Here is a 60,948-nt window from a genome sequence, read left to right as displayed (position 1 = left end):
GAGTCTGGTCAGAGAGTGTGCGAGATACATGTGTGTATGGGAAATAAAATCACAAAGTCAAGAGAGGAGGAATGCCTCAGCTTATTTTCATACACCTTGCAATTGAAATTAGGAATAAAGGAAAATAAGAATATTGGGTTCGCTGGGAAGAATTCCGAATAAGCGGCGAATGTTTCGGTCCATAAACAATACGGTTTGTGCCCTCCGCCGAATGGGATTCCGAAATCCACGATCCGTTGCCAAATGTGCATCAGAAAACTATTGTAATTGAAATTCCTGCAACATTTTTGCCTTGTAATTTGATTTTAATGTGGGTCAAATTGTTGCCTCGCCTCGCCCCGCCCCGCCCGTCGCGAATTCCCATCTGTGGATGTAAAAAAAACACAGAAAAACACGGACACACATGGACCCGTTACCCGGAACCCGGGACCCGGGGAGCCGTAACATGTGCCGAAACTAGTAGCTAATGGCCCTAAAAGCCGCTTCCTCGTTGATTGCAGCACCCGGGATACGAGGAATGGCGGAGTGGAGCCGAGGAGCGCGAATAGTGGAACACTTTGTGCAATTTAGCTTTTGGCCAAAGTCATTAAGTTTGATGTTAAAGGCAGTTCCTACTGCTACTCTCCTGATTCTCCTCCTGCTCCCGCACCTACTCCTTTTTCTGCTCCTGCTTTTGCTCCTGGACTCTGATTCCGGCTCCGGTTGGTATGTCAACTGGCGCTGCTCCAGGCAGATTTACAGTCAGTCGGTATTTCGTCCGTCCGTCAGATATTCCATCCGCTAGTCCGTCCATCAGTCAGTCAGTCAGTCAGTCAGTCCGTCAGTCCGTCAGTCAGTCAGTCAGTCAGGGGAGGGGCTGGTTGCCAAAAGCGGATGCATTACAAAGGACATCAAGTCGGGGATATTGAGTTTTGTGTGCAACAAAGAAAAGCGCATACAAAGCCGGGCGCAAAATAAATGCTTCTTTGTTGGATTGCCGTTCGTTGGGCAACGAGGGGGCGGAGTCAGAGGGGCAGAATGAGGCGGAGGCAGCGAGAAAAAATTGAATTACATGCGAGAGCCAGCAGCAGCTTCTATGCCCCTTCTCGCATCTCCATCTCCGTATCCGTATCCGTATCCGACTCTGGAGCCCCAGTCCGGGGTCCACCGCAGGCGCAAAACTACTGTGATTGCGTGTCCTAGGCGATGAGGGATGGGTGTGGATGGGGGACGGAGGCGTGCCCACGGATATGATGAAGCAGCGGCATAAAAATAAGTACAAAAGCAACACAACGCGAAAGCAGGCAAAAGTAAAATGCGCTTTCTCTGCAGCTCCTGCTCCTGCTGCTGCTCCTGCTCCTCCGTCCTGGATCCAAGTCGTTGCGCTGCTGCTTTTTTGTAGCTTCATAAAAAATTTCCCAAGCGGAAATGCAATTTAATTAAAAATGTCCTGCTGCTGGCGGAGGAGTCCCAACCAGCGCCATCCTTGGTCCTGCAGCTGAAGGCGCACCGTCTCTCTCTCCCCCTCTCTCTCTTTCACAGCGCTCTTTTGCGACCGTTTGTGTTTGTCTACTGCCGCACCCCTTGGCATCCCATGGCCCCCCCCGCTTCCTTGGACGCAGAGTTGTAGGCAAACATGATGAATCTGTTCCACAGATTTCCCGCTGGACACAGACCACTCCGCATCCTGCTCTCGCCTTTCTCTCTCCGCTCCTCCATCATGGGATCCAAAAACAAAATCGTTTAAGATTAACAGCAGGCGATAAACAGGCAGCGGCCCCTGAAAATGCAGCAAAATTAAGGCCGAGACACCCGTAGCACCGCACCCTTCCGACTCCGCGGGGGGCTCGGGGATCCACAGTTAAGTGAATTACCATACTCAATTAACGTTATGCTTATTACGGGACCCATGGACCTAACTCTAATCCAATTCTCAGACTCTGAATGCAGCGCCGGCAATGGGAATGGGAATGGGAATGGTAATGGGAACGGAGCTGTGGAGCCGTGGAGCTGTGTTTCCATGTTCCAGTGGTGGATGAAAGACGCCATTCACTCAGCCATTCGAGGGTAGGGGGAGAGAGGGGGAGCGTCGCCCAAAGCATTTCCCATTTTCCGAATGCAAACCAAATTAGCCTGCCGTTTCGGTGGGGACGATGGGCGAACAATGGCATGAATGGCGCTTGATAATCAAGCCTCGTCTGTACCTTTGGGCCTCAATCTGAACTTCTGTTCAAATGCGGTCCAAAAAGGGGACTGGGCTTCAAAGCAAGGCCTTCAACTGGAAAAGAGGACTTGAAATCGGAAAAATATACCCCCCGTAATGGGCATGAGAAAAATCTAAAGGATAAAGATCTTCCGAGAATCGGTCTAATGTCGAATTTCAAAGCCTATAAGAAAGAATCCCCCTTTAACATTGCCATATTTCCCAGATAACCTGTTGACCCCTGGCCCTGTTCCCTGGATCCCTGTTGCTGGCTCTGTGTGCATGTGTGTGGGTGTCGTGTAAATTTGCATGTTTACATGGAAGTTTTACACGCGAAACTGGCAACAAATTTGGAATCTTTTTTAGTCGGCCGCAACAACAGCAGCAGCCACAAAGTGTCGAAAGATGTTGCCCCACTGCTGTGGCGACCACTGGTCCCTCCGACCAATGCCACGCCCACGCTCACGGCAGCTGCTTGCGGCTTGAGCCCTGAACGGCTGCTCCCCGGAGAATACATATAGCGCCAAACCAACCCGCAACTGCGGCTGTATCCCTGTGTATCCCCTGTCGGTGTGTGTGTGTGTGTGGGAGTATCTGTGTGTCAATTTAATTATGCGATTACTTGATGCCCCACCTCCACTACCACTTGAAGTTTATTTGTTTGCAGAGTTTTCGTTGATTGTTAATCGAATTAGGACGAAAGGGACACTGGACACACGGCACACGGCACACGAAGGACGAAGGACGCGCTTGCTCCTGACTTTAATTAAATTTAGGCATTCATCGTCCAGGCGTCCCGGCGTCCAGGCGTCCATCGGCTCCAACCTCCATTATATGCATCTGTGTTGTGTCTCTGTGCGGCATGTGTGTCCGTGTCCGCGTGGCGATAAAAACCGCCTGGGCCGCGACGGCATATGCCGCTCATTATGCATCTGCGGATCGTGTAAATGAGCCGGCAGCCGGGAGGCGACTCCTGCTGCTTCCTGCCTCCCGTGGTGCTCCTCTGTCTCCCTGTGAATCCTTGCTCTGTGCCACCTCTCGCAGCCGCAAGCGCACTTTCGTTAATTACGCAACAACAACAACAAAAACAACAGCAGCAGCAACAGCAACAACATCAGAGAAGGCTTACAAATGCTCTCCTCCGTTCGTTCGTTCGGCGGATGGGTTGCATCACTTTATTGAACTTAATTGCATGCAATAAACCCATAGTGTGGAGCGCTCGTTCGAGGCGGCGTCCTCCTGGATACCGGATGATGAGAGGAGCTAGCGATGGCAGCGATGGGAGCGTGACACGGTTGTTGCAACATCCCGAAGAGAATAGATGGAAGGAGCAGTCCCGTTCAAAGTCGGGCTTGCATTCCCCAGATATCCGCTGTAGCAGGAATCCAGAACTGGAAGCGTGACAAGATCTATGCAGACCTCCTTCTGGACTTGCAAGCATGGAACGATGGAAAACGGATCTCTAACATTCGGGATTGCCCTCCAGTTATTAGCCTTTTCCCAATGTGGATCTTGATGACACGGTGACGCCACTATGTGGCGCGCAGAGATGCAGATGTGGAGCTGCATATTCAATTACTCGGATGCTACTTTGGATGCATTTCATTTGCATTCAAAGGCCTTTTTACGTGACTTTCGTTGCCAGCAGCAGCGGCAGCCCCTCTACACCAACCTCCCCCCTCTACGATTGTATCTGCATCTGCATCGTGGGGCAAATTGAATTACCACCATTGCATCCATGCCACTTCCCCATCCTCCTTTTGCGTTGATAGATATATATATGTATATGTATCTGTGGAATCATTGGGAAAATTAAGTTGGCGGAGGGGAGTGGGTGCTGGGTGGCAGTGGAGCTATCATTCAACACAGAGAGATGATGATTGGCGGAGAGAGCGGGAGAGTGGAGCTCATTTGTTGCGCTGCTTTGCGCCTTTTGTGCGCTGGCAATGCGACGTTTCCGTTTCCGGCCTTTGTCCGCTGCATTGTTCTCTCCGCCGGACACTGGACACTGGACACTGGACACCGGAGGACCATCGATGCCACGGAGTGCGGCACGTGCTTCTCCATCTGGGTTTTTGTCGTCGCGTCGCATATTTCATTATCCCATTTATGCCATATTTATATTATCGCATTAAATGCACTTTGATTTGCGCTCCACGACGCCACAACGGGATGCATTATTCAAACTTTTGTGTAAAATGTAATCAACTTGGGAGTTGCATGTCCCCTCCCCCCAGCCCCAGCCCCTCCCCCTGCCCCAGCTCCAGCCCCTGCCCCCTCTCGCCATGCAGCTGCTACTAACTAAATTATGGATCTATTTCTGTTGCATTATTAAATGCAATTTTCGACTATAAATGCAATTTGCAATTTTTCCCCGTTTTTGCGCAATTTTTTCCGTTGCTATCGTTTTGGTTTTTGTTTTTGTTTTAATTGCATTAAAAATGCGCTTTCATTGCGGCCAAAAATCAACAGAAACAGCAACAATTGCAGCACTAACGATAACGCAGCGAAAAAGAGCGAGAAATCAAATCAATTCGCACCAAGGGGGCTGCCATAAGAGGGACGCACTGCTCCAGGATGTACTCGATCCTCCTGTTCGAATGTTGTGACAGAATTAATTGCCAGTCGATGTGCTTAAACAATCGAGTGGAAGACAGGACAGGAGGAGTCCAAGGCCCAATCGAATGCACTGCCCATCAATTTATATGAAAATTGTGTCAGCGCACAGTTCAAAAGTCAGGCAGCCAAATTTCAAAGGGAAATGGGGTTGGATGCGAGGCCTTTATGGATATCGCAAGCTTCAATGCAATTTCCGTAATATGCGACGCGACGCCAGCGCAATGGAGGAGGAGGAGAAGGAGGAGGAGGATGGGATGGATGGGAGGATGTTGCAGATGCACATGGAGATGAGATTGAATGAGATGCAAGCGGCAGCGCATGAATTTAATTACCAAACGCAAGGAGCGAGGCAGTCGCTGTCTCTCTGCATCTGCCTCTCTCCCTCCCTCTCTCTCTCTCTCTCTCTCTCTCTGTGTCACTGCCTGGGCGTCGTGTTCGTGTTGTTGTCACTCTTGGCTGCAATGTTAATCAACTTCATTACCACAAATTGCTATTAGCATATGTTAGTGTGTGCCTCCTGCCTCCTCCGCTGCTGTTGCTGTTGCTGTTGCTGTCGCTGTCGTTTCTGTTGCCACGAAGTCAGAGTCGGTATCAGAGTCAAACAGACGGAGGACCAGGAAGTGGCATGGCGCACAAATGCACTTGTCTTGGGCTGTCGCGGAGGCAGCGGCAACAGCAGCAAACAACATCAAATGATGCAATTATTACGACGGCAGAGAGGCGGAAGAGGAGGAGGCGAAGGCGAAGGCGAAGGCGAAGGCGCCTCTTCCGCCGCCCTATTCCCTTCGAATTTGGCGCAAACCTCGGACGGGACGCACAAAATCGAAATCGACCGCCGCTAATATAATTAAAAAGCCATTAAGCGCACAAACAGACAACCTTGAGACGTCGTGGCGGGGGGGGACACGGAGGGAGCTGTCGCTGTACCCTTCCCCGGGAATCAATCACTGAAGCTTTAAGTCGGGGCTTCATTGCCAATTCCATCTCCCCCGAGGAACGGATCAATAGAACGGGGAAGAGTGTCTGCGAAAGGCCTTGGAATCTGCGTTCCTTTTTTTAATATAATTCCTAAGGCTTCCAGCCAATGGCTCTGCCATCGCCATAAATTATAAGTCATTGGCTTTCCCCTGGACCTCGTCTGATGCTGGGGATACGCTGGACTAAGGACCAAGGACAAGGATGTGGAGGCGCATTAATATCCCCAACATGACTATGACTTTGAGTGAATGCTTCAAATTAAAAAGAAATTTACCATTTACCGCATCCGCATGTTGACTGGCGACGAGCGATGCGGGGATTAAATCGAGGCAGTGACAGGCGCAGGCGGCAGCCAGCGGAGGGGCAGCAGGCGGCAGTCAGCAGACGATGGACGTGGCGTATACGTAATGTATCAAAAGTTAGAGCGCGTGTGTTGAAGGGAGGAGCGTCCTGGGAGCCGCAACAACAGGAGCAGCAGCAGCAGCAGCAACAGAAACAGCAACAGCAACAAGAAAATGATTACAGCCAACTAATGACGCTGTCTAAAATGATTTATCTCGTTATGGCGGACACTCGGGGGCAGGGGCATGAGGCTGGCGGCAAAAGTCAGAGGCACGAACGTATAAAAAAGAGCAAGAGCTTCTTCTTGGGACAGTGGCCATAATTCAAACGTGTTTATGATGTATACAGGCGATTTGGTGCGTATCCTAGTCGCTGTGCCTGCGTCTCCTCCACCTCGACCCATCTGGAATCTGCGACAGAGATCCGCAAAAGAACATCCTACGAGTGGAGGTGGGAACAGAACAGAACAGAACAGAACTTTGGATGGAGTTCGGAGTTCGGGGCTTGGAGCTGGGGACTCGGAGCTCGGAGTGGGAGGTAAACTATGAATGAACTACTCAACGGTTTAATGCCAGTCCGACCGTCGGGGAGCACTGTTTAATGCGATGCCCACACATGAGGCGTTCCCCTCCTGACTGGGAGTACACTTCCATGTTGTGGACTCTCTTTCTCTCTCCCTCTCTGGCGAGGCAAAAGCGTATTAACATGCTGACCAAATAGCACACAAATGCTTGCCTGTATACAAATGTGTGTACCCTCGGTGGCCAGCGGGTATGCTCGGATGTGTATTGAGGTTGGCGGGAGAACATTTGCAGCGACGGAGAAATCCATGGAAAGGCGAAGGAACAGCAATCGGAGTGACGTATGGGGTATCCTCCAGGCGGGACTCCTATGCTCAATCTTCTTCTGTTTTCCATATATGCATGGGGATATGGTCGTATGTACATGTATGTATATATTGTGCGGTGCCATCGTGTGCATAGATGCCATTTGAATGTGGGATCCAGAGATGGAGATGGAGGCGAATCCTGAGACTGTTGGCTGCCGCCTCTGCCTCCTGGTAGTGGCAGTAGTAGCATCTGTTACTAATGGATAGTAGCAGAAAACAAATGGACAAGCGCACAGATTCGCACACAAACACTCACCCACACACACACACACACAATCGTATCCTTGGGATGGACGTCAACAGCTCGTGCAAACATCTTTGTAGATTTTATTTCTAAATCTCATTACCAAATGGTGTCCCTTCGGTGTGCGACAGGGACAGGGACAGGGGGGGTGGCGAGGTACGTGCGTGTGCATGTGTGTGTGACGCACACACACACACACACTGCTGCTACTGCTGCTGCTGCTGGAGTATAAATGCAATAAACTGTAAGTGTGTTACTTCTACTTCTCTCCGGACTCTGGACTTCCGAGGAGGATTGTTCTCGGTTCTTGGACTTGGGGCGACTTTTCGAGAACAAAACTAAATTTCGCTGAGAGAATGTATGGGTGTCCTGTGTGTGTGTGTGCGTGTGTGAGGGTGTATATAAGGCACTCCCTCCTGCTCGTGTCCCCTCATCAATTTCCACAGATATCAGCTGTTGCAAATGTTTTTATAATCGCAACAAAAGCGAACCATATAAATTGTCTCGCAAAAAAGTTTCCGGACTTGAAGAACTTTGCATGAAACTCTGGAAAATGGAACTGAAAATGGAATTACCTTAAAGAACTCTTGGAGTTCCCTCTCATGGCTTTTTCTACACACAGCGCTTGTCCCTTGGCACAGCCATCGTTTGCAATCAATTAAAATATTTGCACTCTGGTTGCACCATTCGATTTCATGTCCTGTTCCAAATGCTTGACCAAGGACCAACCAGAAATAGTCTCCAATGAAAAGAAACAGCGAGGCACCCGACGGAAGGCACCGTCTTTAGAGAATCGACTGTGAAAGTACCCTTTGAAGATTCATTGCTGCCATGACTGATTCGATCTCCACAGAAAAGGTACAGTGGGGCAAAGCAGATTGCGTATCTTCCTTTTTCTGCATCTTTGCGAAACATCAATTTGGTCGTAGTACTCGTAATACCCCTCTCTGCAAAGAGGGTATCCCCGAGAATAGTTTCAAAAACACACGACAAAAACTTAATCGCTCGTGTAATGACTACATTCGACTTTTGTAATTAGCAGCCGGTCGGTTCGTCGTAGGGCAGCCACGTCCCTGGGTCTCCGGGTCTCCGGGTCCCCGAGTCCCCGAGAGAATAAATATTAATTTGCCATGGCCCCCCACAAACCCAAACCCAATCCCTGCCACTCGCCCTGCCCGTTCCAGCGCTCGTCTGCCAATGCAGCACGAAATTTATGTGCAACGTACAACAAATTTTCACTTATTTCTCGGAGTAGGAGCGCCACCGAATCGAATGGAATGGAATGGAATGTGTCGTGCCCTGGATCCGGGCGTGTGTTAGGGGTACTCTGTATTCTGCAGTTTGTTGTTTGCTAGTGCCAGTGCTAGAGCTGCTGCTTCGTGACAAGAACCCGCGCGAATGCAATAAATTTTGTATTTAATTTTCAATTCGTTTTACTTTTATTCGGGCACCGAAGGAGCGAGAGAGCAGCAAGGTCTTGGCCGGACGCCAGAGCTCTCCAGAGCGTGGCTGTAACATCCGTTGGAGGACTCGAAGTCGGACCCCGTCTGGAGGACTCCTTCTGCTCCTCCTCCTTCGTGCTATCGTTTTTAATGGTGCACGTCCAATTTGATTACAACTGTCATCTGTTGGGGCGAGTGCGACGCGAGGCAAGTGGCAGCCAAAAACAAAACCAAAAAATAGGGAAAGGAAAACACAAACTAAGACTCGGGCAACCGCCTAATGAAGTAATTTCAATTAGAGAGCGCAAGGCCTTGGGGCACTGTGGAAGATACCATCTACGCCTTCTGCTGTGTGCCTCTTGGCGACCTTTGCGGCATGTTGGGGCACCGAAGTTCCGCCATTAACTTAATTGACGTACGTTGACCCAAATCAAATGGAGCTGCCTCTTCTTCGTGGCAGTGGCAGTGGCAGTGGCAGCGGCAGAGTCAGGTGGCATTGCCACTCGTCTAATTATGCTAATTTTGCCTGCCTCAAGTGGTGCCTCGTTTTTGCCACGTGAGTCGGATGCTGTGTTGATGGGAAGGTGTTGCCAAGCAATCAGTCGAGAGTTCTGCCTCCTCCCTGGCCCGGCATGGGGCACATGCCCCACGCCCCATCCCCAACGATTGGGGAAAACATTTAAACACTCCTCCAATGCATTTATCAGCATTTATCTTTCTGACTTTAGTTCCAGAAGTGGAAGCAGCAAGAGGAAAAGCCAGGCATCGAAAGCCAAAAGTGAAAATTTGCTTTTATCACGCAAACAGCAGCCATGGCCCGCCCCCCATCCTCTTGGGGCAGCAACAGTTTTTGGGGAGTTTGTTTGGGAAATATTTGCCAGTTTGAAAAATGAAATGTGGCTGCGGGAAAGCGTAAGGGAAATGGAGAAAAGTGTCCAAAGAAAAGACAAAACGCAGTCAACTTCATTAAAGACGGATGAGCGACAAAGTCCAAAGATCGACTCTGGAAATGAGCGAAGAGAAACAGAGACAAGAGAGTGAGAAATCGAGAGATGGAGAGATGGGTATAGAAGAGAGAAAAGTTTACATGAAAGATTTAAGGAGCTTAGCGAGTCAAAGACGAGAACAAGACTCGAGTCCTTTTCTCATTCCTATTGCTCTCTCTCTCTCTCTCTCTCTCTCTCTGCAATCGAGGTAAAAGTTTTGTCGCTGGCTTAAAAACGTTTTCTCCTCGAAAGTACTTTTGGGGAACATATTTGCTATCAGTTGGCGTCCAGTTGCATGCCTCAGTTTCCTCCGCTCTTCGCGCAACTTCCGCCAGCCCCATACCCCATGTCTCTCTCCCTCTCCCTCTCCCCCTCTCTCTGTCTCTCTGTTTGTTTGTTTGTCTGTCTGTTTGTTGCCACTTTCGGCAAGTTTTTGCGAGCAATTTTTCAGCCACGTCGTGTCTGGCTATAATTTCGTGCTGCCTCCGTCGCTGCCTGCTGCCTGCTGCCGCCGCGTGGAGTCGCCATCGTCGTCGTGTGGTTGGCAGCGCTGCCAAGTGTTGCATCCGTTTCCTGTTGATAGTCAGTGGCGTGTAAATAGGAGAATGTTTCTCGTACTTGAATTTATTTGACTCTCCCTCTCCCTCTCTCTCTCTCTCTCTCTCACCATCTCCCACCCTGTGTGGGTGTGGGTGTGGGTGGGGCATGCCGCATGCCCACTCGATCTTTCTTTCTGTTTAACAAAGTCAAACAATTTCATGCAATTAAAACCGTTTTTCATTAAAAATGCAAATTTCAAATGCAAAACGAACTCGAGTCACGTCAAGCATCAACATGTACACATACTTACAGACTCACTCATGCCCCACTGTGTGGCATCCACCATCCCCAGCCCCATCCTTCACCCACCTTCTATCTGCCACTCCCGCTGGCGGGCGGCTGAGTGTTTGTTCTCATGCAAGGCGGGTTCTGGATTCTGATGGGTGCTGGCTGGTTTCCGGGGGGTTTGGGGGGTTCGTGGGGCTCGGGGGGTCGCAGGTACTTAACTTGATGTCACCAAACAAAAGCACTTTGTTTTAACATGTGCCTGACACTCCTCCCTCCCAGCCCCTGCTGCTCTCCCTCTCTCCCTCCCACGGAGTACGGTACCCATCCCCGGGTTAGAGGTTGCATTGCAGCGCGCTTAAAAGCCGCTTGTCTTGTAAACAATCATAAAAAATCATAATAAAATGCCATAAAGTTGAGAATGTATGTTGTACGGGCACCCTGCCACACACTCCATGCCCCATCCGGACAGTCTCCCTGCCCCTTGTGACGATTAAATTTGAAGACTCCCCCGCCCTGGAACTCCCTCTCCTTCTGCTCCTGGGAGCAGGGATCATTGTCTGCTCTTTAGCTGTGGAGATGGAGCTGAAGCTGAAGTGAAAGGGAAGTTGCTTTTGTTCTCCTAGCAGTCTGCAGCGGCACTCAGACCTGCCCCATCCTCCTGCCACCACACACACACACACACACACACATGTGTCTCCTGCAGCTGACATTGTCATGCTTTCGGGATACTGATTGTGGTCCATGCATTGTTGTTCCCTAATGTCTTCCTTTGCCACCGAGAAGAGAAGCTCTGCAGCTCTCTGCAGCTCCGAGGCTCCGAAGCTGCGAAGCGAACTGAAGACATTGTTACATTTGACAATTTTAAGCGGATTTCGGAAGCGAGGCATGCCGTAGAGGAGCAGACGAGGGACTCCTCTTGCTCCTATTTCTATGGTCAGCTTTTGGAGAAACAGGAGTGTACCCTGGAGGAGATCCCTTGGAAGAAACCTTTCCTGTGTCAGGACAACTTGTGAAAGGAAGCAAACCCCTAGAAAAGACCGGGACTCCCACAGAAGAAGCCTTTGGCAGTGCCATCGATATTATTTTGATGGAGTGTACCCCAGGGAAGACTTGGATCGAATGGAGAAAGGCCCCCTGCTTGCTTTCTAGTGGGCCTTTGAAGTGCTCTCGATGTTGGTTCCTCTCAAAATTCATCCGCTTTTCGGATAACTCCACAACTTATCACTAATTGGTGGCACTTACCTCTTGCCACTGGCCTCTGTTCGCACTCCTGTAAGTGTGGGGCCCCCTCTCTCTGCCCCCCTCGCCCGCAGAATCTCTTTTCATCTTCTATTAGCTATTTGGGTGGCGCTTCGACTTGAAAGACGCTCCGCTCTCGCAGCTTTTTGAGCATTTCAGCTTGTTTGTAAAGTGGCTTATAAACTGACTGACGGAGTGCTATGTGTGTGTGCCACATCCTGCTCTGCTCTGCTCTGCTCTGCTCTGCTCTTCTTCCCTGTATCCTGGCTCCTTCCATAGCTGTGTTTAAGCTTTACTTTTAGCCATTTAGCCATGGCACAAAAGGAGAAGCCGGAGCTGCCAAAGTTTTCGCCGGTGTAAGCCGAAGGTTGGCCAATTCCTAGGCGCTTGTTATGAGTGCTTACGCTCTCACCTACTGCTCCCGCTGCCGCTTACCTGTGCCCACGTGCCCCATGGCGTACGCTTCATTGGAAAGCATTTAGGAAAGTTTTCCATTTGGCGCCAACTTTAATAAACGCCGCCTCGCCTCGACCTCGAACGGCGGAGAAAAGGGACAGATTCGATGTGTATGCGCTGCGGATTTAATTTTCAACTTTGTCTGACATTTCGTAATTGAAAGCACAGACATTGACACTTGACACAAACACCACCCGGAGGGGTCGCCGATGAGGGTGGCAGGGGGGGCTGACGGGCGAGCGGCTGGACAGGAGGCCGAAGACTGGGCCCAAGCTCTGCGTATGGATGGCGCATTACTAATACGCAGTGTGTGACAACCACAAGAGACAATTTGGCAGCTGCCAAAGGGTTTGGTGGCTCGAAACACAGGCAGAGACCCACAGACACAGCAGAGAGGGAATGCTGATGGGAAGAGCATGGTCGGCAACCGGAAAGGCGGCTGCTGCTGCAGTTAAACATTCTGCACTGTCAGATACACTCTCACCCCCTCGCCACCTCACTCTGGGAAACAGGCATAGAGTCACGCACACACATGGCAAATGGAGATGAGAGCGTGCCAGCGATAGGACGGGGCATAGCAGAGAGACAGAGGGACAGAGAGAGAGGATCTTCTCAAATCAAAGATAATAACAACCAATTACCGAAGGGATGGTTGGTCGACCATGCGGTATAACGAACTCTATCGAAAAGAACGAGAGCGTAGGCTGGTCGTCGTCACTTCATAACATTTTTGGCGGTTTCACCTTAAATCCTCGATCGTTCTAATTCATTAAAAAGCATAAAATCCCCACGACGTGTAGTTCGTGAGTCGCAAGAGGCGCGTATCCCACATCACGCGCCCATCTGCGGCACAGATCCAGAGGCATCCGCCCACACACAGGCATTGTGGCTGCCTCGAAAACCCAAAAATCGTGAGCATAGGCGAGAGATGTGGGGGCGAAGGATGTGGAGCGGAGAATGGTGGAGCGCAATCGGGATACGGCAGGGGGAGGCAGCAACGGGGGGAAAAGGGAGGGGATGGGAGGGATTGCCTGGCCGTTGGTTCATTCGTTCATTCGTTCGTTCGTTCGTTCTCTCGTTCCGTCGCTAGTTGCTCGAGAGTGGCCGCAGGGCAATTGGATATAATTTCTAATTACACGCTTGGACGGACTTTTTACTGTCAGCTTAGTTTACTGATGTCTCTATATTTTCAGGCTCCTTCTGCATTCTCCCCCCGCATGTCTATATTTGGGTGCTCGTGTGTGTGTGTGTGTGTGAGTATCTGTGTAATTTGGTGAATGTACAAGTGTAATTTGGCATTTTGATTTTTAATTGTTTGCCCATACAACGCTGGCAGGCATGGAAAAATAATTTCCACAACAAGCTTTCGGTTTTCCCTTTAATTAAGAAGACAGTCGAACAGACAGGACATGGAGGACACGACTGGACTTTTGGGGCGTCTGAAGTAACAGTTACAGCCGCACCGTCCGCACAGTCCGTACATGCCGTACAGTATGGTAATTGTGGAAATTACCCCCGAAAACCTACACATGAAATTTGCATATTATAATTCTTGGAGCCGTTGCACGAATGTTGCACGAGTTGATGTTGCATGGAGTGACAGACGACCCTCATCTTCTGCTTCTGCTACGAGTAGGGCTGCTGCTTCCTGTGTGCCATAAATTGCTGTTGCAATTGCAATTGTCGTCGCCGTTGCTTCACTCTCTCTGTCCCCATCTCTCTCTCTCTCTCTCTCTTTCTGGCGATGGCGATGTCAACACTTGAACACGCGCCAAGCTTCACAGCACAAAAAAGCTCCCAAATTATGCAACAGATTCTGAAAATTTGGCTCACGAGCAACAGAAACAGCAAGAGCGAGAGCGAGAGCGAGAGCGAAAGCCATGGCTACAGCTACAGCTACAGCTACAGAATGGAAGTTTATTTTTGTGCAATTACAAAAAGCGGCAGAGAGTAAAAAATTGCAAACGCTGACATCGCCAGCGCTTCAACTGTCATTCTGTCGCAGACATTTTTCAGCCATGCAAGTGGCGCGGTGGCGCGGTGGCACGGTGGCACGATGGGGTCTTTGTTGCCATTGCTCCTTGTAGATTTTGCATCTTTCAGATGTTGTTGCTGCTGGTGCTGCTGTTTCACGCCATTATATTGCAATATGATTATTATGCGAATGCGAATGCTGAAGAGTGTTGGCGCTGTCACGTTTTGTTGCATGTCAAGGAGGAAGGACGAAGGAGGAAGGCGGACGGAGGACAGAAAAGTGTTGCATACTTTCGCTAATTAGCTCATTTCCTTTGCCCAGCGCAAAAGTCTGGGGGGGGGAACGGAGAAAATTTCATCCAAAAAGAGAATAAGGAATGAGCGCAGAGGTCGTAAGCGGATCACATCTTTTGTTGCAGCCGCCGGATCAAACGACTTCAAAGGTAAAAGATACAGATACACTCTGCTTGGATCAAGCAATGACACTGCCAGAACTCTCGCAGTGAGTCCCTTCTGTCCCCAGATATGATTCCCTTAGATAAGCGCTAGATAGAGATGCATAAATTCATACGCCGCCAACTGGTTACCACATTCTTCTTATGAAGCCGGCACCAGCATTGTCCGTGCCCCACACAGAGGTTCCGCTTTTGGCAGAAGGATTGTCTTTTGTGTAGCTGACGGATCAAACAATCTTTCGCTCAGATCTCCATCCTCCACCCACGGGAGCTGCAGATACTCTCTGCCTAAAGGAATCCCCACATATGACAGCAACGTCGTTCGTTTCGTTCCCCCAAAAAAGTTCAACTTTAGAGTTTTCCCGAAGTGGTCAAGCGCTCCCTGCTTTCCTACCCTTGCCCTTTCCAGCCAGCTCCCAGCTCCCACCTCCCAACCCCCAAAGCCGACCCTCATCAAAAACGATTTAGAAGCGAGAAGCGAGAGCAAAGTTTTTCCTACTTTTTGGCAAATGTGCAAATAACAAATGATTTCGGATGTGCCATCACCCACTTGTAAATAAAAGTGGCCTCTCCTTACAAACACACACAGACACACACAGATGCACATGGGACTCCCATATGTGTGGTACTTTTCTGTGTGTGTGTGTGTGTGTGTGTGTGTGTGTGTGTGTGTGTGTGTGTGAGGACCAGCATGTTTGTGTTTCTGCCTTTGTTTTTTGTGCCTGTCATGGCCCGTTGTATGTGGATATGCCCTGTGGCCAAATCAAACGTAAGCCACAATTAAAACATAAAACTACACCAAAGCGATTTTGCTCTTATTTTCTTGCTCGTGTGTGTATGTGTGTATGTGTGCACATGAGTATCTGTGTTCGCTTTGTTTTACACACATCAAACATTTATTTTTTTTTTGTGTCGGCTGTCGTCTTCAGTTGAGAGAGAAGGCCCCGGGGCTATAATTAGCTCGAATTAGTTCTGGCGCTGCACTTGGCAGGTGGGGTGGCAGTGGGGGCTGTAATCCCACCCTCCGCCCTCTGACCAGCCCTTTGAGGCGACTCCCAGGCCATTGGGCGTACCCTCACCGCCCCACATATCCAAAGAGAGAGCCAGTCATCCAAAACTATCGCCCCATTGCCCACACGGAGGATGAAACCCAAGAGGAGAAGCAAGGATCTGGTGGCAGTGGCAGTGGCAATGGCCAGTGGAGGAGCCATCGCCATCGCTATCGCCATCGCCATCGCCATCGACGTTGACGTTGACGATGTCTTGTCATAAATCCGAGCCACTCGCCGCCGCTGAGGCTGTCAGTAATTAGCGCACTGAACGCCACTCCCTTCTGCCACTGCCACTGCCACTGGCACTCCCGTGCTGCTGTGCCACAAAGCTAACGAGTCACTTTGTAAGAAAGCCAGATGATAGGTGGCGAAAGGGTGAGACGACAGCAGGAGGATGTAGCAGTGGATGAGGCAGTGGAGAGACAGAAAGGCGTCTGCAATTAGTGAGCAGCTCTCTCTCACACCGAGGCGCATTTAGTGGCTGCTGCACTTGGGTTGGGGCTCTCCGACGGCATGATGAGTGCAACAAAGTGACTCCCCGGCAACATGACACCGTTTTAGAGGATGCCACTGCCTGCCCGGCTGACGGCTTGACGGGGCTGACAGCCTCACCGACTCGCTCGGACGGACTGCCTGTCTGATACATTCCCCATTTATACGCCACGGCTGGAGCCGGCTCTTGGTGGGCTCTTGGGCACGTTCTGGGCCTGCCAGGAGCAACAAACAAGCCACCACTTGACTTGCCAAACCAATTGGAGTGCACTTGCTCCTCCAGCAGCAGCACCACCAGCAGCAACAGCTCCTTCTACTTCTTCTGCTGCCTTTGCATGTCAAAAGTCATCACCTTTATCGCTCTGCCAGCATCGACCACGGGCCAGAGGATGGAGCCGGAGGATGAGACTCCTTTGGCAACCATTGCCATTTAGACGTTGCATTAGCTGTGGCAATATTATGACTGCAGCTGAGCTTTGCAGATGGAGACGGAGACGGAGCCGGAGATGGCAATGGCGATGGAGTCCTTCTCCTAGCACCAGTCGAGTATATTGTAATTCATAATCCTGCGATTTACTTGGCAGAAGACACAGCGGTTTATTTCTTCTTGTGGTTTCCCACGGCTTAAGTGGCGGCTGGTGGCTGGTGCTGGGCTCCTCCTCCTTCGGCACGGGCTCTGTCTTCGACTTGGGTCGAAAATTCTGACATTGATTGTGTTTGTAGTTGTCCTTAGAGATGGAGCCTGGAGCTGAAGGAGGGTTTAAGCCGTTGAGCACTGAAAATATTTCCTTTTGGCTGCCTTAAACGCTGCCTCCAAGCGGCGTTTTGGGGCCAAAGACTGGTCATGATTATGGACGGAATGTGCCACTGAGCGGAGGATTAGCAAGGAATGTGGTTATCCCCCAAGTAGTAATTGAAACTGCCCGAAACGAAAGGCTTACTTAAATTTTTCATCATTTTTTGTTTTATTATATATTCTCCTTGCACTTTTATACAATCCATATTCCCGTATCGGGGTATTGAATATCTTGTATCTGTTCGATATTTGTCGCTTAACTAAAATGTACACACAACGGAGAAAAACAATCTCGAGAAGCAATGTATTTATAAGTACGAGTATATATGAACACTCGTATATATAGTAATATGCCCCGATATTTGTGCCTTGGGGTTCCTCATATTTACATTAATTTACACGCGGGGATATATATTTTAAGGACATGTAGTCGTAAGACATTACCCAATTGTCGTTCCAATGCCAATATCTTCTATCTTCTATCTTCTATCTTGCATCTTGTATCTCTATACAGTATCTCATCTTAACAATTAGATATTTTAATTATTGTTCTCTCTGTTTTTCCACCCTCCACCCTCCTCCCCTGACACTTTATCTGTATCTGTATTTGTAGCTCTATCTGTATCTGTATCTGAACTGCATCTTCTATCTGTATCGGTATCTGTATCTCTATCTCTACCTATTCATGTGACATTCTTTGGTCGCTGCTTGGGATATTTACACGGCTCATGCTGCCAGCTGCTTTGCTAAATGATATACATATGTATCGAAGTCCTTTGTATAAATTCTGTAGAGTTATCTCTCCGTTCCGTTTCGAGGCTCCATTCTGTAGCATTCTATATAAAAATATCTTTGCATCTCTCAGATACAGTTGTTAAACGTTCGTCACGCCCAGTTTGGCCAGATTCCCGAGCGTGATGGCGTCTCCTGGCTGCAGTCGGAGTGCCGCCTTGTAGCTGGCCGCCGCATGCGTCGTGCGTCCCAGCAGATGCAGAATGGCCCCCAGATTGGTGTGGGCATGGGCATCGTCCGGCCTCAAGGCCACAGCCTGCAGGGAGAGACAAACGAAACTTCAGTTGGAGACGGCTTCAAGGGCGATTCAAGGTCCGGGAGACTCACCTTCCTGTACCAGATCTCCGCCTCCGCTTTCCGATCCAGCAGTCGCATGGCTGTGGCCGCTGCCACAACCAGAGCATAGTCCGTGGGCGCCAGTTCTGCGGCCCTGCGATGGTAGACAGCAGACTCGTGGTGTCGCGATTGCAGCGAGAGGAATTCGGCTGGAGGCGAAACAACAACAATTAGCAAAGCATTCCCTGGCTCCTTGCGCTAGTGACACTTACCGTAGTGATGATAGACGCTGGCCTGGTCGGGCGCCAGTTTCAGGGCTCGCTTAAACCACATCTCAGCCTCCGCCGAGCGGCTACTCTGCAAGGGAGACGAAAGGAAGAACCACTTAAGGACCACTTTCGAGACGAATGTGTATCGTCTACCTACGTTTCGTGCCAGTGTGATGCCGTACGACAGATGTGCCGCCACTTGATTCGGCTGCAGCTCGAGCGCCGCTCTATGATGCCGTTCCGCCTCATCCCACTGCTGGAGGCGGCCCAGGACGTCCCCAATGCGCTGATAAAGGACCTCCCGCTGCTGTGGGAGTCCTGGCAGGGAAGAGAAGGCCTCGCGGTAGACAGCCAGTGCCCGCTGCAATTTTCCCTGCTCCACATAGAGGGCTCCCAGCTGGAGATACGCTGAACTCCTCGCCTGATCGTGGGCCCCTCGATCGCGCACCGATGCCCCATCCAGCGTGGCGCCAGCCTGCAGGATCTCCATGGCCTGCTGGCGCTTTCCGAGCGCAATGAATGATATGCCCAGATTGAGGTACGCCACTGCCAAGAGGCCAAGAGGAGGACACAAGTCAGTCAAGGTCCTTGCGGCTAAGGATTCCCCCGTTTGATGCACTCACCTGCCAGATTCGGCCTGAATTTAATGGCCCGCTGAAAGCACTCGACGGCTGCCGCGTAGTCCTGTTGGTTCTGGTGCAGGATGCCCCTGTAGTTCGCGGAGAGAGAGAGAGAGAGAGAGAGAGTGAAAGTGTTGACATTAATAGACTGTCGCCTGAACTTGTGCCGCTTGCCGCCCTCGTGATCTAATTAGAGCGCCTAAGCCCTACAGCGAGATACTAGAGCCTGAGGAGTGCCTCAAGGACCTGCTGAATGCAGGGGAATGGAATGGAGGAACGGTTTGAAGGGTTGCTGCCACTTGAAGGAGGAGACGCCACTTGGATTTATGTAATTAGTTTGTCAGAAGCAGCAGAAGAAGGATGCGAGGGCAGGGGCGGGGCCTCTTAAAGCGATGCACTTTTTCCCCACTTTTCTATTTCCTGATGCCTGATGCCACATCGATGCTGTTGTTGCTGCTGCTGCTGGTGCTGTCAGTGTGTGGCAACAATAAAAAGAACGAATGTCTGACGTTACACGTAAAAGTAAAAAATCAAATTATACAGTTCAGTGATTTTCTGGTTTCGGTGTTTGGCTCTCCAGCAGCAGGAGGTGGAATGCCAATAGTCCCCGGTCCTCAGTCCTCAGTCCCGTACTCGTACTCGTACTCGAACTCGCTCGAGTCCTGCGTCCTGGCAAACACTCCTTCGGATGTGTGGATGTGTGGATGTGTGCTTGTGTGTTTGTGGAGGGAGTCGCCTGGCAATCAGTCAAGCAAGCGAAAGCGACGGCGCCGCGAGCATTCCTATTGATGATTTGATCGCAGTAAATAATGTATCTACAAGATGTGTGTATCCGTATTCCCAGAGAAGGAGTATGGAATGCTGCTGTTGCTGCCTCTGCTGTTGCTGCTCCTGCGGTTGGCCCCCAAACAACATTGATTTTCGATTAGCGAGTGGTTGGTTCGCTTTGTTGGCGGCCCTGGATTTTCCCTGGTCGTCCCTGTTGAAGGGTTTCCACGCAGGACACACAGCACACATAATGGAGGCCTTAGCAGTGTGTGACCTGATTCTGAACCATTGACTTGAAGACTGTGACAGTAGCATTAGCCCCCACTCGGAGGGCAGTAAGCGAAGGCCCAAAGATGGAGCTCAACCCGGTGGAAGGCGCACGATGGAATACTATGAAGTACAAGCAATAATCTGGCATGCGACAAGCCTCGGCTCCGCTCCGCTCCACTCCGCTCCTCTGACGTTGACAGACAGGCGGTAAAAAGGAAACCCAAAATGACGCACTGAATATTCAAAGCGCAACTCCGCGCTCGCTTTTTCTCCGCTCGTTTTTTTCTGCTTTGTATTTCCGTTTTTCCTGATGCCTCTGCTGCTGCTGCTGCTGCCGCTTTCCTGTAGCCCCCGTTATGTTGTGTCGCGACGCTGCTGCTGTGAAATATGCGCAATGAGCAAAAATGCAATGCGAACAGACAACAGGGACACCAGACAACAAAACATAGAGAGCCAGAGAAGGGCGGCCAGCGGAGGAATCGAAAGGAAAGGAAAGAACTGAGAACACAGCACGCTTACAGACTTTGTCAGACGTTGACAGACGCACAGACGGACACACAGACGACGGAGGACGGAGGACGGAGGACGAAGGACAGCAGAGTGTGAAAGCTAAGGACTTTTGTCGAGCATTGCATTCGGAAAGTATGCAGCACGAAATGCGCATAGTTCTCCAGCACGCAAATGCCCTCCTGCCGGGGAGAGAGGAGCCATGGAGTCGGGGCCAGAGCCAGAGCCATAGCCTAAGGAGCCTTGGAGGATTGCTGCTGCGTGCCTGTCTCTTGTCTCTTCTCTCTTGTCTCTCGTCTCGAAGCGGAGAAAAAAGTCAGCAAGGGAGGAAGAATAGTAGGAAATGGGCTTCATTTGACAGCTTGTTCGGCATTGTATTACGCGCGGGGATGGGATCCTTCATAACTCTGCGATGCTGCTGCCGCTGCTGCTGCTTCGCTGCATAAAATGGCCGCACTAAATGCGCACCCAAGCAAAGTGGATCAAAGGGGGATGTGGGATAGAGCGGAGGGGAATGGAAAGATAATGAAAATGGCTGCCATTTATCGCATCGCTTTTCCCATGTCACATGTGCGGCAGAGCAGGAGGGGGTGTTCCAGATTTCCCCTTCGCATTCGAGACTGAAACATCTCGGAAAACACAGCCAAAGTGTCGATGATTCCCAGGCGAAAGGGAAACCGGGAACAGAAAACACACGGTATTTTTTAAGGGATACTCACAGATTAAAGTGCACATCCGCCATGTTGGGCCTGTACCGGATGGCCTCCTGCAGGACCTGTTTGGCCTCCTCGTAGCGTCCCTGAGAGCTAAGCACGCTTCCCAGATTGCCCAACGCTGCACAGATATCAGAGAACAGGAGAACCATATTATCCGAGTGCTCGATTACGTTTGGGAGCTGGTCTCCTGGTAGATGACTCACTCACCCTTTGGCGGATTCACGGCAATCGCACTCCTGTAGAGGCTCTCCTCGTCCCGCCAGTCGGCGTTGCGGCGCACCGTCCTCAGGCTCATTGCGGCAAGAAGGCATACGCTGAGGCACAGGACCAGAGTGCAACGTGTCCGTTGCGAGGAGGCCAAGAGGCGGGACACTCCGTAGCCCACCAGCAAGCAGAACCCCACGGAGGGGAGGTAGAGGAGCCGCTCGGCCACGACGAAGCCCACATAGAAGAAGAGGTTGCTGGCGGGCAGGAAGGGGAGCCCGAGGAAGGAGCAGGACATGAGCATAATGCAGGCATGGCGACTCTTTGGCGACATTCCTCCGAGGAGATACTCGGAGGAGCATCGCTGTGGCAGTAGGGAGCTGCTGCAGGAACTCGAGCTGGTGCTCGAGCTGGAGCTCGAACTGGAACTCGAACTCGAGGAGGAGCTGCTGCCGGAGCTCTTGTTGCTGGAGGTGGTGCTGTTGCTGCAGCTGCTGCTGCTCCGGGAGCCGCGGAAGGCGGAAGACACGAGGTGATGCGGATGCGGATAGGCTCCACTGCTGCTGTTGTTGTTGCAGTCCCTGCTGCACGGCTGTTTGGCAGCGAATGGAAGCGCCGTCTCTTGGTGGATAGGCGGATAGGCGGCTGCTGCCTCAAAGGCTTGGTACTTGTTGCTGGCCGCCAGTCGCTTGCGCTTGGAGCGGGACTTGCGACTTGCGGCCACCTTCTGGATGTGGTACTGCGGGAATGGCGGCGCATTTCCAGCCATTCCCGCCACTGATACTCCGCCCACGTCCTTTCCCCCTCCGTTGCAGAGCAACTGCCGACAGCTGTGCCACGCCACGCCCACCAGCACGGAGTAGAAGCAGGCGGACTGGGCGTTCCTTCGATCCCACAGGGAGGTGACGCGCGGCAGCGCATCCATGCCCCAGTCGAAGCTCAGGACCTGCGGCTGCAGCATCAATCGAAAATTGAAGACCGGCAGGTAAAGAAACGTGAGGAGCCGCGTCCAGGCGGATGGGGTGCGGGAAATGGGGTTGTCTGCGCTGGAGAAGGCCGTCTGTGGCCCTGGGACGATGACTAGACGGCAGTAGGCGCTGCAGAAGAGAGCCCCCAGGACAATGCACACAGACCGGAGGCGTTGCTAAGCAGAGAGAGAGAGAGAGAGAGAGAGAGAGAGAAAGAGAGGCAGATTGAGGATTGTTACCCCAGCAGTTCGAGAGGTCCTGCTACTCACCTTATCCACCTGTCCACTCACGCCCCGAATCACATCGAAGAGAGCGCACACCAGGAGTGCCGTGATGGCGGTCTCCTTGCAGAGGAGTCCTGCCAGGGCGAGGATCAGGGTCGCGGCCAGGGCCAGCCACTGGCGGGGATCGCCGGACTCGCGCCAGCGCATGTGCCGCAGATAGCTGAGGTACGTGAGCAGGTAGCAGACGCACGCTGCCACATCCGCCCTCCCCACAACGCCGGCCACGGCTTCCGTGTGGATGGGGTGCGCCGCGAATAGGGCACCCGCGGCTAGCACCGCCCATACGGAGGCGAGCAGAGTGCGTGCCACGCGCACCACCAGAGCCGTGGCAACGCAGTGCAGCAGATTGTTTACCAGGTGGAATCCCCACGGCGCGAAGCCACCTCCAAGGAAATAGTTGAGCCGGAAGCTGAGGACGCACAGGGGTCGCCAGGAGCCGTGGGAGCCGCTGTCCGTCAGCGGGGTGCCCCAGAAGTCGTTGGCGAAGCTCCGTTGCCAGGGCCCGCCGCCAGAGACATCCGCATTGCCCAGAATGGCGCGTCTGAAAAGACCGAGAGGAACGGATATTAGAGGGAAGGTTACAGGAATGTACGGATGGAGGATGATGGGCTAAGGAATGAGCAGACCTCAGGCATGGCCATGCCCACGTCCTTTGTCCAATCATTAAGGGGGCATCGGCATTCCGGGCTCCCTCTGGGTCACCACACGCACAGACCCAAAGCTGCATTTCGATGTTGTCATCAGCATCAGCATCAGCACGCACTGCATCTGCATCTGCGTCTGCAGCAACAACGGTGGCAACGACTTCGACTACAATGGCAACATCATCCATCGGCTTCTGGCATCCTGTTGGCTTTTCCCACCCACGCACACACTTTAGCTTGCATTTTGGTCTTTGGTGGGTGCCCTTCCTCCCACTAATCCTGCTGCTCCTGCTTCTCCTCCTGCTGTCCCTGTCGGGGCACACCTGTGTGCGCTCTTTCTCTCCGCACGCACAGCAGGCAGGACTTTTGTAGGATTTTGGTGTGGTGTTCGTGACAACGGCACCGACGAGGACGACGACGACGCCACACGGCAGCTCGTATATCATGGAAACGCCGATGAGGAGTCGCTCCGCAGGAGGAGGGTAGTGGTTCACATAAACAAATGCCACTCTAATGCCGCATAAAGTCGCTGGAGCGCCTTCTTGTCAGGCAGCCAGCCGCAGTGTCTGTTGTCGGTCTGTCTTTCCGTGTGGGTGTGTGTGTGTGGTGTGTGGGTGTGTGTGTGTGTGGGTGCCTTGCCATAGCTGAAATTCGATTTTAAGCACCACTGAAATTCCATAGTGGCATCAAGGCATGCCACTAGCACAGCAACCTCTCTCTCTCTCTCCACCACTGATACTTTTTGTATACACTTTCCATGAAAGGGGGCACTATGATTTCTAGCAGATGATGGTGCAATTCATAGAGGGACACCATAAAGATCAAAGGTTTTCTTGCTACAAATAGGTGCACGAACCCTTCTTTTCATGTGCTTTACTTTGCTATTTATAGTAGAACTTGCCAAGAATGCATTCAAAATTGAAAGATTAAGCGCTAAAATCGAGTTCAATTCATTTGGGCTCCCATTCCTTCATTTTCATATGAAGAATGCATTTCTCTAAGGCAGACCCCTTAGAATGAGAAAGCGCTAAGATCGTTTTTAATTTTTCTGAAGATATTCCAGGCAGCGATGGTTTACCAGGGAGGGCATCAAAGGCTTCGGCTATTCTTCCCTTTATGTTATTTTTTTGCAATGTAACGCAATTGAGGTTGTGTTAGAGCTTGTCTGCATACGTGTGTGTATGATATCGCAACTTTAATACATTTTCCTGGAAGGTTGAACATTCCGTTGGCCCCCACATTTTAGCGATCCTTCTCTTACCTGTCGTCGTAGACGAAGCCAGCATTGAGGGTGTTCAGATAGAGGGCGAACGCCAGGCTGCAACAGAAGAGACACGTGTAGTCCATGCTGAAAGAGGGAAACAATCGATTAGTAATCGATAACATGGAACAATTTGCTTATACCATATCCCCTAATCCCTTATTCTTATCCCTATCCCCTTATGCAATGAATACGTTGTGTATCCAAAAGTCTGAAAAGTTGCGACATTCATTGCAGTGGCTGCTGAATTTTCACTAGGAGCTTCTTTCGCATCTCTGGTTCGCAACTTTTTCGCTCTCATACTCATATTTCTCATTACTGGGTATTGCCCAGCGGCATTAAGTAACTGCTGGATGGCAGAAGAGAAGCCTTTCCTATCCTTTCGCCGAGTTTCCTTTCATGGCGCAAATGTACAGGTAGATGGCATTCATGACTTCCTCCTTTCGGCTTTCGGCCAGCCATTGTTGGCATTTCGGACTCCATGACAGCAGCAGCAGCAACAGCAGCAGCAACAGCAGCAGCAGTTGGCTTCTGTTCCAGTTGTTCTTACTCTTCTCCCTGCTCTCCGGTGCTGCTGGTGCTGCTGTTGCATGCCCCACTGCTGCTGCTACTGCTTCTGCTGCTCCGCCTTTTGTTGTTGTTTACTGGCCGTTGATGATGTTGCTACAGCCATTACACATAATGAGAGCCAGCAGTCTGTTGCTGTGGCTGTGGCTGTTGCTGTTGCTGTTGCCTTTGCATTTGCTTATCCCACTCCTGGTGCTTCTACTGCCACTGCTGCTGACTCTATGCACATTTGTTGCTGCGGTGGTTGCAACGTCAACAAGCGAGGCACTGTGCCCGTCGCATCGTTGACATTAAGACTCGCAACAGTTGCAGACAATAAAGGCTATCAGCAAGCAAGCCCCAGCGACTGCCATGTATGCCATGTATGTTCCACCCACACACACCCACCGTCGTACACAACACGTGTTTCCTCCCTGCCGCCCTGCCACATTAAACCATTCCCAATCCCGTTTCCGTTTCCTGCTGAGTGCACAGTCCCTCGCCTGCTTGCCTCTTTGCTTTGCGTTGATGTGGGCAGATTTTGTTCCTACATTTTTGCGGGTAATTATTTTTTGGACACGCCCTAGCCCGCGGCGGCCTTATTCTGCCCCTCATTCCCACTGAATTGCATGTAAAAATCAATGAGAGGCAACGGCGGCGGAACGAAGTCCGGCGGAGCAGGTGGAAGGATAACACCAGATGAAATGAAACGAGATGAGCTCCCTCTTTGTCTGTTGGATGACTCCCAACCCCCAACCCCCAACCCCCACCTCCAGTGAATCTGATCCCATTTATATTCCGAGCATTACAGAATGGTGGGTGGCTGTCGGTCCCAGTCCCGGCGACAACCAGTTCTTGCCGGGCTGAAAGAGCTTGCGTTTTCTGTGGCATTCTTTTTGGCGCACAAGCCATGTAAGTATATGCGAGTAATAAGCAGTTGGCTTAGGCTTAGTGGACGGGCTAGATGGTGGCAGTGGTGGTGGTGGGGCTTAGTGAGAGCTCTGGCATAGTTTTGTCGACGTTGACACACAGAGCGAGAGATTTGGCATTATGGACGAGAAAGCCGAGGCACGAGGGCTCGCTCGAGGGGCTTATGGCCAAATTAGCAGCATTCAATATGCGAGTAAGACCCAAGAGAAGCGAAATACAAGAAAATTGCTCTGCTAATGAGCCATAATGATGAGCATTTGGCCCTGCTCTTCCTTTCGAGACAACTTGTGTCCTCTTTTGTGTGTGTTTGCCTGATTGATTTGCCTGCAGTTTGTTTCCGAGCCATTGACTTGTCTACGCGCCTAACACGCTTATTCCTGTCCTTGTCTCTGTCTCTGTCTCTGTCCCTGCCCCTGGGCCTGCCCGCTCCTCTTGCCACCCCACGCTTAGACCCCTATCATCCTCAGCTTGTCAACTCATTCAGTGGCGGCTGCTGCTGTCTCGCATACCAATTATCCACAAATAATTGCCCATAACTTGAACTCTCAGACGAGCGCCCATTGTTTACTTGGCTATACATTTCCTTGTGGCTTCCTTCCTTCCGCTCAATCTCTTCGCTCTCATGTGGACCACATCTTAACTTTGTTGCCACACGCACGAGAGTGTGGCTCATTGGGTCTCATTCTGGCCACCGTTTTATCAGGGAGTCGACGGCCATAAATCATGTTTTATTTTCGTAATTAGCTCTGCCACAGCATAAATAACAGGCTTTTCATTGTCTCAATTTTCGTGCCCCTGACCTCCCCTGCCCCCCCCTCTTTTCCTCTGTTTTGTTTGTCTATTTAACAGTTTCGGGTTTATTGTTGATTAAATTTCCACTTTGTCTTATTACATGCCCCGAATGGTGGAGGAGCCGAGGAGCGCACTTTAAACTGTTTGCACAAGTTGCCACCTGGCTGTGCCCTCTTGCCGCCTGCCATTCTGCCAGTGCCACTGCCACTCTAACAGTCGTCGCTGCCTCATGCCTCATGCCAGTTGGCACTTTTGTTTTTATTGCCCTGCCACCTGCCATCCTTTGCTGCTGACCTAGTAAATTGTGTCGTCTAATGGTTTTTTTTGCCACCTCCTCAGTGGCATTGCGTTTGTGTTTGCTGTGCCTTTGACAGTTTCCGCTTCCGCCCTCGCCCTCGCCTCCGCCTCCGCCGTTCGGCCAGGTGTTTCTCCTCTTGCCACGCCGTGTGCCACTCCCCTCCCACCCAGCGAAGGTCAGTGCGAGAGGGAGGGAGCTCTACTTAACCCATACCTTCTCTGGGATATGTGTCTCCCCAGCGGCAGCTCAAAACTCCAATCTCCGGCTTCTGCTTCTGCCTCTCTTCTTTAAAGCATAAATCGATCTTTATGGGCAAAAGTTGCCGCCCAGCAAGCGACCTGGCCAGGGTCACTCGTTGGGGCTTACACCCTCTGCAAAAGCAGGCCACAATTAGCCAGCAGGGGGTGGTATGTGGGTGGGGGCTCTCTGTGTTTGGTTCAGCGAGTTTGGAGTATTAAAATTCTAAATTAATTGCCTGTTGGATGGCCCGAAATGCCAAACACAGCAACAGAGCGGCAGCGGCAAAAAATGTATGGAAATTAGAAACTGGCGTAGGACTTTCTACTCGGAAGACTAATAGACGTGAAATTTAAGCGCATTGAATTAATTTTTCCACCCACACACACACCCCCCACGAGTAAAGTAATTTGGGGGGCTGAGACCAGGAGGGGTTTGTGGGTCAAAAACTATAATTAATAGGCGTTTTTATTTCGCTTTGCTTGATTATGCATAGAATTAATTATATGCCGACACCTGCGGCCAGCTGCGGTAGCTTCAAGTTTCGACACACACAAAAAAAGGGGTTAGCCCCATGACACATGCATACCCCGCCAGCAATCACCACCCCTGAGGGGGTGGCAATCATTTTCCGCTTAAATTGTTGTCGAATGAAGGCCCATACTCTTTGAATAGCTCTACTTTCTCTCTCTAAAGTGAAAGTTTATTATTATGCGCCAAACGGTATATACACACACAGACACACAGACACACACACACCCACATCCACACCTGCAAGCACATCCATGGACAGACACCGACAGTGGAGACGTTTAGCTCCGACGCCGCATTGCATTTTAAATGAGCCCAGCCCCCCAAAAAAAAGGCAGTTGCCGTTTTAGTTTTTCGATTTTCCGTTCTCAGTTTTTAGGCCTCCCCCACTCCCTTCCCTTGCTGTGCACCCTCTCCTTTGCACAACCGGACATCAAAATAATGAACGGAAAAGGCAGCCATTTTGGGAAAGTACCGTAAAAATGCCGAAAACGTTTTTAAAAATGAAACGATTACACCATTGCGGCTTGCAAACGACCAAGTTATGATAATGTTTGGCCAACTAAACTCGTTTAGCCTGCCAAATAGTAGTACGACTGCTCCCCCATTCCTCCCTTGGCCATTCCCATCCACAAAAAATGCACAAGTGTGTGTGTTCGAGAGCGGATGTGCAAGGTAAGCCTCACAGCACAAGTGCGCAACACATGCAAACAAACCCGATTCGGGGTCCGAGAGTCGTGGAGAGTGTGGGGAGGAGTCCAGTCGAGTCGAGTCGAGTGAAGTGGAGTGGAGAGGAGAGAAGAGGAGACTAGCCTGCCCCATTGGACGCATTGTGGATGCAGAACTGGCTGACTTTCCGGTCAGCTTTCGTTAGGCTCGTATTGCTGCTGCTGCTGCTGTTGCTGCTGTTGCTGCTGTTGCCCATTGCCAATATTTTTTGAGGTATTTAGAGCCCGAGCAGAGAGCAGAGCGTTGTGGGTGCTGCCGGGTGTCTTGGTCCTTGGAACGAGCTGTAGAGCTCAACGAGTGTATGAATGTTTATGGTCTCCGGGCAGGAGTCAGACTCATAGGCGAAGCCAGCCTCAGACTTTGGCAGTTTTATGCTAATCACAAAAAGGCAGTGCTTTCCTTTCCACGTATGCATATATGTATGCACACACGGCAGCCCACATTCCACATACGGAGGAGGCGTGGCAGTTTTTGAGTAAAACTTTTCATATTTTGGCCCTGCAGCAAAGTTTTCCCTCAGTTCACTCTGGGGCTTTCACTCGCTCGATTTTTGGTTTTATAACTCGTTGAACATTTGCCCAACAGTTCGTACAATTGGGGGGTGGAAGGTGAAGGGTGGGATGGAAGCCCCTCCTGCCTCCTCCCCAAAAACCTTCAGGAAGCCTGTCTGAGAGCGGCTTTTGGGCGAATTATGAAAGTGCCGCAGTTCCGCTTTCGGTACAGCATTTGAATGCGAATCTGATTTTCTATGCCGCTCGAATCGCAGCAATTAAAGAGAGAGCGGAAAACCCTTAGGCGTATATCGATGCCATCGCGCAGACAACGAGGCTGCCACATAAATAATAATTAGGTAATAATTAGCATCTGTCAATTAACAGCAGCGCTCGATATGCGCTATTTCCTCCCCGTTTCCCCCCTCCTACGTTTTGTCTGCTGCTCTAAACACTTGCCACGACTACTGGCCCTACGACTGCCACTGCCACTGCCATAATTTAATTTAAATGCCCAAAACTGTGGAATCGTTTAATTATGTATTCTCATAGACACATCCAGGGGGGGCAGGGCAGGGAGTGTGGCAGAAGGAAGCGCTTAAGCGCGGGGAGGATGCTGTGGCTGATTACTCTACCCAAAAATGTTATGGCGGCCCCAAAAAAGAGGCATCCACAGCGTCTCGATAATCGTGGGGCGCCAGGGAGAGAGGGAGATGAAGTTGCGGCCTAGTTTTAGGGAAACTCGAATGTGTGTATGAGTATGTGTGAGTTCTGTGCCGGCGTGTGTGCGAGGGTTGCGTTAATTGAATGCGCAACTGTCGTGCGATTCCCCCCGCTCACCCATTTGCCTGTTAGCCTGTTGAACAATTATGCTCTGGGAGGAGCAGGAGGAGGATATCCAAAATGCCAAGTGCCTTGAAATTGAGTCCGGGAGTCCAACGTGGCGTATGCGTGTTTTGCTCTATATGCTAATTAAAATGACATGTGCGTATGTGTGTGTGTGTGCGTTTGTGCTTGTGTGCCACTATCTGTCTCTGTGTGTGTGTGGGTTTGTGCTTTGTGCTGTTTGCATTACATAATTATAATTACGCATACGCCATGTTGGCGCGCATTTGATTTCCTTTCCCCGCAGCCCTGCCGTCCCGTCCTGCCCCGTCCCGTGTTGCAGAGTAGTCTTTTTTACACTTTTGCCCTGCTCCGAGTGGTCCGTGTGTGTGGCAAATATTTACGATTCTGTTGCAGCCCCCCTCCCTGCTGCACTCTTCCTTTTTTGGTTTTTCTCTTTCTTTTTGGGCCTTTGGATTGCATTTAAATAGTTCGCATGGAATATTTAACATTTTGGCGCGTTGCTCAAATATCCCCTCCAGAGTTGGGGACAAAAACCCGAGCAAATCGAAACATTAACTGGCGGAAGGCAGGAAAAAATATTATTGCGACTGGCATATCAAATAATTCAGCGGCAACCGTATTTGTGCCCGTCACGTGTCCTGGCAGCGCACCGCTCCACTATGTCTCATTTCTCTCTCTCTGTGTGGCAGTGTGGCAGAAAGAAATCCAATTGCTAACCGCAAACATAATTAAAAACTTTGCACAACCACAATCGATGGCAGCGCGATTGCACTCCGATTTCCAGCGAAGCGAAGGGGAAGCCCTGCTCTGGACATTACACAACGCAAAGAGCAAAGAGTGCGACGAGAGACGAGGGTCGAGGGTCGAGGGTCGAGGGACAAACGACGAATGATGGCGCTGCAGTTGCAATCAAATTGAGCAGAAATCCTCATAAGGGGTGGGGGACCTGCAGCATGCATCACGGGGGCTCTTCCCACGTGAGGAATCGGATTGCAGACCCATGCCATTCCAGTCCATTCCGTGACTATCGATTCGGTGGACTATCGGTGGTAGAACGACACGCAATCCCTCCGCCTGCACCGTCCACCGTGCACCGTGCGTACGTGGGCATAAATCCAATTAAATCACAAGTTACGCAATGTGATAAGTCACGTTGTTTATTGTTTCAGAGCACACAGTGCCAGTAGCAATGGCAGTGGCAGTGGCAGTGGCAGTGGCAACAGCATCCCATCTGAAGCTGCGAGGGGGAGTTCAATGGCAGGACGAGACAGAGAGGGGAATGTAAGCGAGGAGTCGGCATTCCGCACACCGCAATTTATGCACAACCGACAGGCAAACAACGAAACAAACAAACAACTCACGCGGCCGTTGCGGTGTGTGAAAAATAAAATAAAAAACAACCGACGGGGGAAAGCCAGTGGAAACCCCGAAAGAGAGCAACGAAAACAACAACGAAAAAAAGCACAAATGAAGCGCCATAAAATACTGCCACAACTAAACGCAGTTGGGCTGTGGATTTGCAGAGCGTATATCAGCGGAGTAGCAGGAGCATCAGGAACCACACGCAGCACCTGCCACACAGAGTCATTCCTCTAAGTAGATAATCCTTTATAATTCACGATCCCATCCCCATCCGCCCCACTAATGCTAGAGTAATGCAGCTCCTCTGAAACTATACTGAAAACGCATTAAAAGGGATAAAAGAGGAGTTTGCTAGTGGTTCAGATCTAGGGAAGATCTCCATACGTGTCCAAAAGAAAAATATATATATATTGTAGATAGTTGCACTTCTTAGATCATGGGATATTCATTCTTTTGAGATTCCGTTTCTGGTGGCTTTCCATCGATTTTTGACTACTTTTTTGCAAACGTTTCGACCTACTTTACAGTCTGACGGCATCGCCTGTGGTTCCCCTGTGCCCGTCTTCAAGCCTTCCTCCCCTTGGGGTCGTGGTTCGTGGTTCGAGGTTCTGTCTCCTAGTCATTATTTACTTTTGGTCAACTCTCGTTCAAGTTTTGAGGAGGATACAAAAAAAAAGGAGAAGCTCAGAGAGAAATATGAGTTGAAAGGAGGAAACTGCCAAACAATTTGTGAAGTGCGTTTTGCGCACATTGAAGTTTGTTTGGCTTTCAGCGCTGCGCAAAGTTGATTATTTCCAACCAGAAAAAGGGAGTGACGGAATGGAGCCATGTCCCAAAAGGTAAGCCGACAACGGACGTTGGCTGCTGGTTTATTGAAGCATCAATTTTTTGTTGGCCAAATTATTTATTAAGTCCCAGCCCCAGCGCAGTCCCCGAAAGGGGCAGCAACGCAACGTAAAGATTCGCCACAGATTCGGAGACCGCAAGAAAAGGGTTTTTCCCCGGGAAAAGCAGCTAACTTTTAATGCGCTCGAGAGTCGCTTAAAGAGAATACTCTGACGGGAAAAAGGGCAGCTTTAAGGCAGCAGCCCTACATCAAAGACGTCGTATCTCTTTTTATGGTTTTTTAATGCTGCAACGTTATTAGGTAGCTTCTACGAGTACAGTACTCGTGTGCTCCTGCCATTTGCCGGCGGCGGCATAAAACTCCAACGAATGGGGCGTCAGAGCGTTAAAATTTGTCACGCGCTCGCGCACACATGGGGCGTATGTGTAATTTTTTCGCTCTGCTCTGTGGCACCCCGCGGCGAACTTTCGGATCGATCGATGGCTGTAGCAGTAGCAGAGGCAGTGTCAGTGCCAGTGCCAGTGCCAGTGCCAGCTGGCAAATGTATATCGCAAACATTTCTATCAATCATTCAAACCGATTGATTCGCAATGCAAACAGAGAGCCCCGAATCTGGGGCATGTAGGAATGGCTACGGCTCTGGGAATAGGAATGGAAATGGGGATGGGTATAGGAATGGGTTGACCTCAGCTGTGTGGGGAGTGTAGGTGCACCTGCAACAGCATCTGCTTGTTTCCATTTCCCAAAATAATGCACAGACTGCACACATATTGACAGCCGACAGATTTTTTGGCATTGTGTAGTCTAAAACCAGACCCCGATCCGGATATGGGGATATGGATATGCACGGCAAACAGGCAAGTAAACAGAAAACAGCATCAGCATATCAGCATCAGCATCAGGGAGTGCTGGCACATGCTGGTTTCCAGTCAGGATTGCAATTGCAATTGTTGTTGCAAATTTGTATCTGCTATGAAATGTAAGAATGTAATTGATGTGCCATTTGTGGCGAGTATGTGGATGATTGAGGAGGCAACGAGCGGACGGGCAGGTGACCCCCAACACACCACTAAGATACGAGAGCGGGCAGAAAGTATTCAGAATCGATTGCGGACCCTATCTCCCGCTCTTTCGGGGGCATACCAAAAGCATTTGGCCCGGCATTTTAAGTGAATGAAATGAAAACAAATATTGCAAATTTACACACACACACACACACACACACTGATGCATTGAGCCGTGCAATTGTTGTCTGTGTATCTGTGTACGTGTGTGGATTGGCATATCTGTGGCAGGGCTGCGGTTGCGGCCAGCTGTCCATTATGCGGCATCAGCCGCGTATCTGCTGCATTCGTGTTTCAAGTTTGTAAAGCATTTATTCGATCCACTCCCAAACGTTATTTAATCGATGATTTACTACCCATCGGTAGCCGAGAGTCAGATCTCTATCTGTGTATCCATTCCTGCCTCCTGGACACCCTTCTCCTCTCCCCGACAGATCCTGCGGCTAATCGTGAAGTTCTTCGGCCACAATCTCTACTGCTTCTGCCGCAATGTTTGATCTGGCCAAATACAACTTACTGATTTTATTGCAAATTGATTTTATGTACACCTGCCGCCACCGAGCCCCCTCTCCCCCCGCACACGCCCCGCCACACACATCGGACGGCCGATTGGTTCTGGCCTGGCCAAAAGGAGCGGCCCGTCCGAAGCGTCCCTGACGTCTGCCAGCAGTTTAATTCAAACAAATTTTTCATGTTTACATTGTAGGGGCGATAGTGGAAACTTTTTAATCAAAGTTAATTGGAAAGTTTTGCTTTGTCACTCACACACACACACACACACAGACAGTGGATACACACACACAAACACATGCACGGACAGAGACAGATGGCTCTATAGCCTGTCTGGCCACACACACACACACACAGAGAGAGAGAGAGATCCACATTCACTCACTCATTCAGTGGCATTGCAGCAGCAGGGGACAGGGTGCATAAAAGGGCAAAACTAAAAACTGAAAAGTAAAATGTAGGTTATCCTTCAGCGCACACAAAATGGTTCTCGATTCCCTTGTGGGTTACTCTCCTGACTTCGTGTTTCTACCCCCCCACCTCTCTCTCTCTCTCTGTCTCTCTCCCTCTGTCTTTCTCCTTCTCTCTCTTTCTGGCCTTTTGTCTATCCTTATCTCTCATTCTGCCGCTCCTACTGCACCTCTCTCATGCTGTTGTTGTCCCACCTTTGATGATAAAATGTCATTTTGCTCGTTTACGTGTTCGGGGTTGTGTTCATGCCCCTTACCACGTGCCCCGTGCCCCGTGCCCCGTGCACCGTGCACCGTGCACCGTGCACCATGCACCGTGCCACCTGCCGCATCGGGCTGCCCCCTGACAGAGCCAGGGCCAGGGCTGACATTCAACGCTCTTGATTAAATTTTATGCAGTTTAACTATTTCTTTTTTCTTTCAGAGCAGCCCCCTGCAGCGAGAGAGAGAAGGATGGGTGGCTGGTGGTGTGGCAGCAGTCACTGCACCGCTCTTTTTATTACGTTTGAAGGCTGACGGACGTAGGGACAGGCCGACGGACAGACAGAGAGTTACGGGTCGGGCATTCAACACTTAAGCGTAGTCGCCTGACGGAGGAGGCCTCCTCTCTTGCTCTCTCTGTGTCTTCTCTCTGTAAGCTTCAGTTTATGCTGCAACCGGAAAATTAATCCTAATGAGTGCTGACACATACACACACACACACACACACACACACACAAAGGCACACACGGAAGAGCGGAAGAAAGAGAGGGAACGACAGAGACTGGAAAGAGACAACACTGTCGGTGGGGGAGGGGAGGGGATGTTTGCGCATGTGAAGCGATTTATGCTTTTTATTCCCTATCTTTTCGAAACGGGGGAGTACTGGCAGTGCCATCGCCGATCAGCAAGGTATCTGACACGGCACTCAATGTATCTGTATCTTCACCTTTCCAAAGAGCATTTCATATTCGTTTCTGTTTCTGTCTCTCTCTCTCTCTCTTGCTCTCTTCTGTTCTTCTGTGCCTCTGTTGCTTGGGGCAAAGTTGGTTTTTGTTGCTGCCTCTGTTGTTGCACACGTGCGTCCCATGTAAAATGCAATTCCCACACACAGATGCAGGGATACACGGGTGTGCATGTGCGGGTGTACATGCATGTGTGTGTCTCATATAAAACAACATTTTGTAAGCATTTTATAGGGCCATAGTGTGGCTGACTCAGTGAATGGTTGGCTGCCTGGATGGCTGCCTGCCTGTGCAGGTAGATAGTATCGTGGCAAAAGGCACAGCAGAAAGGATGGTAAGGCGATGGGGATGGGGATGGGCTTTGGCAGCGGAGGAGATGGCTGCTTGGTTTGGCTGCTGCTTCCTTTCAAAAGTGTTAAATGCCGCGTTTTGCATTAACTTGCATTGCTCGCGCTTTCCGCCTTCCGCTTTCCGCCTTCCCCCGGCCTACCATCCGCTCCTCAGCGCGCTCTTGGCGGTGTCTTTTATGGGTCTCTGCCATTGAAACGGGGCGACTGTTTGGCATGAGATGAAATGCAATGAAATGAAATGAAATCAGTGTCAATGTGCAGGCAGGAAATTCATTTTACGACTTTAAAACCTGAGCCTGAGCCTGAGTCGAGGAAATTAGCCGCCGAGTGAGTGGAGGGGCGGTAGCGTTCCCCATTCGATGGGGTTCTTGGAACACGCTCAGACCCCCTTGAAGTTATGGGTCCTTCCGCCTCGGGGCGACTTTGAATTGCAGTGGCAAACGATATCATTCGATTCCAAGACGTTTCAGTCCATAATTTCTACAGCCACCTCCCCTGGTCGGTCTCTCGTCGCTCTCTCCATAAACATCACACGCTGATGTCGTCGAGTCACGTAAAAGTGTATTTAGCGGGAGGCACGTGTGTGTGGGAGTCGGTGCCTGGCACCTCAGCGGGCTATTCCCTGCCACGCCATGCGGCGCGGCTCCTCTTTCACTCGCAACAATGGGCGCAAAGTAAACAAATTAAAATGTATGCACAAGCACGGCCATATGGCTGGGGGATGGCAATAGGGGTGTCGTCAATTAGGGGAAGAAAACAGAGAATCAAAAAAGCAAAAAAATAAATATGATTGCATAGTTCCATGGACGACGCATCGGGGCATCGGGGCTATCGAGGACGAGGACGTGGACAAATCATTTTGCCAACGATTTCAGCGATTTTCGAGTGCACAAATTGTTCTCCACGTATGTGTGTCCTCAATTCCTGCTCACTTGCCTGCCAGCCTGCCAGCCTGCTGCATGCCCCCGCGCCCCTTAGCCGTTCCATCAACTACGAGTATTGTGGGACACGCTTGCAGCTTTCACATTTGGTTCATGGCAGATTACGTATACGCCCCGTTTGAAAATCGTTTGCATTGCCTCCGCCCCTGCCTCGGTCCGACAGCAGCCGCCTCTTGGGATGCTGCTGCTGCGTTCCAATTTCCAGTTATTTGGACGGCTTTTGTGTTGAGGATGTTTTTGGTAACAAAAGCGCTATTCGCTGCTTGCTGCTCAACTTTTTGTACCCGTTACCTGGGCAGCCAGGCAGGCCATGAAAATGATGGTTTGTCTATTCAACTATTCTCATAAAGATCGGATTGTTCCAGTGCTGATTAAGATCTCATCATCTCATCGCTTCATTAAAAGAGGGTTCTATCTGTCCACCCCTGAATAAATTCATCGCTTGAATGATGGGTATACCCTTGTTTGAGCATGCCCCACACCAACATTCTTGATTGTTTTTTCGTTTCATTTGGGTGTTGGCTGTTCCTTTTTGCGCATGTTTGACATCAATATAACTTTATTCCCACTCCCACTCCCCGTCCCCGTCCCCGTCCCCCATTCCCCAACACTGGGCCCAGGAACCCCGATTCACTTGTCCCAGAAATATGCAACTCTTGCATTTTTTTTGTAGGTCCTGTTGGCTGTACAGTTGGTTTGGCTTTCGGTTGTTGTTTTTTTGTTTCTTTACTTTTGCGCTGCCTATTGTGTGCTTTGTTGAAATTGTCATTTGTTTCCATAGTTGTTGTTGTAGTTGTTGCTGCAACAGTGGTTGTTGTGTTCTGCGGCAAGCACATATGGTAATGTGTTCTGTTTGTTTCGTTGCTTCGTGGCTGTGGCAGAGCATTTTCATGGTTTATACTCCAATGCTGCTGCTGCTGCTGGTGTTGTTGCTGTTTCTGTTTCTGCTGTTGACTGCTGGCAAAGATTTGCACTTAGCGGGGGGTGGGGTGAACGAATGTGAATGGTCCCTTTTTCACCCCCGCAGCAGCCCTTTCTTCCCCACCAATTCCCCCTTTAAGCCATTGCCAAAAGTTCGCCTAGAGTTGCATTTAATTATTTATCGTGTTTGAAGTGTGCAAAAAACCATAATCAACAAATTTACTTTTATCTGTCACGCCCATTACCCCTGTCCCCCACATCAACGCCCCCTCTCGCCGAGCGGCACCGCTGACTCGTGACATTTGCAAATAAATAGAAGAGCAACAACAATACGATATATGTATATACATACATGGAATGGTAAAAAATGAGAGCAACAAGAGGAGAGCCGCACCACAGTAACAGTAACAACTTTTCACATGCGCGAAATTTATGGCTGAAAATGGAATTGCATTGCCTGTGTATTTGTTGCGTTCCGAGTGTGCCAGTATGTGAGTGTGTGTGTGCTCGTATTTGCAGTTTAATTTAAATATTTTACACGCACACAAACACCAGCAACACAGCAGAGAACTCCACTCCACTCCACCCCCTCTACCACGGCGAAGGACATTCTCACGCATTTGTTTCACAACAGCACGATTCAGAGTTTTCTTTTCTTGTTTTCCCTTTTTCCTTTCTCCTTGCCCCTTCCCCCCCTGCCGTTTTCCGCTCTTTAAAGTCTGCTGCTGCTGGCCTTGGCCCCTGCCCTGCCGCTCTTCCTTCCCTTAACCAATATTTAAAATATGAAGACCATTAGCTAAATATTGGCTTTGGCACGCTCACGCTCACGCACACGCACAGGACAACGAAGGGGCAGCAAAGCAAGGCAAAGGGGACGATGAACATCCCAGGAAAGCAGTCAATAATATTAACTCGGAATTGGGAGCAGGAGCTTGGAAGCTGGGAGATGGGAACTGGGAACTGGATCTTGGATCCTGGAGCTGGCGGTGGAGTCTGCCCCGTGCTGTGCATACTTATTTGGAGCTCAAGGCGCCCACTGAGTGGCGATGGCAGGGGGCGGCTCGGGGGATGGGTGTGAGTGCATAAAATAAAAATAAATGTTAACAATGGCAGAAAGGCGTTTTGTTCGCCGGACTGGATGTCGGAGTTGCTTGCCGGAGTACTGCCGGCGGTGTCAGGCTCATGCGGCGCACGAAATGCCAGCAACAACCGACGCCCCACCCCCACCACCGACCACGAGGGTGGCGGGTGGGTGGGAGCCGGGCGGCGGCAATTTGTTGTTGCCTTTGCGCCTGTACTTATGCTAAGTAAAGCGATGATGTAAAAGACAATAACGTGGAGCGGGGAAAGTGGAAAAGCGGAAGTGTGAGCGGAGGCTGTAAAGCAAAAGCCGCGGAGACCACAAATTCAGCCTTCGTTCTCGGGCTCTCGGGTTCGAGGTTTGGGGTTCGGGGCTCGGGTTTGGTTTGGCATTTCATAAAGTGCGTAACAATTTGTTTGCATACACATCTGTATCTGTATCTGTATGCGGGCTATCTGTGTGTGTATCTCTTTATATATCCAAAGAAATATGTATGTATGGGTTGGGGTACACTTTTGCGGTTCATCCGTTTTGATATTGTTGCCATTTATGTTTTAATACTTTGTTGTCTGGCGGGCGAGTCACAGCAATTTGTTCCCGCCAGGGCTTCCTGGGCAGCGGCGGCTGCGAGCGGGTGGATTAGCATCCCGAAAATAAATTTCAGGCCGTCCTCCAACCTTGGCAGATGGTGAAAGCCCGTGCCATGCCCGTTCCCGCTGTCGTCCTGGACCCCGGATGGAAGACCTGACCACAGACGCAGTCTCTCCACAATGTCATTAGGCAACGGAGTAAAAGTTTTTGCTCACCTGTGCGACCACATCGAGGACGACACTGAGATTGAGCGAGCGAGACGAGTGCAGGTGGCAGGTGGCAGTGGAGCAGAGAAGTGGAAGAGGAAGAGGAAGCAAGTTCCGCCTGCAGGCTTTAAAATTAAATAAACTAACTCACACACATACATATCTAAAGAGAGCGGGGGAGACACAGTGATACCCTCGGAAATGTAACTAACACGCTCACACACAAACCTCTGCAGACAGAGACACACTTACACAATCGCATATTCGCATATTCGCATATTCGGGTCTGTGTGCTGAAAAAGAGGAGGACACCGACAGACACAGCGAGAGGCAGACAGACTCTCGCACATATATTTTAATGCAAATTGAGCAGAATTAATTTAGTGCTGTCTGTGTTTATCTCTGGAGCGCTTAATATCCAAGTCGTCGCTCTGCTCTCGCTTTACTCTACCTCTTAGTGTCGCTCCTTCCCTCTCTCGCTCTCTCTCTCCCTCTCTCTCTCTATATATTTTTGTCTGCCTCTCGGTCTCTCTCCATCTGGCTGGGGCATATGTTAAACGTTTGGCAGTCTCCGTCTCCTGCTTTATTTTATTAAAAAGTGGGCAGCAGCCTCAGTTTTCTTGGAAGCAGCTTGCGCCTGTCTGTCATTGTTCCCAGGACCCGAGACCCAGACGCCCCCTCAGAATGTCTTGCCTACTTTGTTCAGGCATCGCTCATATACCAGCCGCGGCGACAGACAATTTTTGAAGCTCCTGCGACATTTTCGCTCAGTGTACATTCATATGTAAAAATTCTTTCTTTCTTGCGAGAGTCAATCCCCGACCTGCCTCCACCTCCGCCTCTGCCCCGCCCACGATTGCGGTTAGTCGTTGCCTCCCGGATCCTTTGTTCGGGGCTTCGGTGGCCTCCGCTTTCGCATTAGACACGCATCATTTGCGCGTTTGTAATCAGGCGAAAGTGTTTCGACTTTCGACGCGTCTCTCCCTTTTGCTCAGCCTTCGTACTGCCGTTTGCCTTTGTCTCAATTGTTCCACGCACACACAGAAACACTCACACACACACACGCACACACAGATACTAAAACCAACTCACCCACACCAACACATTCGGATACGTTTCCGGTTTAAAGTAAAAGTTTTTCAATTTCAAGTTTTATGGGCGACAAGTTCGCAGCGTCCGCTCTTCGAGTCCTGCCCCAAGGAGTGTTCGCACCCCCAAAGAGAAAGGGGATGCGCGATGGGAGATGCCCATCAGCTGCGTAAATTTGCCTTATTTCGTTTTATTTCCCTGGCAGTACGTGCTCACAATTCCTTATGCAGTCGCTTCGACTCCTCCTCGAACGCACTTTAAGGCGCACCCCTAAGGCCACGTGTAAAGGTCTCTTCATCGACAGCCAGCAGCAACAAGTTGTCTTGGTCAACATTTGGGTTCCGCTCAGCTGGCCTTTGCCCAGGACGATCCGGGACCTGGCCCTGGTTTTAGCTGCAATCGTTTAATTTTACGCTCCAGTCACTCCTCGCCGGAGTTGGCCAAAATCGCTGCAGACAATTAAATTCCATTTGAGAATTGGCTGCAACAAATTCGCGCCTCATTCGTGGCACTCTCCCCGTTTTGCACGCTCCTGGACCTCTGGCCGTTGCTTTCGCTATTTCGCTGCTTTTCGCACAGTGTCCTTGGATCAATGGAAATCCGATAGAAATCAAATTCAGTTTATTCTCGCAATTAAACGAAAGGGAATTCTTTTCAGAGAAACTTTTGCGATGCCCAACTATTGTCCCAGACTTCCTCTTCCTGGCTCTGGCTCTGGCTCTGGCTGCTCGTAATCGGTTCGATACTCAGAGCTCAAAGCAGCAGATCCCAGCAGAAAACTGCTGCACAGCCCCGGACAAGTTTCGTCTGTTTTCCAATTTCACAGCGAACGACGACGGGGGGAGCAGGAGGAGGGTGGGTGGTGAAATACCAAAGCGAAGGATTTTATGAAAATAGCTGAAATAATTTTCCATTAAATTCTTGCGCATGAAATTATCGCATTAAAACGAAACAAAAGCCGCTTTTTTCCCACTCGAGCAGAGTCTCCCATTCACCAAATTTCCCCCCTCTCCACCCCTTTCCTGGTTACACTACCCCTTCCCCCCCCTCCTCTCCCCCGCAACACCATCCCAATCCCAATCCCAATGCTCGTCCATTGTTTGCTTAAATTTTGTACAGTTGCTCGTCGTCATCATCATCATCGCCAGCTCCTTCTCTCCGGTCTCTCTCTTGGTGCCTGGTCTCTGGTCTCGCTCTCTGCTGGAACTCTTCTGTTATTTGCTTGGTGTTTTACTGTTTGCATTCATCTTCATTATTTGTTTGCACTGCTGCCCCAAGTGGGCGTGGCAGCGACTGTAGGCCGAGACGGAGGCGAAGAGTGAGACGACAGAACAGCAATACAGAAGAAAGTTGCTGCTGTTCCGCTCCTACTGCTGCTGCTACTGCTACTGCTACCGTTGAGCACTTGGCAGCGAAAGTTTTTGACACAGTTGATTTGCATTTGAAATCCTTGCTCGAACTCAGCCGCTCCTCAGCTCCCGTTCCCACCCCTTCGCCCTCTTCCGAGCCGCCCAACAATCCTACTCAACTTTCTGCTGAGGGCACGGGAACGGGCACGGGGCCCGCCCACACACACAATGATTTATGGATTTTCATCATATTCTGTTGATTCAGGGAATATTTATGATTCGCTCCTCCGTTCTCCGTTCTCTGTGCATCTCCGCTCCTCGTGCTTCTGCTCCTGCTCCTGTGTCTGGTGTCCTTGGGAAATCTCCTGCTCGCGTAGAGTATTCATATTTTGGGAACGTTTTTGTTATAAATTTTTGAGAAATAAAAGAAAGAAAGAAAATTGTACTTGCAATGGCAAAAAATAGACACAAAAACAAAAACCAAACCCCAAAACAGAAACAGAAACAAAAGCACGCCGGAAAAATGCTGAATATGCGCAAATTGAATTTGATTTTTAAGCACTGATTGCTTTTATTGTTCTCTACGACGGGGGTCCGGCTCTGGCCCTCGCCCCGGTGCTGGTGCTGGTGCTGGTCCTGGGCTTGGGTTTGGGATGCGGCGGAATTTAAATAAAATATTCTAAAAAAGATAACCGACAGAAGTAAAAAGATTGCCGCAGCGGACAGCAGTAGAGTGATCGAATGGGAGATGCCCAGCATTGATTGGAACTAGAAACTGTTTGTCGAATATCCAAGCTCCCTTTTGAATCCTTCGCCCACAGGGTAGGGAAAGGGGTGGCTGGCGGCTAAAGGGCTCTGCGGCTCTGCGGATCTGCGGATTCCCGTGACAGCGTTTCTGTATTAATTTATTGATATTAAGCTTTTGTGTTGCCCGAATTTGCATTTTTTGCAACGGAAACACGGAAATGAGAAATAGTTTTTATGTTTTTTCCTGCCATTGATACGAAATCGAAATAACCAAATTTTAACAACAATTAGCCGAATGTTATGTTCTGTTCAGTTCTGTTCTGTTCTGGCCCTGGCTTCGGGCCCAAATTGATTTTCATCTAGAGTGGAAATTGCATTTTCATCGCTTGCCAGCGCCCTCACCCTTCTCAACAGAGAGAAAACACATTAGCACGCGGAATGTGCGCAAATAAATACTTAATAACCTCAAAGGCATCGCACCCGCAGCGGCGCCCGCACCCGCACCCGCAATCGCACCTGCACCCCTCTGGCAGCCCCTGCAGCGACAAATGCAAGTCACACTTGCCCCCAGGCAAAGGAGCAGTCGGGGGAGGACATTAGCATGAGAATAAAACGAAATTACAGTCTTTAAAATAAATGTATGCGAAATTTCCCAACCAAATGCCAAAAAGTATTCAACTAAATGCGAAATAAATTTGCCAGAAGACAAAGCCACGACACAGGAGGGAGGGTGGGGGTGGCGTGTGGCGTATGGGTGAGGGTTGGAGGGGTTTTGCGGGAATGTCAATTCCCTGGGCGTTGGAATGTGCCGCCGACGCCGCCAACGCTGCCGCCGCCAGGAGACGCAGAAAATCAATTTCGGCTACAAGTTTTCAATAAAGTGAAAATAATGTCGCAGCCAAAGCCAGCTCCAGCACCAGCTCCAGAATCGGAATCGGAATCAGAATCAGGAGCAGCAACGCGCTCGCTCCTCTGCCATTATCCTGTTCTGTGAGAGATGGGGAGGGGGAGAGAAGAGGAGAGGAGATATCGAAGATATGGAAGCATCGCTGGCTGCCGGCGAAAATCAACGCCGAGTGTCAAACAATGAGGGTCGTTAGAGGCAGCAAATCGAAGCAAAAGCAAGGCAAAGCGACTCGACTCGACTCCTGAAGTCAAGTGCACAAAGCGTCAAATGAAAAGGAAACTGAGAAGAGCAGGAGGAGACTGCCGCCGACTGGGGATTGGGGACTGGGACAGAGCATTGGGGTCTGGGGACTGGGGATAAGTCTAGTGGTGCGTAAAGCAACGCACTGTCAAAAAATACTCTCCGTGGCCCGTGGCCCAGGCAAAAGTATCAGCAAATCCGACTCCCGGCTTCGGTTCCATCTCGGATTGCGGCTCTGCCTGGTGCTTGGGATGGTGTTTATTTATGTGCGCTGTGCCTTGTGATAAATCACTGACATTGATGCCCGCAGACACACAGAGAGAGAGAAAGAGGGTTTCCATCACCATCACCCTTCCCACCTTCATCCCATTCCACTCCCACTCTCATCCATGGTGACATCGAAAACTTTAACCGACTCCCGATGCCTAGGCAAGTGACACGTGGCACCAACCTCTTCTGGCTAACAAGTGAGGCCTGGTCTCAATCGCGGCCCCGGCCCCGGCACCGGGACCGGTCTCCCGCTTTTAAAGAGTATACTGGTATAATAAGTTTATCGGGAGTCAGACAGGCAGTCCTTGCGGTCCTCGCTGGCGCCTCCTCGCAGGAAATAAAGCGGCGCTCAATCACAGCGCCTGCCGGAAATCGGAAGTTAGCAGGCTCACGATATCAGGGCCGGCGGTTTCCCGAAAGAAGAAACGAAATATCGGAGCAGTGGAGCAGCGGAGCAGCGGAGGACCAACAAAACGTGAAGGTAGAAGGCACAAACCGAAGCTGAAGCTGAAACTGAAACTGAGACACAAACTCTGCCGGGAAGTTGGAAACTGTTTGGCAGCGCCAGATAAAATGTTGTTGATTGAGACGCAGTTGAGCGTTAATAATTATTATTTTTGTCCGCCCAGAAGTTGCCTCCCCCTCCCCTTCCTGTGCTGTCCTCTCCTACCCCCTGTCTCCTGTCTAGGACGTGCCTCGCCTGGTTTGCTTTTGATTTTTGATGTCTTACAATTTGTGGCAGATTTATTTTGTGCATTAACCTCGAATTTGCACTGCGTCCATTTCGATTCGATTTCTTCCGAAACGGCTCCAACAGCACGTCGCCGCAGTGATTATCGGGCCCCCATTCCCCCACTCCCCCCTTCCCACATATATGTATGCGACGACTCTCTGTGTGAATGTGTGCGAATGTGGGTGTCAATAAATTCCTGCCTCATTGCCACTGCGGCCACAGCAATGGGAGGGGCGACAGCAGCTGTTTGTCTTGAAGTTTGTGCCCCAGAAACTTGTGGATGCTGGTCATGTACTCGGCTTAGTAATGGGAGCAGCAGCAGCAGCAGCAGCAAAGGAAGGAGCACTGGAACAGCTGTGACACTGTGTGTGTGGCAGCAAGCATTGATTTTTCGGAATGGCGGGGGGCGCACTTTTATGGCTTTTCATTTATGAAATTTTTGACAGCCACTTTCCCTGGAGTCGCATGTGCCCCAGAAATATAAGCGCCAGGCGGCCAGGCCCCAGTTCCCTAATTATAACCTTCTGTCGAGGCGAGGGCTTTCCATTAAAGCGCTCTCCGGGGCTAAGCACAAATCGATGGCAATAAAATGAGCAGAGGAGGAAACTGCTACATTTTTGGAGATTTTAAGTAGGTCTCCAGCCCTTTTTACCCCCGACTCGCAGAGACCCTCGTCATGGGGTATTTCAAGAGTTCTCAGGTTTAACATACGATGCGGGAAAGTGTCGCCATTCCAGGCCGGGAAATTCTTTCTGGCTTCCGCCTGCTGCTGTCCACCTCCGCCTCTGCCTCTGCCTCCGCCTCCTTCGATCCGGTGGAAATTATAAATAGCAGTGGAGCGAAAATAACTTTTTCCAACGGAGACTTTTATTATTCTGGGCCATACTCGAGTTCCTTTTGTTGTCCAGCCCCGCCCCCCCTTCGGACCGGGCTGTGGCTTCTGCCTGGGATCTCCTTCATGTGCACCACACTCTCTCCCAGTGAAATTTTTACGGTTTGTGTGTGCGAATTTATTGAAAAACTTGCGCTAAATATAACGAGAGCAGAATGAAGCCGAAGCCCCAACCAAACCGAACCGAAACGGTCGGAAGTTTATAACAAGTTTGAAATTAATTTGATTTCTGAGAGAGAAACCGCTCCCCCAGTGGGAAGCCAGTACCCGTTACCCGTTACCCATTCCTCGTTCACCATTCACGATTCAGAACCCATCCAAACCGAACAACAAATAACAAGATAGGGGATAGATGCAAGATGAAACTTACTTTGATTTATGCAACCTCAGCCGCAGCCTCAGCCAGGCCTCGCCGGCCACCATCTCCTTGGCCGAAAGCAGCCAAGGCGTCTCCATCAGAGGCATCTCTTTCTCTCTCTCTCTCTCTCTGTCTCTCTCGCTCTCACGAAGAGTGGTGGTGGAGTAGGTGGAGCTCTTGCTCTCGGACTTATCAAGAGTTTCCTTATGAATTGCAATTGCCTTTGCTATCACTTAGCTTAAATATTTTATGTATGCAAGTGTTCTATCCTTGTTGCTGCTGTGCACCAGATTTGGTTGCATTTTATGTGATTTTCCTTCTGGTAGCCAGCCAGGGGACACACACACACGTGTGTGGGCTTTGTTTTCCCTTGAAAATTATATGAGTTTTGTGCTTTATTTGCATTCGTCTATGCATTCCCAGCGCATTCTCCGAGGAGACTCCGGGGAACGACTGCTGCCAGGAGCTGCAAGTGGAAAGAATCGATAATCAAGTTAGTCGAAAAAGTGCCAAAAAAAAGATCCTCTAGAATGTGTCAACACCTGTGTATCTAGTTGACAGCCAACGCTTTTAGACCAATTACGAGACAAGGACAAGGACACAGGCACGGACACGGACACGGAGGTCCATTTGCTGGTGTCATGGAAAATAGTTCCCATTTTGCCCGATTTTGTTTTTCCCTAATTAATTTTTGTTGTTGTTGCCGCAACTAAAATGTGATTATTTGATCTACATTCGTCGATAATTACGGATTATTGAAAGTTTTGTTTGAATTAATATTGAAATAATTTCCACACAGCCACAAGAGCATGGTCATCGGAGGGCAGGCGCACGGAGCATGAAGCATGAGGCATGCGGCAAGCGGCGTGGGGCGTGAGGAGGGATAAATAATTACCAAAAAACAGAAAATACAGAATAATAATCGTAAAAATAAATGGCCTCATTGGTTTCCATTTGTTTGCCGCTCGATTGTTTGCTTGGCTCGTCGGCGGTTTATCGTTCAATCTATCTATCCGAACCGAATCGAACCGCACCGCACCGCACCACATACACAGATACATACATATACAGATACAGATGTGTGTGTATCGATGCATTAGTGTTCGCTTTTCCGTGTTATTGTCAGCCTAGAAATTAGGTTAATTAGTGGTCAGTCGTTGTGTAACTGCCGTGTCCTCTGATTGCTCTGTCGTTTTGGTTATTATTTTTTTCCCTTTCCCTTCCCCTTTCCCGTAACCCGTACTGCAAAGCCTGCCCCCTATTCAGGATTACATTCAGGATAGAAATCACTCACTTATAACGGAATCAAGGGAGTCTGGGTATGTATGCCCGAGAAATCATAAGCTGGATTCAACTCGGAGACACTTCGGAACGGAGTGCTTCAGCTGGGGTATCGACGGAGCAGAGTCTGTGATCTGTAGCTCCGGCCGAGTGCCTCAGTCTCGATTCCCAATTGTCTCATCTTATTCGTTCCTCTCGTTCTCTTTCTCTTTCCCTGTCTCTGTCTCTCTCCTTGTATTATCTTCCTGTAGAATGCACAATTGTGGCAGCAGCATATCTCCATCCCATGCACACATTCAATCGCTCGATTTTTGTTTGTGTCCATGGCAGTAATGAACTTTTATGCATTGTCATTAACTTTTATTGTATATATCTGCCATTCATCCTCTCCCTTTCAAACACACACACACAGAAACACACACACACCTCTGCTGCTCCCCCCACCGCCACCGCCACTCTTGGGGATGTCCTTTATGTGTCGCCTCCATGTTTTGTTATTGCAATTTCTGTTTTTGCAGGCATTTTAATAAATTTAAATCATTTGTTGCATTTATTTTAATTATGCGCAATTTAAAATGCATTATGGCGCTGCAACTTTAAAGGCTTTAAGGCACCGTGGTGGGCGGGGGAGGGGTAAACGACTGGGACATGGTAGGAGGGGGTGAGGGCGCTGTTAGAGGGACGCGTAATTTAATTTCGTTGACAGAAATTCAATTATTTGCGTTTTCCGTTGTGCCGCGGCGGCGGCTAACAAAAATTTTGTCAAAACGCCTCACGCATGCAGAGAGCTCCCACATTTCAGGGGCGACTTTTTTTTTAGGGTGGTAGGGGGTGGGGAGGTAGGACAGTGCCCGGGGGCCGGCGGCGCATGCTGCGTATACGTGTTTTCATTAAATTTTTATTTATTCGCCGCCGCTCATATTTCCCAGGCAAATGTCTGGATCGTCCCCATCGCCATTGCCGTCGTGCCAGAAGCCGACAGAATTCTTTTGGTGTAATTTCATTACTCCAATGTTTTACTTTGCTGAATTATAAATGAGCCCTTCGGTTGGAGTTCCACAGTGTGACGCAGCGCCTCCTGTTTATAGCTAGTCATGTGTGCTCCTGCTCCTCCTCCTCCTCCCGCCCTCCTTTGCTCCATTGTGATGTCCTTTGAAGCAGATGTTTTGGGCATAAAATTCGAGGGTGTCCCTGCCGCCCATCTCTGACTTTTGGGGGGCGTTGGTGTCAAAGTTTTCCCCATCCACCTCACGACTGGAGCACAAACGTTTTCAATGAGCCCCTGACCCTCCTCCGTTCGTCCCGTCTGGCGGTCAACTCGCTCCGCTCCCCCATAAATATTTGATAATGTGTGTGGCTGTCATTTTGCCGTCGAATTGAGTGATTTCCATGGCCCCCTCCATGGCCCCTCCTCTGTCTGCATTCTATTATCGCTGTCATTTTTCTCTTGTAATTTTTCACATTTCACGGAGAAGCAGCTGCAGCGGTTCCCAGAGGTTCGTTCGGTGCAGCCCGAGCCCAAAGGCTGAAGTGCCAGCCATTGACACACGACCCCACCTCTGTCTCGCTGTCCCTTTGTCTGTCTGCCGCTTCGTCTGGCTTCGTGACAGTTTGACATCTCCTGTTGTTGCTGTTGTTGCTGTTTCTGCTGTTTCTGCTGTTGCTGTTGTTCGGTTGCTGGTTGACATTTCGACAAAACGCTGAGCAGGCAACCCCGTGGAAATTGAATATTATTAGCTCATTTTGCTGTAATTGCCCCAACTGGGGTCCACTTCGGGCTCCACTGTGGTCTTGTCTGTCTCCAAATTACACATATCACACATACGCCGCGTGGCCGATCTATTTGCGTGGGCGTATCCACCATATCCACTCGACTCCAACGGCAGCAAAGTCCAAGCGGTGGAGCAACTAAGTCATTAGCTCCACTTAACTCCCGTGACGAAGTCGATAAGGCACCCTTATCGCCATGCCTTTGCTTTTGATCGAATTTTAAGCGTCACACATGGCAGGAATTTCTCTGGATTCCCACTGCCTTCCACGCCGTCCACTACTCATGGGAGTGTCTCGAGATGGTGGTCAAGCGGGCCAACGATGCGTATTCGAAATCTGAGCGTAGAACAGAGCAGAGCCAGCAGCTGGTAGACACACTGATTAGACAAAGTTGGCTCAGCAAATTAAGGGACAGGACACAGACAATTGCAGACTGCCGAGAGCAAACTGCAGAGACTGCAGCATCTGGCCGCCACAGAGGGCAAAGGGCTGTGGACGGTGCACTGGGGACTGGGGACTGGGTGGCTGCCACAATGGCCAAGAGTCGGCAAAGTTTCGAGCTGCAAAACACAGAGCACAGACTTCAATCCTGTGGCGAGCACACAGGACGAACTTTGCGACAAACAGCAACAACTGCTGGTAACCGCTGGCGCTTAACACTTTCTCGAGGGCGTTGCCGCGCGTCGCCACTCCTTCCCCGCTGCCTACTTCTCGTACTTTTGCCTCCAATTTTAATATATTTTTAATAACCCGATGAGGGAAGGAAGGAAGGTCACAGGGCCAGTGGCCGGATTTAATTAGAAAGTTGAACTTTTGGCGAGACACAGTACCAGTACCAGTACCAGTACCAGATGAATTCTCAATTTGCACTCTGAATTCCAGAGAACTTCGACTCTTGGAGAGTGCCAAAGGATTCGAATCTCACATATGATTGTGTGCTCTGGTTTCCCTCGCCCGCTTGATCGCCAATCCGCTGGGCTGGTGGGTTGGCATTCTGTTTATTTTGTGTATTTGCTGGCAACAAAAAAGTTTGCCAAAATAACATTTATCAATGTCGTCTCGCTCCCAGTCGTTGCTCGGTCCCCCAGTAGAAGTCCCCCAAATTTCTCTCCCTCCCTCTCTCTTTCTCTTGCGCCACGAATTGAAGTGCATCAAATGCAAAGTTTTGTGCATGCGAGCTGGAAATTTGTTTGCCAAATGTATGCTAAAGTATCTGTGGGTACAGCACTCACACACACACACACACTGTCAAAGTATTTTATCAATAATTCAACTTGTGCTCCAGAAAAGGAAACCAAAATAAAAAAAAATAGTTGAGCATGGTAAAAGTTTTCAGCCGCATTTAGACAGTGATTTTCAAGAGAGTTCATCTCCTAAGGAAAGTCGGAAAAATTAGCTGCACTCTTGGATGTACGCGACGACTTCCTTCCTTTTTCCTTTCTTGGTTCCCTCTTCGTTCGCTCTTCATTCCTTCCCCCTGTCTATCACTTGATTAGCGCGCTAGGCGAAAACTTTCGCCGGATTTTACATGGCTTGTTGTGTTGTCTTGAACTTGTGTGTGTGTATCTCTGTGTGTAATGTAGCTATACGTGTGCTTGCGTCGCGGCAATTTGTTCGCTGTCACTTTGCACGCGGCTGCGACATAAATTTCGCTTTTGCCGACCCAATTTTCGGAGGCGGCTGCTGCTCCTGCTGCTTCTGCTGATGCTGCCGCTGCTGATGCCGCTGCTGCACAACCGAAAAGCGTTGTCAAAACTTTGCAGTTGGCTTTTATTTACACGGAGAGAGAGGGGAACAAGGATGAGAAGGACTGGGGTGAGGAGGTGAGGGTGAAAGTAACTAACCAAAAAAATGAAAACAAAAATAGACCATAAATAAAAACCACAAGCAGCACCAGAACCAGCAGCAACAGCAACAGCAGCAGCAGCAGCACGAGCAACAGCAGCAGCAGCAGCGGCAACACACAGAAAATAATGGAAAAAGTTAGTTTTGCATAACGCGCAGATCCCGAGCACACTTGAAAGTCTCCATAGATGCGGGGGAGGGCGATGGACAGGGTATTGCACAGGGTAAAGGGTTGTGGGCAGAAGCCTGGGCCTTGGTCTGGCTCTGAGTCTGGGTCTGGGCTTGGGCGCCCAGTGTGTGAACAGCATCCTGGCACCCTGCACCCTACACCCTACACCCTGCACCCGTCACCCGGGGACTAGAAGTTGAGCAAGAACAACAGCTGCTGGGGCCCCGTCCTGCTGCTGATTCTGGTCCTGGTCCTAGTCCCCGGAAACAATGCAGCAAGTAAAAAGGGGCTAACGGACCTCGATCCCCCAAAGTGTGTCTGTATGTGTGTGCGAGTGTGGCTGCAAGCTGTGGTTACGCTCCCACTCACACAGATGTGTAGTGGGTGCTTCTGCTCCTCCCAAGGTTAGGAGACTGGGCGTAGCAGTAGAGGAGGAGGAGTTTGCATATTTACTGCAGCTGCAGACAAAGTTGCACTTTTACTACCATCGCAGCAACTACGAATGAGCTGACGATGCGCCCGAACTTCCTGCCTCCTGGCTTCTGCTTCTGCTTCTGCTGGCCATCCCATAAACTGGTCCAAAATCGAAAGTTCCATTGAACTTCTCTGCTGCCATTCACTGGCTTTGGCCGTATTTGCCGATCCGAGCAATTGCTATTGCTATTTGCTCCTTCGTAAAATTGAAACCGGAGAAGGGCGAAGCTGGGTTCTGATGGCTGGCTGATGTTGGATTTTAATTCTGATTATTCTACTAATTGAGCCACATTAGCCAGCCACTGAGATTTCAGAAAATTCCAGAAAATACTCCCCAAATTTCAATTCTCCCAAATGCTCACAAATTTTTCTTTGCATGCGAAATTATAGTGAAAGCAACTTTCTTTGTAAAGCTTTAAGGAATTTTTAAATTAAATTGTTTCAGTTTCCATATCCTGTGTTCATGAACAGGAACCGACACAGGCCATCCCATAAACAATACAGTCCACTTGAAGGAGGCCACTCGAGAAAAAGGACACTTAGAGCATTGAACGGCTTGACCATAAAGTCATATACATGGGTCGTATCGAAGCTAAATCTATTAACAAGTGTGGGATGCATGCAGTAGGTGACGTTAGAAGGAATGAGTGTGGAACATCGTGGGTCATGACGTTTTAAATCACAAAGGAAATATCTGATTCACATCCATATAAACATATGGTTTCAGTCACATTTTTTAGGAAAAAACGTCGAAGTTTTTGGACAAAAAAAAGTTGTTTATAAATTATAATGGATATGTAAACATTTTTAACAACTCCCTAAGATTTTTTCATTATTCAATTTTGAGTTTTCAATTTTTACACATAATTATTATTACCAAAGAATATCCGTAAGACTTAAAACTCAGAGATTTTGGTGGATATGTATAGGTTAGCCTTTGAGCAGTCTTAGCCGCAGATTACGCTATTCTATTATATTTTTCTCGGTCAGAAAAATAAATTCACTTCCCTGCTTCTAAGGCTTAAACATTTTTTTTGTTAATTATCATAAATGTATCACAAGAAATTACTTTGAAGAAAATGTTTAATTTTTGTGAGCATCGTAGAGAGACTACGGAAAATAAAACACACATTACACAATAGAATTTAAGTGAAGAATTTTTGAAAAGTTGTAAGCCACAACCCATGTTTAACACTAGGTGTGGGCATACAGCTTATGCCTTATGACATGGAATTGTTGTTTCAAAAATTCCAATCCAATTAAATGATATTTGTTCCCAAATTCGACTAGTTTTGGGCACACTATGTGGTGCTGGAGCTTGTGAACACTCGAGGATGAGCAGTATCATATTACTATTCATACTTCACTGAGAAAATTCAACCTACCACATGCATCTTTAAGAGCATTTTTTTAAGAGAAAATAACATCAGCACAATTTCGATTCGGAATGAACTTTCTAGTAAAACCGAGTCTAAAAAGCCATTTTCAGTCTCAATTCGTCTAAGGTTTTAGCCAAGTTCTGGTCTTGAGAATCAGTAGCACTGCATTTTTAGATATTCACTGAAGATATTCACTTCTAAGAAATATGAGCCATGAATACGGACCTACACGCATACGAACGTGTGTTTTTTTGTATGTAAATTTCACTAATTTCACATAAATTTATTCAAATCGTTGGCAATCTCTCACTTGGCACCCGACAGGGCATTAGGCATTAGAAACTTGTTTAATTATTTTGAAAGCGAATTACACAAAAATAATTTATTTATGGCTCCCAACTTTTCTGTGGAAATTCTAAGCAAAAACTTTGCACTTGCTCCCCAGAGAGACAGAGAAAGAGAAATAGAGATGGAGATGGAAACGTAGAGAAAGGAAGGACCAGAGGAAGGACTCTTGCTAATTGAATGCCACACAATAATTTGGCTGCTCCCGCACTTTATTCACTTTATTCATTGCCAGCAAACTGATTTGCATGTCGCCAGTGTCCGCAGTGCTCGCAGAGCCCCTCCGCACACTCACATATTCGCACGAATCTCTGGATGAGTGCGCTCAATGAATGGCCTGCCAGTTAGGGAACTTTTTGAGGCTGGGACTTAGTTGGTCAAAGCCAAAGCCAAAGCCAGGGTGAAGCTAGGGGCAAAAGTGGCATTCAAGAGCCGCAATTCGCAATTCGGTCTCATTATTAGAGCTAAAGTAGGAGAGGCGAGCATGGGGCAAAGTAAAGCAAAGTAAAGTAAAGTAAACTCTGCGGAATTAAAATTTAAATAAATACCATACCAATGGCAGAGGGCAACGAGAGACCTTAACAAAAAGTTGTGTGCCAGCCAGCCGGCTGTCTGCTTTCCATTTCTCTACTACTGCTACTGCTACCAGCTGCTGACTGCTGCCTACTGCCTGCTGCCTGCTGCCTGCTGCCTGGCTGGAAGAAGAAAGAAAGCACCAGGAAGCGGCTACACGAATTGCCACTTAAAAATTCAAAAGTTTTGTGGCTGGCGCATATGGCGGCATCGTGGCATAAGCAGCAGGAGCAGCAGCAGCATCGCTTCCACCGGAAGTGGAAATGGAAATGGAGGCCCTAGAACGATGGCGAAACAATAACAAAATATGCCACACTGCTCGGAGGCTTGGCGGCTCAGAGGCTCAGCGGCTGTTGGGGTTAGCCCAATACGCGGTCGCTTCGCGGTTTCATATGCCACGAGAAGAGAGACCTTAACCCGGATCGGATTCTGGATTCAGCAGCAGAAAATCTAATTTCAAATGGCGGCGCGACCGACTGTAGCATTAGCATGGGAAATTCCTTAACGCTCACGTATTTGATGGGAAAATATTTGCGCTGGCACAAATTTTCCTGCCAGGCATTAGCATGAAAGATGAGACGACCAGGCAGGCCATGGAATGTGGGTGGGAATAAGCGACAGAGCTCTCATACGGCCATGAACCATGTAATAGAGGGGAAAATAGTAATAGGGAAAAGCCAGAAGAGCAAAGGAAAATTGTTAAACAAGTGCTGAAGCCGAGGAGCCGCAAATTGACTTGGACGGGAGTCGGGAGTGCAAGGCAAGCACAGGGCACAAAATGCACTCATTGCCGGCTTCGTTTTGATTTCCGCAAGAAGTCAAAAGCTACGACCGCAGCCGCTTGTCTCTGACTCTCTGGTTTTTCGCCTCCGTCTTGTTATTTTTATTTTTCTTGGGTTTTCCCTTGTGTTCTTCAACTGGTACTGCTACTGGTACTGGTACTTGCCTGCTCTGTCACTCGAGTGCGACTCTTTCTGCAGCTGCACCACGGAAATGTATCCCGATTTTGCCCGAAAGCGGCGACAATGCCCCGCACACATCCACACACATCCACAAACACTCACTAAAGCGCACAGCCACTGGAAACTCCGGGCACGGTGCGGGTACGGGCACACACGTATACGTATACGGCGGGGGATGCGACACGAAAACAAAAACGAAAAACGAAAAGCGAGCGCACGAAAATTGCTTTAAGAGCTTTACTTTAAAGCCGACGACGACAGAAGCCCGGAAACCGGACCGGACGGCCGGCTCTGATTTGGCCTGCAATCGAGGATCTGGGATAGGCGACGGATATAGCCCGTTCTAGCGCTACGACGGTGCTGCTGCGGTCGATTCGCAGTTGCAGTCGCAACAATTGCTAGTGGATATTGCTGCTGGTGTGCTTAGTGCCACATTTGAAGCGTCGGTCGCATCGCGGCCGAGGCAGCGCGCTGTGGGTTGCAATTCAGTTTCCAGCTGCTGACCGCACGATTCAGAGGCAAAACGAAGACTGAAAGCGCTCAGTTGGCGCACTCGTTGTTATATACGCGAAGCCACCCCCGAGGACCACAGGACCAAAGCCGGAGCACAGGTCCTTCGTCTATGGTCGGCTAACAGAGGCACGACCATGTGGTGGTGCGTGGTGAATTGAGTGTCCTCTCGTGCGGCCTCAATGCGAACCCCGATTGAGTCGTTGCCAGTCACAGATAATGGTTACCATGTGGATAGAGCTTCATGAAGGGAGCGCGCAATGCAACAGTTCCCTGCTAACTTCGAAAAGTCGATGCAGTGTCAAAGACCATGCATCCGATATCACATATTTGTTCTATGACTTTCAATGCAAGAGTTAACTTAGATTTACCTACTTTTACTAGACCAATAGTACCATACATCCGATATCACATATTTGTTCCATGACTTTCAATGCAATAGTTAACTTGGATTTAGCTGCTTTTACTAGACCAATAGTAACTACTGGTCGTGGTGTTAAATTAGATTCAGACATAACATTCACTGTTAAGTAACAGCATGGGGCATAGCATTATCCGTGCTATAAAAACTTATCCGCTCTGACTGTTACGAAACGGTTAACACAAGACTGGCAGAAATGTTAAATAACAGATTTTCTCCGATTTCATGACATGGTTTGAGTCTGTTATGTTATCAACATTATTGCAATTGGGGTAGCAGACAACTAACAGTAGGACAGTTTTTTAACGGAACGGTTAACTTTGTTCTTTATGCTAAACTACAGCGAAATTGCTTCTCCGTTTTAATGGCATGTTGTAGGCTGTTATGTTAATATCTAACATTAATGTGCAGCAGCCCCACAGTATGTTATCATGGCTCCCATATCATCCCATATCATTCTTAATGCAAAAATAGAATTGTGCTATTTCCGAGTATTACATTTCTATTCCTTCTTTTTCCACAGGTGTGGCTCTATAAAATACAATCAACCATCAAATGTCATTCGGTAAACAATTTAAAACCGCATAAATATCACAATATTGCAGTCTTGGAGCGGTGTGGTGGGGCGAAGGGAAATACAGCTCCATGGATGCAAGAAAAATGCTAAGAGTAGCGCATAAATAACAGTGCCACTATAAGAAGAGGGATCGTAGGGGGGCACGTATAGAATACACGGGTCACCAGCGACGACGAGAAATAAATTGTATTTAGTTGTACAATTTATGGCACCGGCCACCGCTAGGAGAGGGAGTAGCAAGAGGGGGGTGGGATGGGGCATAGATAGGAAGGGGCTGCAGGCCAGCACATGCTTACATACACACACCCTTACACACACACACATGCATAATTCAATGCATGCTGCGAGGAGGGCATCACCGAAGGAACAGGCGGTGCATCTGGGGAAGAGTAGCCCCGGGGGCTACGTCGATTCCGCTGTAGCGCACTTTTGGCGGCATGTCCTTTGTTTCACTTTGTTATTTTGTTATTTTCAAATTATTTATTGGCCAACGAGCGGACGAGCGGGGAAGCGGAGAAGCGGAGACGGAGCTGCAGCTTCAGTACCATCTCCCGTCTACAGCTGGAAGGATCCGCATCGAGTCGTGAGGACTCCGAGACTCCGCGTCCCGGGCTTGAGCCCGGAGTCTGGAGCCCGGAGTCCGGGGCTAATGTGTAATTCAATAGAGTAAGTAATGTGCATCAATTTTCAGCTCAATAACGCATGGAATACAAATGTGAAACATGTGCAAATATGTGCGATGCGAGAGCTCGCTCGTTCGCTCAGAGACACAGACAAACATCCGCAGAAATAAATATCTAATAGCGCTATATCCCATCCTCCATCGTCCTTCGCCCTTGAACGCCCAGGGACTGCGAGGGAAGGCGAGTGCGAGTGCGAGTGCGAGTGCGGGTTCGACATTGTGTGACGCGTTTCCGTTTCCGTCTTGCGGTTCAATGTTGTTTGTTCTTTGCTCTTTGCTCTTTGCTCTCTCTCTCTCTCTCTCTCTCTCTCTCTCTCTCTCTCTCTCTCTCTCTAGCTGCCACTGGCCCAGCCACTGCCTCGCAGCTAGAAGCTCCCTTTTGTCTGCGTTTATTTGTTTTTGGTATTGTCATTGCCCCACCACCATTGCCCCCACCCCCCACTACTTTTCGCAAGAAAAATTGCAATGGTTTGGCAATTGTTTTTCTTTTTAAATGTGCAGCCAGCGATCGTGCGTGAATTTCTCTCTCCGTCTGTGGCGCTGTGAGTAATGTGAGACCTTCAATTGCGTGGAAAATTGAATTTTGCGGCAAATGCCTGAAATTTATGAGCAGTTATGCAACACAGCAGATGGGCGGCTCTCGAAGGAGATGGGGATATAGGGATATAGCGATATAGAGAGCAGTCCGCCATTTGCATAGCTGCGTTTTATTTGTCCACCGCACGCACAGACACAGGCACAGACACAGACACATGCGCAGCAGCTGCTGGCCACTTAGTGCAAACAAATGGGGGGAACCAAACAGGCCGGCAGCACTTCCACTTCCATTTCGGCCCCAGTCTATCGTTGGACACGGCCAAGATGCCAGCTTGCAGTCAAGTGCATTGTGGCAAGCAAATAAACAAACAATGCAACGGCCAGAGCGGAGCAGCAGGCCCTGCAACTGCGACTGCAACAAACTCAAGGACTGGACTCCTCAAAGTACACAGTACACAGCCTTCGAGGGGGTGGTACACATGCCCACGTCCGTGCCCCATCTGACTCTTGGGCCGCTTTCAGCCTTGGGATTTTTTTCAATTTCAATTTCACGCACGATTGCTACCAGGTTTGCGGTCTTCCTTAATCGGTTCCTGCGGTTATTGGATGCCAGAATTGTGACAAGCCCAAAGGAAATGTCCGCTTCTTGAAGCGATCCATCAAATAACCCTGTTTGCCTTTCAATGTTGCATGTTCCCCATGCGATAAATCCCTGCTGCCTCTTGGCCCACGCTCTGAAGAGACTGCGGTACGTGCTGTAAGTGGCAATTGCCACAACATAGTGTATGTGGAAGGAGCCCTCGTTCCCTCTCGCTGGCTGTTAATTAAAAATGTTGCCAGCAATTTCCTTTACAAGTTAGCCCCGACTTGAAGATTTATACCAGCTAATGGGTCGCTTGTCTGCCTCTGCCTCTGCCTCTGCCGTGCGGTCGGCCACAAGAATTTCAATTTGCCCAAGAAATTGCGGCCGCCAAGTCGCCCCCCAAGCCCAAGAGTGGCGCCCCAGAAGGTGGCTCTATGCTCCCTGCGCCTTTCTTTGCCACGTGTGTGGTCGTGTGTGTCTGTCCTATTGGCTCCTGTCAGACGAAAAGGGTCGAACGATTGCCCTCATGGTCTTCAGCTCCAGTTGGCAGCTAATCCGGCCATTTCCTTGACTTTGGCTTCGGCTTCGACTTCGACCACAATTTACACCACGGCTGCAGCTCATAAATTTCCCAGAGTGGAAAATTGCTCAATTTATAACATTGCAAGGTGTTGATTGCACTCGATTCCATTCGAAAGTTGCCAACTGATTGGACTCCCTGGGCAGCCATACAAACGGACAGGAATGGGGTAAACCCAGGATCCGCTGATAGATATCTCAGGGGAGGGCTTTGGCATCGGCATCGGCATCTCCCATCCCCCATCCACCATCCGCTTATTAATTTGTTTATGCGACTCTAATCACTCACACCCAATCCGAGACGCAATCCCCATCGGGGCCTCGGTAGCTCTAATCCTGGGAAAAACCGCAGATCAGAACCGAAAGCAAACTTGACATTCCACTCATGTCGTTGCCTGTCCCTCTGTCTGCCGCATCCTAGTCCCACTTTCCCTCTCTCTCTCCCCCTCTCTGTCTCTCTCTCTCTCTCTGTCCGACAGTCCACAACAAATGTTCGAAAAATTTGTTAACATCAAAAAGTACATTAAAGGCTCAAGGAATGCGCTTTCGTGCGGAAATTGCTTACGTGCGTGGCATTAACAAATGACATGCCGCATGCCGCATGCCGCATGCCGCATGCTGCTCCGCATACGCCGCCGTATAAGACTCGTCCTTTGGGGGTGCGTCCTGCTGCAGACAGCATCCACGCTGTGGAACGTGTCGCCTTGTCGCTTTGTCGTCGGTGCCTCAGCCATTGGCCATCGGTGGTGGATTCGCGCCGCTCTTTGCCTTCTGCGCATGCTGCCGACGGCAACAAGTGTGGTGTGTTTTCCACATGGACTCTGCCATTCAGCGGCTCTGTTGGTGGCAACAGTGGAGTGGAGACTTTTCCTCCAGCCCTCCTCCTGTCTCCGGCAACTACTCGAATGGTGGCTCACGTAGCAGGCAAGCAGCAGTAGCCAAAGTTGAAGCCACTTCACAACAAAATAATTAAAAATTGAACACATACAGAGGACTGACACGGATAAATGACACTCGTTCGCCATGGAATGCAATGCGATCCCCAATGCAGAGCTCCCCTTAGCCATAGCTACAGCACAGCACCATCTCCTGCCACATCTCTGACTCCTGCCACAGTACGACACGCTGTCAGTAGTCATCTTCTGGTTGCTTTTCCCTCCTCGCAGCTGATGCTCATTTTACACACGAAACCAACAAAGGCCAAAGGCCACAGGCCACCCGGCAGCACGAACTCTGCAATCACCCAGCAGGAGATCCTGCCGTCTGCTCATCCTTGCAGTATCATCTCGCCTGCAGCTGCTTAAATAATTTTCGCGTTGGGGAGGCGTCGTCGGTTGCTGGGATATAAAATGTCAATAAGCTCCAATAACGCAATTGACAAGCTGAGACGGCAGCCGATGAGGCAACTCCACTTCCTGGCAGCTCCACTGTGGCAACAATAAACGGGAATGACGCTCGAATAAAGTTGGGGGCAAGGGTTATGGCAGGGACAGTGGCAGTGGCAGTGGCCATCCAGCCGTGTATTAACTTCCAGCATCCAGCATCGACATCTCGCGTTGCCCCAGGACCAAAGTCACATCCAGGACGAAGTAATTTCAAGCTTAAAGAAGCTCCAAATTGATTACGTAGCAAATGATGGGCACAGTTTTTATTGCAAAAAACAGAACTCGAAACTTCAGAGGCGCGCCTCCTGTTGCTGTTGCTGTTGCTGTTGCCTCATCTTCTTATTCGTGTTCCGGATGTTCGAGGAGGAGGAGGAGGATCCGCCCGTCGGGAGTTCACACATCTCCTCCGAGGAGCGGCCAAGGACAATGCGCCTGCCTGACTTTGGTGTGCGTTCCAGGGATTTCTCCAGGGAGGGACGTGGCGTGGTTCGCAAACTGGAGACGGGAGTGCCGGCTGTGATGGGCTTCTTGTTGTTCCACACGCAGAGCACGAACCTAATCTCCTTCTTGAATGCCACCTTGAATGTGAGCTGTGGACGGAGCAAGTGAGACAGACAGAAGGGAATATAGGGAATATACTACTCACCCGCTCCTCGAGTGCCACCTGCTGCACGTAGACAAGGAACTCAGTGATGCCGATAAGGAAGGCTATCAGGAGGCCAATGTACAGGGTGTAGAATATCCCACGCAGCTCCTCGAATGTCATGTCAGGCGTGGCATCCGGATCGGGCTCTTCGAAGCAGGAGGCATTCGGGTTTTTCCACCACTTCTGCTTCAAGTCGTAGAGCTGCCCGCGCTCACTCAGGTGGAGGATGGCCACGCTGAGGTTGGAGCGGTACTCGGCCCCAAAGGGCACGGCTATGGCGTAGTGCTTCTCCCCGAATTTCTCTCCGACGGAGCGCAGGTCGCAGTGCTGCTCGCGATGGTACTCCAGGGTCGTCGTCTCCATGAGGAACATGTAGTCGCCGCGGTTCTTCTGCACCCGATC

The 60,948-nt window shown here is 49.8% G+C and overlaps 2 protein-coding genes across 4 annotated transcripts in view; both read right to left on the bottom strand.

The window, feature by feature from the left end:
• Window positions 1–17,772: 17,772 nt before the first annotated feature.
• Window positions 17,773–55,166, bottom strand: Tmtc2 (Transmembrane O-mannosyltransferase targeting cadherins 2). 3 transcript variants are annotated; one of them, XM_033379987.1, is made up of 10 exons: window positions 45,841–46,294; window positions 24,554–24,640; window positions 22,634–23,189; window positions 21,400–22,540; window positions 21,196–21,310; window positions 18,935–19,020; window positions 18,469–18,857; window positions 18,315–18,399; window positions 18,094–18,251; window positions 17,773–18,022 (listed from the first exon to the last, which is right to left on the bottom strand). In XM_033379987.1, exons 1-10 carry the CDS (start codon window positions 45,933–45,935, stop codon window positions 17,849–17,851), a joined length of 2,886 nt encoding a protein of 961 aa, XP_033235878.1. In that variant the 5' UTR covers window positions 45,936–46,294; the 3' UTR covers window positions 17,773–17,848. The 3 variants fall into 3 exon arrangements, 2 of the variants coding, with proteins under 2 accessions (XP_033235878.1, XP_033235879.1); XR_004469175.1 differs by lacking the exon at window positions 17,773–18,022 and adding an exon at window positions 54,729–55,166 and having other exon boundaries at window positions 18,110–18,251; window positions 18,315–18,394; XM_033379988.1 differs by lacking the exons at window positions 17,773–18,022; window positions 18,094–18,251; window positions 18,315–18,399; window positions 18,469–18,857; window positions 18,935–19,020 and adding exons at window positions 19,038–20,347; window positions 54,729–55,166.
• A 4,966-nt stretch (window positions 55,167–60,132) lies between these two features.
• GluRIIC (Glutamate receptor IIC) overlaps window positions 60,133–60,948 on the bottom strand; it is a 3,737-nt gene continuing 2,921 nt past the window's right edge. Inside the window, exons 9-10 of the mRNA XM_001357082.3 lie at window positions 60,547–60,948; window positions 60,133–60,490 (exon numbers count right to left, since the gene is read on the bottom strand). The exon at window positions 60,547–60,948 is cut by the window's right edge and continues 651 nt beyond it. Coding sequence (XP_001357118.2) covers window positions 60,191–60,490; window positions 60,547–60,948 — 702 coding nt within the window. The 3' untranslated portion in view covers window positions 60,133–60,190. The remainder of the gene's footprint in view (window positions 60,491–60,546) is intronic.

Source organism: Drosophila pseudoobscura, chromosome 4 (assembly GCF_009870125.1).
Source record: "Drosophila pseudoobscura strain MV-25-SWS-2005 chromosome 4, UCI_Dpse_MV25, whole genome shotgun sequence".
NCBI classification, from domain to species: Eukaryota; Metazoa; Arthropoda; class Insecta; order Diptera; family Drosophilidae; genus Drosophila; species Drosophila pseudoobscura.
The sequence above is the reverse complement of the archived record's forward strand: the minus strand, read 5'-3'. Positions and strand labels throughout refer to the sequence as shown.

Coding starts and splice junctions, on each gene's coding strand:
- Tmtc2 (XM_033379987.1), bottom strand. CDS start 45,935: ATGCCTCTGATGGAGACGCCTTGGCTGCTTTCGGCCAAGGAGATGGTG. Junction 22,541..22,633: donor TGAGTGGACAGGTGGATAAG/GTGAGTAGCAGG, acceptor CTCTCTGCTTAG/CAACGCCTCCGGTCTGTGTG. Junction 19,021..21,195: donor GCGGATGTGCACTTTAATCT/GTGAGTATCCCT, acceptor CGCGAACTACAG/GGGCATCCTGCACCAGAACC.